Source organism: Periplaneta americana, chromosome 5, assembly GCF_040183065.1.
Source record: "Periplaneta americana isolate PAMFEO1 chromosome 5, P.americana_PAMFEO1_priV1, whole genome shotgun sequence".
Lineage (NCBI taxonomy): Eukaryota > Metazoa > Arthropoda > Insecta > Blattodea > Blattidae > Periplaneta > Periplaneta americana.
In genome coordinates, this window is record NC_091121.1 from 85,901,286 (window position 1) to 85,973,374 (window position 72,089).

The 72,089-nt window shown below is 36.0% G+C and overlaps 2 protein-coding genes and 1 non-coding gene across 4 annotated transcripts; 1 reads left to right on the forward strand and 2 right to left on the reverse strand.

Moving 5' to 3' along the window:
• Positions 1 to 2,174: 2,174 nt before the first annotated feature.
• On the reverse strand, positions 2,175 to 35,420 carry Rchy1 (Ring finger and CHY zinc finger domain containing 1). The gene is made up of 7 exons (XM_069826141.1): positions 35,264 to 35,420; positions 33,453 to 33,614; positions 19,682 to 19,837; positions 8,559 to 8,741; positions 4,803 to 4,898; positions 3,975 to 4,074; positions 2,175 to 2,823 (listed from the first exon to the last, which is right to left on the reverse strand). Exons 1-7 carry the CDS (start codon positions 35,393 to 35,395, stop codon positions 2,744 to 2,746), a joined length of 909 nt encoding a protein of 302 aa, XP_069682242.1. The 5' UTR covers positions 35,396 to 35,420; the 3' UTR covers positions 2,175 to 2,743.
• An 11,328-nt stretch (positions 35,421 to 46,748) lies between these two features.
• Positions 46,749 to 46,822, reverse strand: TRNAS-GCU (transfer RNA serine (anticodon GCU)). The gene has a single exon. It is a non-coding gene; the product is annotated as a tRNA-Ser (tRNA).
• Positions 46,823 to 53,937: 7,115 nt separating this feature from the next.
• On the forward strand, positions 53,938 to 68,478 carry LOC138699938 (protein shisa-4). 2 transcript variants are annotated; one of them, XM_069826142.1, is made up of 5 exons: positions 53,938 to 54,170; positions 62,724 to 62,886; positions 63,111 to 63,238; positions 63,579 to 63,728; positions 67,857 to 68,478. In XM_069826142.1, exons 1-5 carry the CDS (start codon positions 54,101 to 54,103, stop codon positions 67,937 to 67,939), a joined length of 594 nt encoding a protein of 197 aa, XP_069682243.1. In that variant the 5' UTR covers positions 53,938 to 54,100; the 3' UTR covers positions 67,940 to 68,478. The 2 variants fall into 2 exon arrangements, with proteins under 2 accessions (XP_069682243.1, XP_069682245.1); XM_069826144.1 differs by having other exon boundaries at positions 63,594 to 63,728.
• The last annotated feature ends 3,611 nt before the right edge of the window (positions 68,479 to 72,089 follow it).

Consider the following 72,089-nt stretch of genomic DNA (forward strand, 5'->3'; position numbering starts at 1 on the left):
ATACTGGTATTAAAAAAAAATCAATATGTACCTTTGTTTTGGCAATAAAGTATTATTATTAAATGACTGGTTGATTGGCAAACTTACTCGTGTTAAATTACATACGCACATGTGGCTTAAGCTGTTTTGGTGCTTATTCACACCATCCTCAGAGCCTAATCAAGATGGATTATTATTATTATTATTACGTGTAGTAGAAATAGAGTATTATCTGGACCTGGTTGAAGATACCAAGAAAAGTGACACTCTAAAAGATGTTCTAAAATTGCTAGCATTGGAAACTATTTGTAGTAGATTCCCTAACAAAGAATGGCTTCAAATTTTTACTGATGGATCTCTACTGTCCAACCAAAATTGGAGCAGGTGCTGGTGCTACATGTCCACTTTTCTTGTTTTATAAATCCTTAGGTTATGGAGCAACAAATTTTGGTGGGGAAATTGATGTCATCTATTAGACACTTCAAAATCTATTAAATAGGATATCTTATTTACAAGCAGTTATGTTCAGTGATTCTAAAGTAACTATTACTGCTACAACAACCAATCTGTCAATTAAAAAAAAAACTGAATGTTAGAAAATCATACACCATGTGATGAAGCTTAACAAAAGGACAGTTTTTCACTAGATACTACCACACTGTGGATCATCTGGTAATAAAGCTCCTGACCATCTTAGATGTAGAATAACTCTTCTCGGGTTCTCAGCCAGGTGAGTTAGATATTTGCTTCCAAGCTTTCGATGATTAGCTCTGCCATCTTCTTCAGGGAATGAAGTGTCGTGGGACCATGTCTAGCTAGTATATAAACGTCAGTAGGGCTTACAGCTAAGAAGAGTTATTCTACATCAAATGCTGGGAAAGCCTCAAGTCCTACATCTTAGATGTAATCTTACAAAACCCCATGTCAAGTTTATCATCTCCAACAGATTAAGATTAATCAACTCAAAATATCAATATATATCATCATACCATTTTTACGAAGTTTCAAGTAATAAAAGGTGGGAGTGTCTCAATGTACAACAAAATATAATTCCTGAGTATCCACGGAAAAATGCAGTTGCAGCCATTAGATTACTCATAGGGCATGACTGTGTGTCAAACATCTGAACAAAATTGGAATTATTTCTTCACCATTTTGTCCACTGTGCAGTCTTCAGGAAGAAATGGATCAGATCATCTTCAGTGATGTACAGTCCTTTCCTCTAAACCCATTTTGTGTGAGAAATATTGGAGAGCAAGAAAGTTAATGATTTTATTGTCAAGAACTCAGCAATGATTAACAACAACATATCAGTCTATAACTTGAAATTAAAATGTTCCTTGTATAATTCTTTTCCCATATCAGTGAAATTTTACTTTCATGTACGTATAAGCTGGATTTTCTGAAGAGTCGCACCTATTCATCATGCAGAAGTTCATCAGTTCGAAAACTAAATAAAAAAAAAAAATAAAAAGGAAACATGAATTAAAGGAAGAGAAACTGTGATCTGACTGAATCAAAGTTGAATAAAAATTATCTATGCCATTATGTATATAAAATTGCACTAAGTTTTAATCTACATAAAGTACTGCAACAGAATTAATAACGTGCAATGATTAAACCTAAAAATGATTTTAAAAATGATACTACATATAGGCCTACTGCACAAAATAAAGATGTATTTTTTAAATATCTCATTTATTTTATACCTACATATATTACATGTTAAGTCTTTATACTTATATATTGATTTAAAACGTCCGAAAAACTGAGTTATTTCAATATGGCAGTGGTGTGAAACACTGATACATCTTCATATGAAATACTTAGTGAAAGACCATAGACAATACCTGATGATTGCTGGGTCTGTGAGTTAATATTGACAATATAATTGTGGTTCTACATCATCAAATTAAAAATAATGGGGGGAAGAGAGGAAAACTAAGTAAAACTCCTTCCATCATTAGTTTTGATTTAAATTTGTAGAAGCTTATTTTTATCGTATTAAATGTTCCAGTAACAATGTGACTAGAAGGAACTGATTAACAATTTTATATAGGCTACAATTAATCTCACGTCTTAATGAACTGTGTAAGAAATATTACGTAACACATTTCGAAATAGGTAAAACTCATAGGGAAAATAGGAGCATGAATTTGTAGGGATCAGAAAGAATTAGGTCATGTCCAATTAGATACCAGCTATATATTCATGACTTTAATTATAATTCTGAGCCAAATTACAAAAACAAATTCTTTACTTATGAATGAGCAATGAAAGCAGACTAATATGAAGGAGATATGTCTGACCTGGCAACACTGCATGCCAATTACTCCGAATATTACAGCACATATACGCCCTTTTTTAACTGCCCTTAATGCTCAAATATACAAGGGTGGTTCACAATGAGTATTCAGTAGGTTACAACCACTTCAAGTGAAATGTATGTCAAAAGAGATGATACTTCATATGGGTAAAACGAGAACAACCCTCATATATATAAATTAAACAACACATTGTTGCTAATGGGTCTAGTTATGATATTACACACACGCACACACATACACACACAGAATACAGAGTAATCCTCAAGCATATCAGAACCTTCATGCAGCTTGAGAATCAGTCCGTAATAATATTACTACAGTGGACTTTGCACCCAGTCACCTGTTATTATTCTACAATTCTGTAAGGGGAAACATACATTACAGCTAGTTATCATTTTTATACAAACAAAACGTATTTATATGCGAAAAGAAGCTGTCTATTGGGAGGACGGACATGGACCAGCACCAGGTGAACCCCCACTCGAGCCCCCAGCTGCACTCTGTCCATCTTGTCGAGCTGGAAAAGAAATGCTCGCATTAAAACTGCATTTACTAAATAGACCTAATATCACAAAATGTTTCAATACATGCCCACTACTATGGTGCTAATGAAAAAGTAACGAAAATTAAACATATTTTACAATGATTATTCATTTATTTTATCACCTTGTAAATTATATTACCATTTAGTTTATTTTCTTGCAAAAATAAAATGATTTAATAAGCATTAAAATAATACAAACTTTTATGTTTCCCGGACTTATTACAAAATACATATTTAACTTAATTTGGTTTAAATAGATGCAGAGTATGTCATTAACTCGCACAAATTCATACAAAATGTTGTTAACTTAATTTGGTTTAAAAGATGCAGAGTATGTTATTAACTCTGCACAAATTCATACAAACTGTTAACTTAATTTGGTTTAAATAGATGCAGATTATGTCACTAACTCTGCACAAATTCATACAAAATATTGTTAACTTAATTTGGTTTAAATAGATACAGAGTATGTCATTAGCTCTGCACAAATTCATACAACATGTTAACTTAATTTGGTTTAACGAGATGCAGATTATGTCATTAACTCTGCACAAATTCATACAAAATGTTGTTAACTTAATTTGGTTTAAATAGATGCAGAGTATGTCATTAATTCTACACAAATTCATACAAAATGTTAACTAATTCTGAGTTTTTGGCAATGAAAGCGTGAATTTCAGTGAAAATTTCAAAATGCATTTTTTTTGCAGCATCACAGTAGTTTGTCTCCAATATTTTCTGTAATGAGGAAAATTATAAGATGCTGTTACAACAGAATAATTATTTATTTAAAGGATAATAAAACTTAAAATTAAAATTTACTGTTAATACTTTCTTTGCTACAAAAGTATCTTGTTTGAGAAAGAGGAGAAAAAAGAATTAAAAAAATTGTCAATTGAAATCTACGAGCAACAAGCAAAATTTTTAATTATAAAGTAGGAACAAAATGGAATTTTGTAAATAATGATGTTTAATTCAGACAGTTGACTAAACAACAACAATTCCAAAGAAGAACGAGAACATGTATAAGAAAAATAATGTAGGAGAAATCGTTTAAGTTTATGATTATACATATTTAAGAATGTGGAAGAGAAAAGCAGGTGAATTTATAGTCTTATACTTACCAGATATATCAGGTTTGGGCGAACCCTTGATTCTGCATGTATTGTAAGAACCACAGTTGATGCACTTCAGTCCCACCACATGAAATTTCACTACAGATTCCTGCAACCACACCATAAAATTATAGTAATTACAACCAACACATTCCAATCTTCAACAGAGGCAATTCTTCTCAAAATATGAGAGAACCTTTGAATTAGAAAAATAACTGCAAAAACGCTTTTCCTTTCCAGAGCCATGAAGATTTCAAGCACTACTGCAGCAAAAAAATATGTATGAAAACCCCAAGGTTATTAATCCATCTCTTCTACAGTGAAAACCCCTAATGGTTCCTCCGGTGACAAGATTACCTGTATTTGTTGTCTGATGAAAATAATGGAGTGTAAAATACACGTACCTTTATTTTCTTAACGTAATTAATAAGTTAATTTTGATACAAATATTTTACGAGAGAAGTTTGATGTCAAGATCTAAGGTTAGACAAAGTCGGACTACCAGCATTAGAACTGACACACAGCAATACAAAGAAAAGCAGCAAAACAGTCTGTAATTAGTGTACTCAAATTTGTAGTTATTTAGTATTAAACATTAATTTGATTAGTACATAAATTGATGTTATTTGTGACCATTTTATTCCCGATATTTTGTAGTTATCACATAATTCCTTGTTCGACTTTTTGGTCCAAATTTTGTTTAAGAGGCAGAAGGAATTACACGAGTAAATACGTAATAGATTTTTCAGACAAAAAGTTTGTACTTTTTTTTACATAGGAGTAGCCTAAATGTAAGTCAATTGATTATTTGTTAGAAACTTTTACAGTTATACTTACTTCGTGACAATCTTTGCATAGAATTTCAGCTTTAAAATCTCTGTATTCTGGAGGCATTGGTGTCATTTCTATTTCATTGTCCAAATACTTCCATAGCTGAAAAGAAGAACAAACAACACCTCCACATTAGTATTTTTTTTCATATTATGAACCGTAAACAAAATTATGCAATCTGACTTTCAGATAGAAGCTCCGTGTAAAGCAGGCTTGAATAATTTCAAGGGAAAAATTGTTCTGGGACCGGGTATCAATCCCTTGAAATTATTCATGCCTGCTTTACGGGGAGCTTTTACCTGAGAGTCAGATTTGCATAATATATTCATTACTGGAGGTACGTTAACAGAAAGCCACAATTTAAGTCACACAAAATTGTGTACACTCAAAGTTGGGTTTCTGGCATCTTGTCAGCCCATTTGAGTTGTGTAGATATAAAGGGAAGAATTGTGACGGTGTCGTGTATAGTTCCTGGGGTAGCTCAGTCGGTAGAGCATTCATGCACTAAGCGAAGGAACAATTTTTCCCTTGAAATTATTCATGCTTAAACAAAATTATTATAATATAAGCGTGATATAATGTGGCTTGTATTTCACCACCTGCATTATAGTTCATCCATGGTACATTGGAAGTTAACCTGTAGACTGACAAACAACATAACAGGAAAAAAGATTAAACACAATGCATTATTCTAGGTAATTTTGTCATCCAATACACAAATGCGGAATACAGACAGACACTTGCTTGGAGATTTTTATTCCTATGAGACATGAAGTACACATATACTGTAAGTTTATAAAAATTAAGGACTAATTTTCTCTATGTCTGAAGGTCCTGTAAATACAGGATTTTGGATGTCCTGTATGAGGTCAATAAGGAACAAGCTTTTACAGTCTCAAATATGGAGAGTCTCGTACAATACAGACAACCTCCCATACAATACAGGATACTTGGAAACTCTACTTAGAGTACTTCCAAAAGATATAAAAAATAAAAGCTCTCTCTCGACGGTACCAGTCAGCAATTGACTGCCAAAGATGTTGACAGTATTGAACCAAGACAAAGCATACACAAACCAATGGCTATTCAATCAAGCACATGCTTACGTATGGTCAAAATGTGTGTTTTCCTAACCTTTCTTTGTACTTAAATTAATGTTTAACAAAACAAGATTGCTCAATAAAGTAATTCCAATTCACAAAAAGTTTTCATGTACAATTCATGTTAAAGAGTTGGCATGTGAAGTTTAGAGATGATTTCAAGCTTAGTTCCCTGGCAGTAGAGTTCCACACCATTCCACAGTATATAACATGTTTAATATTAAATGGGAGCTTCTGGCACTTGATTTTATTTTCATGACATCGTGCATTTGTTTGTCAAGCCTAATCAAAGCAGACGATTTTATTGTTTTAATAATTTGCGATACTTTCAAATGACAGAGTTCGCACTTCGTATTTTAATTTTTTTAAATTATGTCCATTTGTATTATTTTGTCACTTGAGAAAGAAAATGTTGAATTTACCTGTTAACAATATTATGAAAAGGTTTCGTTAAGGAAGTTGCTGGAATTGGCCAGAAATTAATTTATGCAATAATCAACATAACAATACTGCTCTCCAACCAAACTCCTATGCAGAAGTAAGTTTCAAGAACAAATTTGCAATGCTCTGTTGTAACATTCATGTTGCCCTTAAGAAATAATTAAAACATTAAATGAAGTTTGGTTATAATAATGACAATATCCAATATCAATAACAGATATGACCTACATCATTTATCTATGACTTGAGAATTAAACTTGCTCTATGATGATGATTTCATGGATCTCATGCCAGAAGCTCTCGTTCAAAAAAAAAAAAACATACACAAGAGTGAAAGTTCTAACTGAGGAGTCTTTGGATGATTGGCTTTCAACTGGAAAATTCCTGTATGAAATCATATGGTGTATCTTAACAACAAACAGTTGTTTTGTAGGTTAGAGGACATTTTGTCCAACATTTTTCGTCCAGTGGTACATTTTGTCCGGACTTTGTCCACACTATTTTGGTCAAGAAGTTTTGTCCAATTGTACATTTAGCCAAGAAGTTTCGCCCACACTTTATTATATTGGCCAATTTATTACGTAATATAACATAATAAATTTAATAAATAACGTAATATAATAAAAATGTTGACAAAGTATGACCAATGTTCATCTTCTGATTCAGAGTCACGTTCAGCTGGATTAATAACTACTCTGTAACCAAGTCCTCTCAAGTACTCCTCCACACGATTCTGTTCTTTGTAATCTTGGTAATTGCGTACCACTTCTTCAATGCATTCCTGATTTTAAATGCACTTCTTATTACGAGGTGGACGCTTGTTCATTCATGTGCTGTTCATTCTTTAACATTTCAATGAATTTCCAAGCTGAAGGGTGATGTACAACAATTAATTTCTGGAACTTACTGTGCCATCACAGTCTAATATATACAGTCACGAAGCTCAATACTTAGTAAATATGCATCCATAGATAGTTGCTAGCCACTAGGACCGCTAATATCGCCTCATTACGGACAATGCGAAATAGTACCGGCACAGTACCTAGCACCCTCACAACTCAAGCTTCGTGACTGTATATACTAGACTGTGGTGCCATCCTTCTACAGCATTGTTTGTTCTTTGTCCACCACTATTAACTGCATTGTAAACATTGGAGCTTCATTTGGGTTATCCTCTGCTCTTATCTTCATTTGATTCACAATTTTCCATGTTTCACCTTCAACGGAAGCAGTGTGTTGATGTTCTCTTGTTCCATCTTTTATTACTGTTATATTTTCCAAATCAACTGTTGTAGGACAACGGCCATTACGTAGTACTCTTTGTTTGCATCTCCAGTAGCATCTAGTGGCATTATGGTTCGAGTAGAAATGGTAACAAAATGAATGTAACATAAGCAATGGCTTTCCTTTACTCCTGTAGATAATTTCTGTCATTTCCCAAAATGTTAAAATGAACTGAAATTTAGAAAATATATAATATGAAAGAGTAACATTACTAGACATCACATTAAAAAAAAGTAGAAAAAAAATGGAATGCCATTACTAGGAAACTAGAAATGTCTCATTGGACATTATGTCTTACTGGATGATGTGCACTATGGACGAAGCTTGTTGGACAAAATGTCTTATTGGACGATAAGCGCTATGGATGAAGCTTGTTGGATAAGAAGTCCTGTAAGGATTTTGTATGGTACCATGAAAAGAGCTAGTTATTAAATTTAAAACTGTATAAAATTACAGTAATGGAGAAAGTATGACATGATGATCCTTAAACAGAGAGGCAGATTTTGAGTGGGTTGTAAACAATGTGAATGATGGAGGTGTATGTCCCAACCATTTCTCAAATAGAACTAGAACTGATCTTAGATCAGTCAATAGGCCCCAAACCTGTCTACAACAAGAGTATCGACATTTTCAACATCTATACTTGCATAGTTGGGGTAAGTATCATCTCCAAATGCTACATGTAATAATTTGTTACAAAATCAGTTGCTGCTGCGTTACATTAACGAGAATGAGGAGCTTGTATATCCGACATGTACTGTCTTGCCTGTCAATAGCATATACGAGTAGATACCATAAGGGACTGACTATATGAACAGTGTTTTCTCCATTACGAATGTAACCAAATTCATCAGTAAAGCAGTCATCAGAAAGACAAGTGTAAAGAGATTATTTCCATTTTCTACATCAACCCTCCAGTGAAAGAGCATATACAAACCTGAGACATATCAAGAAGTGAAGTCTGGCAAGTGGGACATGCATAATGTCCTGCCTGTAGTAAATCTTCAAAGCATGTTCGATGTAAAAGGTGCCCACATTCTGGAATATGGCATGGAATCCGTGATGTATGAATGTCTTCAAGGCACACGGGGCAATTCGAACGAGATACATTCTCCACACACTGTAACAAAAAATAACTATTTGTCACAATTCTACCCAGACAAAACAGAAAACTGACATTAATAAAACACACCTAACAGTGAAATTCTGGTGTTTCTATATTATTGATGTGAACTTGTAGTTCAGTAAATATTTATACAGAAACATTAACCTCATACAATGAAACATATAAGATTACAGTCAACTCTGAATATAGTGAACCTAAATCGTTGGTTCCGACCTGCATACATTAAAAAGTACATTAATATTTCCATTTATAGTGAACCCTCACTCCGGTTATAGTGAACCTAAAACTAGAACTTTCCCAAGAAAATGTAATTTCAAAATGGTAATTTAGAAAACCCTTTGTCCTATAAACTTCCAAGAATATGTTCAAAACAAAATCTCAAATCTTCTACTCCTTAAGTGCATTAAAAGACAAAGGATTTGTTCAGCTTCCTGGACAGCTTGAAACATGCTAAAGAGAAAAGTGTATGCAGTGAGGGATTAAGGAAGGATTAGTTCTGACCCCTTTAAAAGAGGTTATTAGAAGAATAGGAAGATAACGTCTTTCCTTTTGTAAAAGGGAGTAGAGTGATGACCAATACCCATTGGATTACAGTATAATAGTCCACAACCTTTCCTCCCGCATCTTCGTAAAAGTGAACCCAGGGAAGTTCAAAGGCCAAGTACACAGTAGCATACCTCTAGTGGAAAGAGGTGAGAAATCGGTCAGTGCCTACTACCTACATGGCCAGAGTACATTCAAGTTTCGAATTGAGAACATCAGGATGTCGAAGCGTAAAGTGTTTACATTGGAAGATAAAGAGAACATTAGTACTGGCTGCAAAAGGGTATCTGTCGGATACAGGGGGTAGATCCATTAATCCTTCCCATTGAAGACTTTAAGGAATCAACCTGGACAAATACCCAACGTCCCATCCCTACCTTCCCGTGGTGCAGCTGTTAGTAAGCATAATTTTACAAGCTGAACTAAAGGGAGGGGCTATTCATCAATTAGCACTGGTCAGCTTGATGAGTTAATGACTGAATTTGATATAATTTTCCTCTATTCAATACCTAATTCCCTCTTTACCCTTTCCTATCCAGTCCTCTGACTGAACTCTTACTTTCTTCGACCCCGACGGCATTAGAGCATTCGAGGCCTAGGAGTTCATTTCCCTTTCCTTCCTCCTCTTTCTACTTTTCTGTTCCTAGTGCTGACCTACTATGGCACTAAAATCGTCCTCCAGTGGCTTAAGGAGGGAAAGCTGGTGATCAACAAGATCTCCCAGCTAGGTCCAATGGACCCGTCGACCAACAGCAGGTGTGGTCCTCCAGACATTCTGGGGGTTGTGTGTGAATGAAGTAGCCACCAAAACGTTAAAATATGGTGTTCACTTAAATCGGCTACAACTTGCCATTTAACCACTCCAATATGAAATGAGTACCATTAAGGTAAAATTATCCGGAGGTAAAATAGTCCCCCAATCGGATCTCCGGGTGGGGACTACTTTAATGGTACGGAATCAACTAAACATCTTACAATGGAATGCTGGTGGTATAACATCAGCCAAGAAGACTGAACTAGCCAATATACTCTCAGATAATAATATAGATATCTTCCTTATTCAAGAAGCAAACCTTAATGCTGACCAATTAAAATATTTTAATTTTAAAGGTTTTAATATGAAACTGTTACCCAAAGGTAGACAGATCAGTAGCGGAATTCTCGCAGGTACATCAAAGAAACTAATTACAAATTTTCAAATCATAAAAGAAATGGATAATCAAGACAAATTAGAACTAATAAGAATTGAAGTATGAAAAAATCAACAACATTTCAAAATCTACAGTGCCTATAATCCACCTAATAATCCCCTTGATCTAACTTTGATATACAACCTAAAACTATCATAATTGGTGACTTTAACGCCCACTCACAACTTTGGGGCTACGATAGTGTAAACCAACCTGGAAAAATGATCATGGACCTCCTAAATACTACAACCGCAGAATTTGTCTACAGAAAAGAAGATCCCCCTACTTTCATTCATTATTCTGGTTCTGGTACAAATCCAGACTTATTACTAGTAACATCAGATATCCATCACGAAACCAAGAAAAAAATAGTTGAGGACCCTGGATCTGGCCATAGAGTCATCATCGCTTCTATCCATCTCCACCAAAACCGAAGAAAAGAACCCTACAATAACAAAACAACATGGAACTTTAAGAAAGCGAATTGGAAACTATTTACAACAGAACTCGACAAATACCTCAAGCTCAACACACCACTAATGGAAAATACAAACTCAGATAGATTGAACAAATATTTCTGTGAATCTCTTCTTAAAATTGCAAAAAAGCACATTCCACGAGGCAAACCAAAAGAATACACCCCATTCTGGACAGAAAACCTGAATTTATTGAAACAAGATAGAGATAAAGCAAGAACCAAAGCAGAACATAGCAAAACACCAGAAGATACTCAAGATTGGAGGAAGAAGCCTGCCATTCTTAAAAAAGCAATCATAACAGCAAAAGGAACAGTTTTAATAAATTTATTGAAAATATTAATTATAGAACCGATAGCGCTAAAACATATAAATTTCTGAAGAATATTTCCAATACACAGGAAAATACTAGCCAACCTATTATTCATAATAACAAAACATTAACAGATAGTAGAGATATAGCAAACGCATTTAATAAACACTACTCAAACTCTCACAAATTACATCCCAATATAAAAAAAAACTGACAAATTTATCAAAAGAGAATTACATAAAAATAATAAAAACAATATTACTAGTACAAAACTTGAAATATTTCATCAAAATTTTACTTCCAAAAAATTAAATATAGCTATAGGCACCATGCAAGCTCCTCTGGTGGCGACTGTTGTTACTAACTGCGGGACAGCAGCGATAGAGTTGTGCTTGAAGCGTATGAATATACTTAACATCTCAGGTTAAATGATTAGAAATATGGATGATCCTAAAAAGCGGAAAGGTAATGCAAATTGCTGTGTTCTTGAGTGTAGTAATGCTTATAGGAACACACCAACCGATATTGTTTTATTCATTCCCAAAACAGGAAACTGAAGCGCAACGACGCTAATTGTGGATCCATGCAGTACGCAGACGAAAGTAAATAAGCCTACACTGCTTGTAATCATAGTATTATTATATACTAGGCCTGATATAAAAATAGAATGTATATTAGTATTATGTTTATAAATAACCATTAAGTTAACAACGACAGGAATTTATCATTCAAATTTCAAAAAGTACATAATTACTGAGTTCTTTACATATATATTATGTATAATGTTAGCAACAATAAATAATAATATACTAATTTTTAAATGTATTCATATCAATATTTGATTCTTGATTTCAAGTGATGATGGTTCACCTTGGAAACCAACATCCGCAGCAAGAATTTGCAGTATTCATTTTATTGGGAACGAGATCAGAACACCCCCAAAACTAGCATACCGTTCCCAGTATTTTTATAAGAGATTACAAGAAAAAGGCTGCCTCATCTCAACTAGCTCCGGAAAGGTACGAAAGAGATGCATAAAGAAGAAGAAAAGATGAAAATTTAAGTTTTATGGAAGGCGAATGCTCAACAAGTGTTATTTCGAAAAATGAAGTAGCCATACAGGCAGAAGTAAATGAAACCATTCTTAGTGATATTGTTTTTTCTTTCACAATTGAATTGTGTGAATTGTCTACTCAAGTGCCTATTCAATTACATGCCAAACTGAAGTCACATAAGAAATGTTATGACAAGCATTCAGGAACAGATGATATGTTTAATGAAATGCAAGGTTTCCGAAATTATTCTACAATAAAATATGAGACAGAACTACCAGACTTACTGGGAGTGACTTTTGTGGTTTCGAATATATTGTTAAAATTGCTGCCAATTGAAACACAATCATACCCGTAGAATCATAATAAGAAATATTTTCAATTATATCATTTAACCCAAAAATAGCTACCACAGATAGTCGAAACGCCCCAAGATATTATTTTTGACATTTTTATTAGTGAATTTCACATCGAAAGCTTTCGAAAAATTCTGTCCAAGAGTGAGATTAGTAAAGAAAATCGTCTACTCATCTATTCCAATTAAAATGAAAGCTGGATTGTTGTATTCTGCTATGAGGGTGATGTTCGGAGTTAATCGTACAATAATAATTATGATGTATTTTTACCGCCACTTTAATGTTGTTGACATCCACAATGGTTACTGTAATTTTGGGTTTTGGTCTAGCAGAGAAAGTATTCAGGAAACAATGCCTGCAATATTGAAAAATGTAGAGTGATAATTAATTGTTCAGAAGTGGAACAGCCACACAATGTGAATCAGATGGAGGCTTCAAATCTAAATGCTACCAAGGCAGATCGAGTGACACATTCATAACAATTGATTGTGGATTATTGACTTTATTAGAAAGTGGTGATGAAGTCAGGTTTTCCCGAAATAATAACAAACCTCTCCGATAAAGGGATCAATGTTGTTACTCCACCGTATCTGCATGATGGTAAATTAACAGCTGAAGAAGTCGAAACTACTTACAGCGTTGCCAATGTTCGAATTCATGTTGAAAGGTGCATTGAGCGAATTAAAATATACAGTATAACATTTTACACTAACTATCAATTGAACTGCTTCCGCATGTTGATCTTGTTGTTTATTCAACTGTCCAAAGAGAAGTCTGAACCTCATAAGTGATACCACCAAGACACCACTTAAGAGGCAACTAGGCCAGAATATCAAAGGATAGAGTGGCCAGTTCCTTTTCCCTTCCATTGCATATATTGCCTACTAGCTACATATTACACTAGTCAGACTTCATATGCATACAAACAATATTGTTCTTCCTCTGACATATCGTCAAGTGAGATTTACAGCCTGATAACAGATGTAAATATCAGCCAGAAACTCAATCAGATATAGTATGTTGATGATATTGTTCATTACTTTTAGAATTAAATCGCATTAAAATACGTAATTTATAGAGACATTATACACACAAATATTACACACGTCATGCCATCAAATATAAGTATATCAATGTTTTCGTAATATGACTGTTCACCCTCATTCAATGGTCTGAAATCTGATTTAAATGCCAAACAACTTCACTGATATTTCAGGAATTTTGTAGTTACATTTTTACACTCCTCTAGCAGTACTGAACTTTCCACTGAGTCTATAAAATAATTAAGACTGGAGATTGCTGGGTTTGCAGTGAAAGACTGTCCTTGGGCAGAACACTATGAATCATTGAGCCCATTCTTACTAACATTACAACTTTTTATCGGCAGAAAGCCGCATATAATTTCTATATCACACATGACTAGTGAATGACTGCCAGCCTGTAGTTAATTAGGAATTGAGACACTGCGCGGCGCCACCAGTACGATTTTGAGATCCATGCATGGTGCCTATACAAAATTTAAAAACCAAGAAATCTCCTGGCCCCGACAACATTCATTCCGAATTTTTTAAACATCTGAGGGAAAAAGCCAAGTCTGTACTTTTATCCATTTTCAATTTATCATGGAACACCTCAATTCCTGCAGCTTGGAAAAAAGCAATCATTGTACCAATTCACAAAAAAGGGAAACCTGCTCATGATGTTAATAGTTATCGACCAATAGCACTGTTAAGCATGATAGCAAAAACCATGGAGTCCATGATCTCCAACAGATTAACTTGGTATTTAGAATCCCAAAATCTTTTATCACCAAGACAAGCCAGCTTTCGACAACTACACTCTATCAATGAAGAAGTCATACGCCTCGGCCAAGAAATAAAAGATAGTTTTAACAAGAAAGAAGATACCTTGGCAATATTTATTGACTTTCAGTTAGCATATGACTCTGTTTGGAGAAATAAATTATTACTAAAACTCCAGAAATTAGGTATCTCCAGCAATATGTTCAGATGGATATCAGAATTCCTTAGTCAAAGATTCATTACCACTAAATTCAATAACTCACTTTCTAGATACAGACAAACATATCGAGGTCTACCGCAAGGCACTGTCCTTAGCACAACTTTATTCAATATTTATATAAATGACTTACCCTCCCTATTAGAGGAATCAAACATGAAAACAGCACTATTTGCAGATGATATAGTTTTGTGGACTTCCGGATCTTACAGACATAGAGACAAAATTCAAAATTCTGCTCTTAAAGCTCTAAATCAACTACATGAATTGAATACATCAAATTTGATGACACTCAATTTAAATCCAATACAATGGCCAACACCTTCCTAGGACTTATGAATCCAAATATCTTGGAGTTATTTTCGATAGTAAGTTAACATGGAGCAACCATTTGAAATACATTTCTGAAAAAGCTCGTAAAAGATTCTCCCTTCTAAAAAGACTAGCAGGAAAGAAATGGGGATGCTCTAGGAATGCTTTGAACACTACATACAAAATGTTTATACAGCCAGTGCTGACATAGTGCGGAGAAATTTTAATTACTTCACCTTTCATAAACGAAATAGAATATGTTCAAAACCAAGCTCTCAGACTCATTACTGGTGGAATCAAAACAACTCCAACAGATTCTATGAGATTCCTCACTAATATTAACAGCATCAAAATGACAATAGAAGAAAAAGCACTGATTCAATATGAAAAACTTATCAGATTACCAGGAAACAATTGGCATTCATACAGTCCTCTCTGTAGATTGAAAACTCAAAAAAATTTCATATCCATTGTTCAAGAATTAAAACAGAAAATCAATATCCCGAATTTAAAAGAAAACTTACAAATTAAACCAAACCCTTTAACTCTATTAAATATAGAATATAATCTAAATTTAACAGAAGAAATACTAAAATCAGAAGTAAACAATGAAATACTAAAACAATTGTCTTTAGAGACAATTAATATTAGGTACCCTCCACAAAACTGGCTTCATTTATACACTGACGGATCCTTGATCTGCAGAGAACAAGGTGCCGGTGCAGTTGTTACATGCTGTCTCTTCTCACTTTATAGAGCTCTTGGGTATGGAACAACAAGTTTTGATGGAGAAATCATTGCAATAAGTGAAAGTCTCAGGAATCTTCTATGCCACATCAATAAATTTTAGAATGCAGTTATATTGTCAGACTCCAAAGCAGCTATTCTATCAATAGTCTTTAGACATACACCTTCATCTCGAACAACAGAAATAACTAAAATGCTCTCTCAATTAATATCACTCAATAAAAGAATTGTATTCCAATGGATACCATCCCATTGTGGAATCCTGGGAAACGAAATGTGCATGCTTTAGCAAAGAAGGGCAGCACTGCTACTTACAGACCTGTTACTAAATCTACGTATTACTCTGTGAAAAGATTTATTAAATCTACATACTTAGACTTCAACAAACAAAATTTGATAACACAGTCTAAAGGGAAAAAATGGAATTCTCTGCATCAAAATCCACAGTTAATTCCCGATTTACCACGAAAATCGTCTGTAGCTGCATTTAGATTGGCAACAGGCCATGATTGTTTGGCCAAACCTGCACAGAATTGGAATATATCAGTCCCCTAACTGCCCATTGTGCAACTCAAACCAAGAAATGGATTCGGAACACCTCAAAATCTGTACTTCAGTGGCTGGCCATGATAATATCTTTGAAAAATATTGGAGTGCAAGAGGTCAAATGACTTTATTGTCAAATGCCCGGCATTAGAAAACAACGTGGTGTGTCCCCAAACGGGCATTAATACTGTATGTAAAGCACCATCATTACACCATTAGTATAATTTTTTTAGTTGGTTATTTAACGATGCTGTATCAACTACGAGGTTAATTAGCGTTGATGAGGTTGGTGATAGCGAGATGGCATTTGGCGAGATGAGGCCGAGGATTTGCCATAGATTACCTGGCATTCACCTTACGGTTGGGGAAAACCTCGGAAAAAACCTAACCAGGTAATCAGCTCAAGCGGTGATCGAACCCATGCCCGAGCGCAACTTCAGACCGGCAGGCAAGCGCCTTAACTAACTGAGCCACGCCGGTGACTCCATTAGTATAAAGCAGACACTTCGGTTTTAGTGAACCTCGGATAATGTGAACGAAATATGCTGGTCTGCAGAGGTTCACTATATCCGAAGTTAACTGATTTGGAAATGAACAAGCAGGCCTGATAGCAAACATTACAAAAATCATAAAAATTATTACAACAAACATTACTTGAAAGAGAGAACACAAGAACTTAAAAGGATACAGGTCCACATACAACAGAACACAATAAGAAATAACTATCAAATATAAAATATCAGCCTATATTATGCCACTTACATTACACTTAGTACATTAAAAAATGAGCAACAGCACATTTTAGGTTGGAGAACCTGACCATGGTTGTACTGAACCCTTCCAAAAGGTTCTAAAACACACCACCACCATTTTTTTCCCTCTGATGGAAATACGGTACTTATTTATGTTGCGTCACCTCTGCTGACATCACCAATGAATCGGTTGTATTCACCAATCATCTTGGGATGTGGAACTGATATCCTCCTCCTCTGTTCAGATTGATTCCATTGTGGAACATTGCTGGTGGCTTGCGTACTATGGGTTGAGAAAGCTACTGTCACAATTGTGTTGTCCTTCCATCTACTTATTACGATTTGCTTTTCAGTATTGCCAGCTACCTCAAAAGAACCAAGTTTCTTGGCTTTCATTTGCTTGCCTGGTGTTAGTGGAATATCTTTAGGAACATGGTTTTCCCTTACAGTACCAGTTCCTTGATAGTCCATCTCATTCAATTTTTGAAGAAGCTGAATAGAAGTGAAGAGGTTATCAAAATAGATGAAATATGACAAAGACGTCCACTTGGATTGCGGTGATAAAGGCACTTCATGAGCATTTCGATCCTTCACTAAAATTTACGTTTTCTAACATTTTCTTCAGATACTTGTTTACTGTATACACAATTACTTTCATCACAAGAACTGTCAATTTCATCAACACACACACGTTTTTTAGAAGGTCCTGGTTTCTGACAGGAAACATCACGTTTTCATATGGTCCTGGTTCTTGGATAGAAAGATCACAAAAATTGGAAGGAGTCTCTTCATCATGAATATCAGCTGGACTTGTAATACGTCCATTTGAAACAGCCATTAACTCAGCAGGGGCCTTGAGTTGCTTTTCACACGAGTCCTCCACATTTCCTCCATCTTCTTTTGCATTGTCTTCATCTGATACAACACACTCTGGAGGTTCCATGAAAATATCAGAAACTCCAGACACATCATCCTTCTCAATATATCCAATATCTCATTTAGAGAAAGTGGTCTGAAATATATGTAGAAACAAAATTTAGCTTCAAAAGCCTTTTGTTATCGTAACTGCCTAGGCACTCTAGAGTGCCCATATGGGCACACGAAAAACAATATGTAAAAAGCGAAATTTATGTATGTAGGCCTATATAAAAACAAAATTTACACAATGCATACATATTACATTATTTAAGTACCATTCTGTTTGAAAACTTGACAGATTACTTTCAACAGTGCTTCACAATAAATAAAATTCTTACATGGTGTCAGTGCACATTGCTGTTCACTCATAACACAGAACTCTATCAATGATCCATGCATTTGTAACGCCATACCTGGAGATACAGTCCTTCAGTAGTTTGTGGTGTATGAGTGAGATCTTCTCTAATTGTCACATTTTATCCTTTTAATTTTTTTTATTCATGATCATCTATCTCTTTTCTCTTCCTATAACTAACAAATTTCACTATCACTGGATGCGGTCAGTCTCCTCTTCTCCCAAGATGGTGGCTTCTATCGAAGTCCCTCTCTTCGAGATTGACGGTGATTTTTGTCGCAATGTCGAACATGATCTTGTCAGTATCCTCAGCCTCCTCCTTCAGAATTTCAAATCCTCAAGCACTGACAGTGCTGATACTGCTCCGGGCATCCTAATTCTCATTCAGCTTCATCTCAAGTTGCTTAATCTTAGTCTTTTTCTTTCAATGATTCCTCTAATCTCTTGATTAGAGCAGAGTCCTTTATAATGCTTTTTTTTTTATTTTATTGGGTTATTTTACGACGCTGTATCAACATCTAGGTTATTTAGCGTCTGAATGAAATGAAGGTGATAATGCCGGTGAAAGGAATCCGGGGTCCAGCACCGAAAGTTACCCAGCATTTGCTCATATTGGGTTGAGGGAAAACCCCGGAAAAAACCTCAACCAGGTAACTTGCCCCGACCGGGATTCGAACCCGGGCCACCTAGTTTCGCGGCCAGACGCGCTGACCGTTACTCCACAGGCGTGGACTTTATAATGCTGTCTAGATTCTGCAACAGGGCGGAATCACGCCAACATTCCTGCATCTGATGCTTCACACTATCTTCAAGGCTTTCTTCCTGCACTTTATTATTCTTCCAGCCCATATTCATAGATTCAGATAATTACCACCAAATAAAATGATTATGCTTAAGAGCACGATCAGAATTGCTTTACACTGTCTAAAAGTATATGATTTCACGAGCTACAACTTAGCTTTACTCTTTACGATCCGCAGTATTGGATGGATTATGTCATCATTATTTCAATTTAAAGGTATTCATTTACACATTCATTACGAAATTTAGCGCATGATTTATGTGTACAGATAATTTCCTTAAGCCTTCTGGGTTTTAGACTTTGCTCTGTTATTTGGTCCTTTCATGCAATGTTATTAAATGAACACATGATCAGACACACATGACAATGAGGCAAGGCAAAGTCGTGTCTCCATTTACAATACATGACACCACACTGACAATTGACAAACATTAAACCCTATGCAGAATTCGAATATATAGCCTGGATTCCCTAGCGCTTCACAGCCAATGTGTCCATCATAATTATAGGTTTGAAATGAAACTTGGCAAGATATGGTTATTATGGTACTTACCCTGTGCCTGTTTTTTAATTTGATTGGAAGGCACATGTTACAAGTCTCACAGTGAAAGAACTTGTCTCTTCCTCCGATGCGGCAAATTCCACAACCATCACAGTGGTACTGGTTCTTCTCTTCATCATCGAACAGTTTGCATTCCAAACATGTGTACTGAAATGTAGCCCAATACCATTAGAATTAATCTACATAATGAGGTTAAGAATAATTTTATCTAACTAATATGTACAGTATGAAACAAAAAGCAAAATGTTATTTCTAAAAATTACTTTAACTCTTAACAATACATGTAACATCACTTTGAAACATAATTTTGCATTGTGCAATGTGTTATGATATGAAGTATACAGCACATACATTAAAATGTCTTTTAACAATAATACAGAGTAGCTTAAAAAAATGTATACACATTTGTCCATTAATAACTTTGGAACAAATTAAGATAAAATTCTCATTTTCAGGGAAATTGTAGCTTAATGTTATTTGTTGGCAGTGATCAGCTAAGCACGCAGGTGTAGTACGAAAACAAAATGGCAGATGCAAGGTTGTCATTCAAACAATGGAAGGCGATTTGGAAGTGGTATTTTAAGTTTGAAAACATTAGCAAGGTATAGCAACAATGGCAGAAAGAGTTTCAAACAATACTGCCGACACGTCTAACAATTGCGCATTTTCTACAGAAATTCGGAGCCAGTGATACTGTTAATGATGTGCATAAAGGATGTTCCGGGCGACCTGTAACAGCAACAACTGCAGCTACCTCCACAGCAGTAACAATTTACATGTTCACCACAGAAGCCTGTGAAACAGTGTGCACATGAAACCGGAGTCAGTCGATCAAGTGTACAGCGAATTTTGAAGACTGCAAAGTGAAAAGTGTACATTGCAAGACTGCTGCAAGCAATGAATGAGGTCGACACTGATCCACGAATTGAGTACTGTGAGTGGTTTGAAAAACACGTGGAGTTCGCAGGGAGCACAATTCAAATTGAATGGTACTGTAAACAGCCACGTGTACTGGACCTCGAAAATCCGCACATCCATTAGGACAAAGCCATCAATTTACTGGAACTTAATGTGTGGCATGGTTTGTCCTCTGGGTTTGATTGGGTTGTTCTTCTTTGAAGGCACAGTTACTGGTGCAGTGTATCTTGAGATGCTTCAGACAACAAAATTGTTCCTGCCATCCGAGAGCTGTATTTGCCACAAGATGGAGCCCCAGCCAACTACCATCGAGATGTCAGGAAGTATCTGGATGAAACTCTACCTGACGATGGATAGGTCAAAGAGGTGCTGTCGAGTACCCTGCATGGTCTCCAGACCTAACACCAATTTCTAACTATAGGAGACCCTAAACGATGTTGTTTAATAAACACCAGCTACACTGGAAACACTACGAGAACAAATCGAAATTTAACGTCACTGGACATGGTACAGAACTTAGATCGTGGAGCAGTTCGGCAGTGTCAACAGTGTTTGGATGCTGATGGTGGCCACTTCGAACACCTACATTAAGCTATAATTTCCCCAAAAACCAGAATTTTATCTCAATTTGTTCCAAAGTTATTGACGAACAAAGAGTATATACATTTTTTGGGCTACTCTGTATTAACAATAATAATCTAATCTAATTTGAGATTAAGATTATGATCAAAAGAGAAGTAGTTGTTTGTTGTTTAGTTAACTGTCTGAAGACAGGTCTGAACCTCACAAGTGATACCAACAAGGCACCACTTATGAAGCAACTAGTCCAGGAGAAAATGGGGTAGGATGGACAGTTCCTCTCCCCCTCCATTGCATATATCACCGATCAGCTACATATTACACTATCAGACTTCAGATGTGCGATATACAAACAACTGTTCTTCCTCCGACACATATCGTCAAGTGAAATGTAATACATAATAGATGTACAGTTTCCCTGGAAAAGGATGAGACGATTGAATATTCCTAATTCTCAGATGTAAGACACTGCGCATGATCGGAGACCAGAGCACCGATACACAAGATAACGAATATTGAGTTACTTAAATTCAGGCTATTTGGTTTGTTACTAGCATCGTTTCGAAATTCACTTCAAAACTGCAAAAAATATGATAATATTACGTAAATAAAAGATAAATATATACATAAATCGTGTAGTTAAATCGACAATGGACCTTCATGACTAGATCGACACTCCGCACAGAAAGGAATGCTTTCATGTCGTTTCAATAGCTCAGACGGTAAGACTTCTGCGTGTTATGTAGAAGGGTGCGAGTTCGATTCTTAGTCTACACAACGATTTTTTTTGTCTAAATAACGTTGAAATAGCTAAGTAACGTTGAAATAGAGATTTACAAAGTCCTGAGATTAAGTGTTAATGATCGCAAACAATACAAAATTACAAGTTATAATATTATAAACGTTAATCTAATGAATGCATTTATACACACATATACAATGTAAATGCATATATATTAAAAACTAACAATTAAAATGAAATTTAAAAATATATGTAATAATAGACAAACTTTTACAAAGGTTTAGAGTCCTTAGGCTAAATCATTTGTTGAGTAATTATTACAATATTTTATTAATAGCTTTCCCATATGTGTAAGAAATGCACTTGCACAAAACAATTTTTGTTAAAAGTATGGCTTTGGATTATTTTATTCTCACCCCTTCAGTTAATTTTAACTATTTTATCTACGTGTTTGCAATAGTGTTTAATTTAATGTGCATTCAATTTTATTCATGTTATGATTGAATGAAAAAGCACTGTTGCAGTTATTGACTAATTACATATATTAATACTAATTATTAAATGCATCTGTTAAGTAACCAATTGCAGTATCTTTTGCAAAATCTTGAGTGTTTAAGTTGTCAATAATATTTCTATACCATATACTATAATACATTAAAAGAATTTGCAATAGATTTGGGATCCTCTATTTTATAATCATTGGTTTTAATGAAAAAATATTTTCTTGCTTAGGATATATACAAGTTTAAATTCAATAATATTCCGAATAGGTTTAATTGTATTATCTGAATTTTGTACTTTTCTATTTAAATATATTCTATTTCCCTCTTTCATAATTTTTGATAAATTACACTGTACTTCTTGTAGTATTTAAGAACATGAGGATCAATACATTGCAACACATTACATATAGATTCTTCTTTTTAATACATGAGATTTTGAAGTCCCTGCGTTATCTACATGTTTTTACTTTTGAATTTTTTCACAACATTGAGTGGAGAACATTCACTGAAGTGATTATGAAATTAAGTGAAAAATTCAATACATTTACTCTTAATATCAGTAGTACCAGTATCATATATGTTTTTCCAAGATTCATTTTGTAGACATAAATGTGAATAATCACTAGATACAGCATTTACGATCCTTTCTTAGTTTTTAAATTAATATTTTGAAATTGTTCAGTAGCATTGGAAACACTTAGGATTTGTTTATCATGTTCAGACAAACCATTGATTATAGGTTCTGTCGAATAGGAATTCAGTCTAATTCTGTGTACAAAACATTTATCAATGGCTGTGCTACTTCAGCTTGTATGCTGTGGGAAAATGAGTCTACGACTAAGGTTTCCAGTTTCAAGGAGTGAATTTAATTTACTTTTACGGAAAAGTTCCGAGAGATAATCTATGTTTATGTCACTACAGATCACAAATTCCATACGAGATTTCTAAAGTCTTTTCTTTACAAATTCAATGTTGGCTATAAATATTAATAAATAATGTAAGAAATATGAATGATTGTAGTTAGAAGTCTGATTTACATTATAAAAAGCAAGAAGTTACATTCCTCCGCAAGATTTGAACTTTCGGTAATGGTTTTGTCGTCCAACGCACAACCACGGACCTATTCAATGCTTATGTTAATAACCTAAAATTTAGCTGTAGCAATGTGGTGTCATAACTAGGGGTTTGTTTACTTAATGTAATTAGATTTAATTTGATTATTTTCGCAACAATTGGACTTCCTATTATTTAGTTATTTAATTTAGGGTTGATTTATTAACTCTTACTATGCAAGATGCCTGTTATTTCAATAATTCTATATCACGTTAAATAGTCATTGTCTACACTAAAGTATTATCGTCATTCCTCATTTCTCATCGTAATGGTGAACCGACGTGACATGAAACAGCGAGTTATAGCTCTAGTTGAGGCTGGATATGGGGCTAGATCTGCCGGCCGTTTGGTCGGTGTTCCTGGAAGTACAGCCGCGAGGTGGGTTCATCATGACCAAAATTTAGGGGAGGACGAAAATCGCCCTATTCCTGGGCGTTCGCGGATTTCTTCATTGTAAGAGGATGCTCTCTTATTCGAGACAGTTCGACAGGACCCCTTTCTGACTGCTAACGAAATAAGAGCAGCATCTAACTTTCCCGGCTCTTCACAGACTGTGATCAGCAGGTTGAGGAACTGCGGTATTAGAGCCGGAGGGCTGCGCAAATGGAAATATTGGGGGAAGCACAAGCTGTCGACCATCTTGCCTTCGCTACCAATTGAGTGGATTTCGATTGGAGAAATGTAATTTTCTCCGACGAAACAACCATCTCGAGTGATTATGAAGGTCCTGTCCGTGTCTATCGTGAGGATGGTCTCCGACATGACCAGCGCTATGTGCACCGACGTGAAAGATCGGGGCGCTTTAGCATATCGTGTTAGGGGTGGGTGTCTTACGAAGGACCTGGCATTATAGAATGCATCGGTGGCCGGTTTAATGCGGGAACTTACGAGCACATTCTGGAAAATATATTCCTTCCCTCCGCCCAAGAACGTTTTCCCGAAGGAACATTGCTGTTCCAGCAGGATAACCAACCCGTGCACTATGCTGCAAGCATTCAAAGATGGTTTCAAAGGAGACCCGAGATCGAAATCATTAATTGGCCTCCGAAGTCACCTGATTTGAATGTCATCGAAAATTTATGGGCGGAATTGCAAAAGGGAAGGATAGCCACCTATGCCCACCGACGCCCTCGAAATCGAAACGAATTGTGGGATCAAGTTGTTGACACCTGGGAAGATCTCGCCGGGGATCAGAACTTATTCCACAATCTCGTGACATCCATGCCGGATCGACTTAGAGCTGTAATAGAAGCTGATGGCATGTGGACAAGATTTTAAGTTAACAGGTCTCTTTTTGTTTCTTATGATTTTTGTTTAAGGAAGAATACTTTAACTTCCAAGTAAGATTTATTTTTTTTTTACGAGGTTCAGCCCACTTATAAGACCCAGAAATTGGGCATAAATTATTCCATATTTTTCGACAAATTAGACAGTCGAGGAACTCTGAACAAATTAATTACACCTCAATAAAAAAAAAAGTTTTACCCGGGATTGAACATGAGAAGTTTCGGTTATATGGTGGAACCGACACGCTACTATATGAGCTAACGAGACAAGACAATGACAACAGCAGTCCAGAATGTAGATCCCTTAGCAGGCATTTGCCATTCGGTACAGTGAAGCAATGATATTTTGTGACTCGAGCTATGTTGTGAAATCCTGGCCTTAAATGGCAGTCTTCTTCGTGATCCTTATTCTGGTCCTTGTCCTTGTTGTGGTCCTTGTAACAATTCTTGTACTATTTGTCATGTTATGTATCGTTACATCGATATCGAGTGAACCGCGCTGTAGAAGTTTAACTTCCAACGACCAAGAATCGTCTCATTCTTTTTCAGGGTAACTGTACATATCAGCCACAACCTCTATCAGAGGTAGAAAGAGGAAGAAAGAAGTAGGTAGAAAGATAATCTACACTTTTTTCCGCCTCTCTGAGCATCTGAAGACTGACAAATGTAATGGTATTTTACCACAATTCTCTCTCAGTAGAATCTGTATTGTAACTGTACAAATGAACACAGTTTATTTTCTTGAACTATTATAAAAAAAACAAACTAAAAAGGAAAAAGAAAAAGAAATTAAATCACTAACATGTACTGGCTATGCAAATAGTCATGAGAACAAATCAGCAAGCAAGAACAGAGAATGAGGGATGAGAGGAAAAATATCAAGTGATTGTGTTGTGACTGAGCCCGTGGAATCACAGTCGCTACATATGTACAGAAAACATTTGGTGCGTATTCAAGTAATACTTGTCGACATTGTCGGTTTTTACACAGTACATAATAATGGCACAACACATATGTTATACCTGCAAACTAATTTAATATTTAATTTTCTAACAAAAACATTACTCTTCCACTATCATGTAAGCTCAATTTTAATCAATGTTACTAGCATACTCATGGGTACAACACCAAATATGTTTGTTCACACTTGGCATTTCTGCACCATCATGTTCCATAGCAGTACCCACGTCATTTTCTGCTTGTATGATCATATCTAGACCTCCATCCAACAAGTATTCATTTTCAATTTTTTGACATGGACACATCTTTGTCAATCTTCTGGTAAAATGGATGTAAATTTCTCGTCCACCAGTCAAATTAAGTAATCCATTTTGAAAGTGAAGTTCATCTCTGAAACCCAGTTCTTAACAGTTGTCCATATTAGTTCCATGGAATTTAGTTCCAGATAGCCATTGATGGTTTTCCACAACTGTATCAGGTAATCTATGGCGAATCTTAGGTCTCTTCTTCTTCTTAAGGCACTACAACTTCATTGAAGTTTTGGCCTCCTCAACAATCTCTTTCCAGTTCTCCCTATCTTGGATAATTTTGGGCCAATTCTGAATTCTTAATAATTTTATATCTTCTAGTACGTCATCCCTCCACCTATTTTTTGGTCTTCCTGTTGCTCTTGTCGTTAGAGGTTGCCACTGGTAGATCTTATTCACAGTCTGTCATTTTGAATTCGGTTTACATGTCCAAACCATCCTACTCTTTGAGCTTTAATAAAATTTATTATATTTTTATTTTTAATTGTCTTATTTAATTCAATGTTGGTTTGGATCCTCCATGTACCATCTTTTTCTTTGATTGGTCCCATTATCCTACGCAAAATTTTCCTTTCAAAAATCAAAAGCTTTTGTTTTATTGTTTCCTTCAACACCCAGGTTTCACATGGATATGTCACAATTGGTCTTATATTATTGTTTTATATAGTTTGAATTTTGCTGACTTGGATATTAATTTACTTTTGAACAACATTTTGTTCGCAAAAATGCTTTATTGCCTGGAGCAATTCTCTCATTTATTTCTGCTTCTATACTATTATTTTGGTTTATAATGAAACCTAAATATTTAAACAAATTTACTCCTTTATAACTAATATTTTCTATTTTAAGATCTTTTGTTGCTCTATTTTTTGTGTTATTGTTTAAATATTTAGTTTTAGCATTATTAACTATCAATCCATATTTGCCTGATTCTTCTTTCAATAATTTGAACGTTTCAACTAATGCTGGCATATTTCTTGTTGTTATTATTATATCATCTGCATATGACATGCACTGTTTTAGTCTGGTATGTACTTATGTTACCTCTTAGATCTAGTTGCTTTATTAAGTAGTCAATTACAATGTTAAATAAAGTTGCTGCTAATGGATCACCTTGTTTGACACCAATGTTTATTTCAAATTCTTCACTCAATTTACTGTTTATTTTAATTTTGGCTTTAGTATTTTGAGGTCTGAGGATTATTAATCTTATTAATTTGTCTGGTATTTGATAGTGTATTAATCATTCTATTATCTTCTTTCTAGTTACTGAGTCAAAAGCTCGTGCATAGTCAATGAATATATGATGTGTAATTCAATTTTATATTCATGACATTTTTCGAATATTTGTCTTATTATAAATATATTATCAAGAGTCGATCTTTTTGAATGAAAGCCCATTTGGCAATCATCCAGAATTTCTTCAGTTTTCTCTGTTAATCTTTTATTTAAAATAGCGGCAAATATTTTATTTGCAATGTTTAGTAGGCCTAAAGTAATTGTTCTATAATTATTACAATTTAATTTATCACCTTTTTTATATATCGGGGTTATTATACCTTCATTCCATTGTTCTGGTAACTGTTCTTCATTCCATATTTTAACCATTAGACTATGTAACTTTTGTTTTAATGTTCTTCCTCCATATTTAATTAATTCAGGAGATATATTATCTGATCCTGCTGATCTTTTGAGATTGTTAATTATATAACAAATTTCATTAAAAGATGGGATTGAGACTTCCTCCATATCAGTGGTTTGGTATTTGACTTGGAAGTTTATTTTGATTTGCTAATTCAGTTGAATTTAATAATTTGCAGAAGTAATTTTTCCATTCATTTAGTAGGCCTACTTGTTCTATTTCCGTTACTATGTTTTCTTCTTTGTCTTTACACATAATAGGAATCGCTGTTCGTTGAATTTTTTAAAATCTTAAAAAAATTTTCTTCATTCATTCTTTTTGCGAATCGTAGACATCTTACCAAATATCATCTCACTATCACCAATCCCATAGACGCTAAATAACCTCGTAGTTGATACAGCGTTTTACTTGTTTATTATGGTATGGTGTATTATCTATTACGAACATGCTGCTAGGCAATAGATTTGGAATTAATTTTTCTTTGAGACATTTTTCATAATTATTATAATCCAAGTTGTGAAGATATTATTATTATTAAACATCCGTGGAAAAGAACCTTAATTCACCAAGCGGTATGCTAAGGTTTTAGTTTTGTCATACGGTATACTAGTTACCTATACTACTTATTTTTACACAGATAATGGTGAAGTATATATCTACAGTCTTTTGAAGATAAAGTTTAGCAAGTCTATAAATTGTCTGTAGCAACAAGGTTTTTTGATCACTTCACATAGTGGAGTCCTGTATTCGGTGTTGCAGTCCAGAAGATGTGTCTTTATTTGAAAGCTCTTTGCTTCAATAATAGAGCAGTCAAATAGAAGGTTTTCACACTGTGAAGGTCTTTGCGGCAGGAGCTTGTAGAGTCGATGTCTGCTGGAATGTTGAATCTGTCGAAGTAAGTTCCAAATTTCCCATGTCCAGAAAGAAACTGCGTTACGAAAGTAGGTTTGAAGTGATGGCTTTTGAGTCGGTCGTGGATTGTTGAGAAGTAAGTGCCCTTGTTGTGAAGATAATCATCTCTTTTTGACTAGATTTAAATCAGATATAGATATCTGGCATAAAGCCTTGCTACTCTCAGCATGAATGATTATAATTCTGTTCCCATTGGAAAAGGGGAAAGTATGCCATACAGAATGTCATTACTCCAGCCATATAATGTGTGTGATGTGTGAAGATATGTCTTGTCTATTACTGGACGAGATTCACACCTGTATTTCTTAAATTCTTTGAGCTTACGCATTATTCGGTTCCTTCATGATTGCTATGTTATTTTCAGACTTTTTTCATCAAAATTCTAGATATGAAAAATTTGCAGAGTGTATTCATATTTTCTTCGAAATTAATTTAATATTTTAATTTGGCATGAATTTTTTGAGGTAGGTCAATATTTTTCTGTTTTATTCATTCATCGTGTTCTGCCCAAAGGCAGGTCTTACACTACAAACCCAGCATTCTTCAGTCTTTCCTATTTTCTGCCTTCCTCTTTGTCTCCTCATATGATCCATATATCTTAACGTCGTCTACCATCTGGTTTCTTCTGCCCCTAACTTTTCTCCCGTTCACCATTCCTTCCAGTGCAGCCTTCAGGAGGCAGTTTTCCTTTTCCTCTTTCTGATCAGTTTCAGCATTATTCTTTCTTCATCCACTCTTTTCAACACAGCTTCGTTTCTTATTGTCTGTCCACTTCATACACTCCATCTTTCTCCATATCCACATTTCAAATGCTTCTAGTCCTTTCTCTTCACTTCATCGTAATGTCCGTGTTTCTGCTCCATACAATGCTACACTCCACACAAAGCACTTCACTAGTCTCTCCCTTAGTTCTTTCTCCAAAGGTCCACAGAAGATCCTCCTTTTTTTCTATTAAAAGCTTCCTTTGCCATCATTATCCTCCTTTAGACTTCTTGGCAGCAGCTCATGTTATTTTTATAGTACACCCCAGTATTAAGCTGCTCTACGGTCTCATTTAGAATTCGCAAGTTTACCTTCTTACTTTTCTTTCTATGACCATGGTCTTCGTCTTGTTGGCATTTATCTTCATTCCATACTGTTCACAGCTGTCATTTTCTGTTATAGCTATAAAAATCATTTACTGCATACCAGACAACATGCTCGTTAAAATTGTCTAAAGTGACCTTCTACATCTTCCTATGCTTTTTGTCCTGTTTTGAAAATGATACAAATTCACGAGACTCGATCTTGTGTATCTCATCTTTAATAAGACAAACCAAACAATATTAAACACCAGTTGCTCCCGCTACATTTCCACAACTGACTCCATCAGAGTCCCTGGCATAGCTGTGCTTTTCATGGACTGGAAGACGTTCGCAAATACTCGCATGTTTGACTGTGCAATACTTTTCCTTTTAATTTGCTTCGTACTGGTAATGTTTACACTGTGAATGTTTTCATTCTGTTAATACAATGAACTGAGTTCATACATCGTTAGCTATTCTGAAACTGCACAGGAAATCTACCCGTTCCAAGGCAAGTTCACTTGCACGTTTATTGTTTACGGTTAGTAAAATAACATGTAATTCTTCCCTGAAGGAGTAAAAAGTTGTGCTCAGGGAGTTATCTAAACACATTCTTAACACAAATAAAGATGACACAAAGTGGGTCAAGGAACATAAAGTTGGTCAAGGAAAAAAAATCATATGGATAAATTAACTTTAAAAAATAAAATTTCAATTTTAACAATTTAACTCATACATATTAAACCAATATATATTCTTTAAAAATTAAATTCCTAACGCTATTTTTTAATTTTCTGATACTAAAATTTTCCAAATTTGGGTATTTTACAATTATTTTATTATATAACTTTGGACCAAAGTAGTTACCATGGCTAAGAGCTGTGTTTGTAAAACACTTTGGTTCCTCTAGTCGTATAATAATCAGATCATTTAGTTCCATATTTATGAGATACAATTTGAATTTATTGCGATTTTTATGTTTGAAGTTTAATAAGGCAATATAATAAATTTAATTTTCAGAACATTAAAATCAGTGAACAAAAGTTCGGATGAGTAATCAATTAGTTTAATAAAGCATATTTTAATTATTCTTTTCTGAACAAGTATTAGTGGAGTGAGATTAGAATTACAAGTATTTCCCCACCCTAAAATTCCATACTGGAGAATGGATTGAAATAAAGCTAAATAAATTAGGCTAAAATATTAAGTGGTAAATATGACCGAAGTATAACAAAGATATAAATTGTTTTATGTAATCTATTGCACAAGTATGTAATATATTTATTCCATCGTATGTAAATGCTGGTCGATCGTAATGCCTAAATACTTAACTTCTGGGGATTCGATTAATATAGGACATTCATAATATTGAGAAGAACAATCAGAATGATGAATTTTGATCTTAAGAGAAGATTGAAGAGATTTAAGACCACTGAACCTTAGTGAAAACGGAAACATGGAACTTAAAAACTTACCTAGGAAGGCACTTACGTATATTACCAAGTTTTTCAATCAGTGTATAGCTCATCGATATTTTCCAGATGCTTGAAAACTTGCATATATTACTGTCATTCCCAAACAAAAGAAAAATCCAATGACTCCAGCAAATCGCAGACCAATAAGTTTGATTAATGCCCTTGGTAAAGTATTTGAACTTCTGATCAGACTTCTACAAAGTGTACCAAACCTTATTCCACCTTATCAGCTATATATCAACATGGTCTCTCTACAACACACCAACTGCTAAATCTTGTTGAACAAACAACTATCGGTTTCAACAATAGAGCTACTACTAGCAATATTTCTGGATGTCAAAAGTGCATTTGACTCTGTGTGGCATGCTGGTAGAATTTATAAATTAATCCAAGCAGAAGTTCCTGATGCACTGATTCATATAATTGCTGATTTTCTTCAGAACAGACGTTTCTGCGTTAAAGAAAACTGTTGTTTATCAAGACAAAAGAAAATTCTAGGAGGAGTTCCGCAAGGCTCAGAACTGGGCCTTTACTTATATTGTGCATATACTTCAGATCTTCCAGAAACTGCTGTCACCAGTTTAGCCTTATATGCAGATGATATACTAGCATAGGCTACACTACACATCATAATGCCAATCTTGTCATTGGTCGACTTCAACAGCACGTCCACCTTATAGAAGAATAGTTCCAACATTGGCGTTAACTTGTAAATACAATGAAGAGTCAAGTTATAGCCTTCAGTAGAACTTGAAGTGTATTACAAACGAAACTGACACTGTACGGTACTGCTCTTGAATTTCAGGATTCTGTTAAGTATCTTGGAATCCATTTGGATAGTCGTCTGTTATGGCATACCAACATTGCAAATACACGACCAAAAACAATAGCAAGAATGGTACAACTATATCCCCTTCTAAAAACATGTGCATTGTCAACATCTAAAAAAGTGACAATTTATAAATTGTTGATTAGATCAGTGTTTTTGTATGGCTCAACAGTATGGGGATATGCACCTAAGACAACGTTAAATCCTATTCAAGTACTACAAAATAAAGTGTTGCGTGTAATTCATAACAGAGGGTGGTACACAAGAAACGAACAGATATATAAAGATCTAAAAGTGGAAAGTATCCCAATAATCATTAGGAGATTTGCTGAAACATTTTATAAGCAGGCACAATCCCACCAAAATGTGTATATATCAAAACTAGGAATTTTTGACCCTCAGTACTACACAAGACATCATACACCTTTGTTCCTCTTCTCATAGTCATCTGTCAAATTTGTTTTCACGCTGCTCATCCTGGTTATGACGGGAGTGCAGCATCATACACGAACTACCTCTCAGCACAAAGTAAATAATTAGAAACAGTCGGGAGATCACCTTAATGATTTCGATACTGTATCCAAAAAGTTGATGAATTTGAAAAGAAAAAGAAAAAAAAAAAGTGTGATCCAGCAGGCAGTGCCATGAACACAGAAAAACAGAACAGGAAAATTCGCTTAGTGTCCAATCTATGCAATCCCTATTTGCTGGTTTGAACCTATAGAAATTGGTTATTTTTTGTTTCCAAGACTATTAAAAAAGGTAACACATCGCAACTTTTGCAGGCAAAATCTCTACAATCTTCGATCACTGTATTAATTTTGCTTTCATATAATTACTTTGTTTTACATTATTAACTTTCAACCAGAACAGGGTAACCAAAATCTGTGATCCCAAAAGAGATCCTCTCGCTGTAATATTTCTATTGCATTTCGAAATTTTCAATCATTACAAACCACCTACTCAAGTTATTTATTGTCACAGCATAGGGCCTAAAATTCGCCAGTCATATAGGGTACCTACTTAGGCTATATACATTTCTCATCGTAAGGACTATTGCAATTAATATTACTGCTGTAAGCATATTAATCTGTACCTAATTTTCTTCGCAGGAGAAAAACTTATTTTAATAGATTACACCAGCTACCAACTGATATAATTCCATGTAGTATCATAACAGAAAAGTGTAAAAATTACATTGGGTTATAATATTAGGTTAATTTAGAGGTTTAGTTAGTGTTTAGCAATATTTTCAGTGTTATGTTTATGTATTGGGGCCTATATATAAACACAAATGCCTTCATTTTACATTTCAGTATTTTGCAGTACACATTCTGCACATCAAAAGCATACGTAAATAGTTGCACACAAGAGTGTGACGGCAATGAAAACTTCTTTCAAATTCTGCAATAAGAAGATATTTATATTTACCTTGCCAAATCTAAGAGAGCAATTCTCGCACTCTGCTTGAACTTTCTGTCTTGTGTCACAGTTGGTGCACACAAGTTCAGTCACATCCTTCCTGTTCACACAATGACTCTCATTCTCATCGTGACAGAAACGACAAGTGTAAATTTTATTGCAGCATGGTGTCTGAAACAGAGTACAAGATTTCATTAATAAGTTGTCTTCAAGATACAGTTGTAGCCTGCTGTTAAATATCTTTGAGATGTTCATGTTTTTATTTCTTTAATACTCAAAATTAGTATTGTTTGCTTGTTTCAATAGGTTTTATATCATGAGAAAAATCTAACTGTAATGCAGGCATACTCAACTTTGAGAAATCGCCTTCCTGCAGAGTACTAATAATGGTTAATGATAAAATTCCTACCACAAATTCACGAACATTCTTCCTTGACAGATACAAAAAAAAACTACTACTTAACTGAGAGATACAGAATTCAACCAAGATGAATTATTGAGTATACTAGAGCAAGCTGACGGATCAGCCATATTCACAAATATACTCCCTAATTGTTTTTAATTTAATACCTACCATGTAAATTAGGTTGGCTTTCGTTTCGGTGTATAATTCATAATATTTAGTGTTTAAACTCAATGAAGATCGCCTGACAGTAAATAAAATTCACGTTTACTTCTCTTCATTAACCTTTGTGTTTATAAGTGAAAATGTTGCCTGTCTAATGTGTATGTTACGTACTTTATACAATATTACACGCAAATTCTCACAATTTATCCACTAGGTCACGACATAAAATAACTACATTCAATGTTGAGTAATGTCATATTATTCCCTTTCTCCAATAAAAAAAAACTGATAACTTCAACTTTATTTTGTTACAGAAACTTGAAAGTTTAATCCTAACAAAGCAACCTGTTCTGTGCCACTTCATAACATTCGTGCAATATAGGTCTGCTTATCAATTAGAATCCATGCTCAAGCATTTTGTAAAATTCAATCCCTCCAAGCTACTTATTTTGACAAAGTAGGCTACTATATTTAACAAAGTTCAACAAACACAAAGACGAAACTATAACTTTCAGGACATTGTTTGCACAATTACAATATGTAGGTTTATTGAAAATACAATCATTAAAATTTCCTAAATTAGGGTATAAATGTTTGTTGTTCCAAAACACTCAAAACTGCTTTACATTTTGTGTGTTCTTAACCTTTGTACGGCAGCACCAGATGAGCTCTCCTTTTACAAATACGACATGGTGAAAATTTTTTAGGTACTTCATAATTTAAGAGTTTTTTTTTACTGAACTTAGATTACCCAAAAATGACAAAGCAGAATAGAAATCGATGCTTTACTTGAACTCACGAAAAAAAAAAAAAAAAAAAAAAAAAATCATAGGCTTATTAAGGTAATTTCTACTAATGTTTCTACATTTTGTTTTCAGAATAATGTTATAATTGTGCTATGGTATGTATTTAAATTTGACTTTAATTTCAATGTCCATGAGGAAATGTCCACATATACATCTGGCTATGTGCCAACCTTGTGAGGAACGAGGAGCTTCATTACCTCGCTAGCTTTCGGCTGTGTAATTTAATACCAACAGATTTACTTTTATTTCACATATAAAGATATCGCACAGACCTTGCAACACAGGTGAAAAAAATACCACTTTCCCCACACCTGACTGATGCCAACCTGGATGACGTCAAACTGTTTATCACAATCTTATACTTGCGAACAGTGTAATGTTTTGATTCTTTGACTACAGAAAGGAAATGCACTGTTTTATAATTACACGAAATATAGTTTACTTACAACAAACTTAGATTTCCTTTTATAATGTTCGCAACCAACAGTGCCTAGAGCTTCCATCTTGAGTACCACCAACAAACTGCGCGTGTGCGTACTGCTTGGCTGGTTATTAGTTCGCATTAGATGACGTTGCATCCCCAAGAAACATAATTTTTTGTAACCAGAATAAAAATTACCTAAAAAAACGTTATATATAGATATAGACTCCAAATTGATTAGGTATTCCAAAGTATTTCATACGTACAAAATTTATAAGCGAGAATTTAAGTAAAAGACACAAAATGCACTATTATTATAAAAGCGGGTATTATGAAAATAAGAATTGGACACAGATCTCATTGTTTTCAAATAGTAAGGTATTTGGCATTGCTATGTAATAATAAACAAATAATGACTAATTCATCTAAGATGGCGGAAGAAATTAATATGTCTACAGAAATCCTAATAGAAATGTTAATGGCTTAGATTTCTGCAACAAGAGGAAGAAAGTTGCTATTCGTTAAATAGGATTTGCTGTCATTCTTTTAAGGCAGCGGTCGTCAGCACAGAGCACGCTGGGGCTAGCGTCTTTTACCCGCGGAGAATACAGTGCACCATGGTGCACTCGTAGCTGCTGGCGGGTAAGCTCTTTACCTCTTCCTGCTGCACGACAAAGTACACGGGACGGCTCCACGTACCCTTTGCACATTTCAGCCAGTGCTGACGACCACTGCTTTAAGGGATACATAACGGAGAACTAGATAATTCAAAATCATACTGGTTTCATTTTTGACTTCTCACAAAGTAAATTACGGAGTGTGATATAGTCATACTTTCTCATATAGTAAGCAGGCTACTTTACCCTTTCAGGAACTACGGAACAGCAAATATAGAAAATCTTTGCCAAACAAATTGCGTTATGCCATAAAGATTTACGATAAATACTACAATACTAATCTGGTGTAGTGTATTATCATTTTCCCTTTGAAAAAACGGGCATTGTACGTTGTATCGTTCAATCAGTTTCAGAGTCAATTCGCTAGTTACCGGTATTGATTTATCACCAAGGTTGCAAAGTTATACCCAGGGGTGGCCTGTGCTTAGGGGCCATCGGGGCCGTACCCCACCAATATTTCGCGTCCCGTATTTTTTTTCCGCATTTAAAATACGTAAATTTTGTTCGAGACAGTGTACTGGATTCATTATTGTTTCAGTAAATTTCATCACATTACGCGATGTATGTTAGTAAAGCGTCAAAGATTGTATGACACTAAATATTGTGAGCTTGGGCCCGCGTCAAAGGGCCCCACAGCTTGAATCACTTTAGCGCTCAATTGCGTGGCGTGCAATGTCGTCGCTTTCGCTACCAACAGAAATTCACGAAGTTACCGTTTCGAGTATATGCTTCGTTGGGGCCCATTCAAGCTGGCCCGCCTGACCACAGTATAATGTGGCCTGACGGATGGAAGCAACTGTCGCATGTATTTATTCTGTGAACAACCACACGGCTAACGGTCTGAGTGAGGTTCTAAAACAAAGTCTACAACCTTCCAATTTATAAAATAAACTCATAGCTCAAGCATATGATGGTGCTGCAGTAATGAGTGGAAACCAGGGTGGGGTCCAGACTTTGATGCAGAAAACATTTTGCCCACCAACTTAATTTAGTTATAAAAATACATGTTTGTTTTTTGCCAAAATTGCAAGATTCATAGCCTTTTTTTCCACTTCACCTAAAACAGTCACCTACTGCGACTGCGATCTACTGTGTGCAGTAAGCACATACTAACGATTTCAGCAATACAGTGGAACTTTCAGTTCCGAGTACAACCAAGGCAGCGGAAGAAGCTGAATTATCTCATACGATTAGTCAAGACAAATCTTGAACAACTTCGCCTGCAGTCATATCAGTCTTACTTATCATCTCTATCTGAAGCTGATTTTTAGTAGGTTATTTTGCGACGCTTTATCAACATCTTAGGTTATTTAGCGTCTGAATGAGATGAAAATGATAATGCCGGTGAAATGAGTCCAGGGTCCAACACCTAAAGTTACCCAGCATTTGCTCATATTGGGTTGAGAGAAAACCCCGGAAAAAACCTCAACCAGGTAACTTGTCCCGACCGGGAATCGAACCCGGGCCACCTGGTTTCGCGGCTAGACGCTCTAACCGTTACTCCACAGGTGTGGACTCTGAAGCTGATAATACTCTTTGGTACGCTACAAAGCGTATTCTACGTGAGCCAACAGTCATCCCGACACTTCGGTTAGACTCTCAAATAGCCACAGACACAGAGTCGAAATGTAACTTGCTTGCATCTCATTATCAACATGTATTCACCCCAAACGAGAATAAAAATGAACAGACTACCTCTGAATTTGAAGAAGAACTTATAGAAAATATTAATAAACCGACTGTCCCAGAGAAAATTTCCTATACTACTCCACAAGAATTGTCTCACTTCATTCAAAGGCTTCCAAATAAAAAATCTCCAGGCCATGATCTCATACCCAACATTGTACTAAAGAAGCTCACCAACAAAGCTCTTACTTACTTGACGATAATTTTCAATGCTGCCCTTTTAATTGGGTACTTTCCTCGAGGCTGGAAGCTTGCTGAAATCATTTTTTTCATAAGCCTAACAAACCTAAGCACTTGCCATCAAGTTATCGACCTATTAGCTTACTGCCCACACTTTCGAAATTGTTTGAGACGGTTATTCATCATCGCATTTGTAAATTTACGTTCCAAAACAAGATAATACCAGATTTTCAGTTTGGCTTTCGTCCAAAACATTCTTCAACACACCAACTGCAAAGAGTCACTGAATCCATTATAAAAGGCTTTGAAGAAAAACAGTATACTGCCACTGTGTTTCTGGATATTGCCCAAGCATTTGATACTGTTTAGCATGATGGTTTAATGCTAAAATTATATAGAATTAGTTTTCCTGACTATCTCACACGCATCGTGAAAAGTTTTTTTATCTGAGCGTCAGTTCTCAGTACGTATAGATGGCATTAAATCAACGCTTCGTCCAGTTTTAGCCGGAGTACCACAAGGATCTATACTGTCACCACTTCCCTTCAATATCTTCACATATGACATTCCATGTTTACAACCGTCACACATAGCTATGTATGCTGACGATACAGTTCTCTTTTATTCTCATAGTAACCTAAATACTGCAATCAGCACTCTTCAGACATCCTTACAGGAGCTGTCTAAATGATTCTCTGACTGGAGAGTACTACTCAACATTACCAAGACAGAAGTAAAATCTTCTCTTTAAGGCCTATTCATAATCCACCTCCTTTGGTTCTTCTAAATGAACAAGTTACATGGCTCTCTAGTCAAGAAGCTGTCAAATATTTGGGAATATTATTAGATACAAAACTTACATGGGATGCCCGTATAACTTGCATTGCTACACTAATCTCTTCTAGAATTCGAAAATTATACCCTTTTGTTAATAGACGTTCACAAATTGGATTGGACTGTTCAATGCTACTCTACACCTCGCTTGTACGACCTCTTTTAATTTATGCAGCGCCAGTGTGGGGGACTGCAAATAAGACACACATGCATCGCCTACAAGTTCTCCAGAACAAGTTCCTGCGTACTGCAACAAATGCCCCCTGGTTTGTAAGAAATCAACAACTGCATCAAGAATCGGGAATTCTTCCACTAGAACAGTACATCCATTCAATGTCAAAATCTTTCTTCAAGAAACTTCCTGGTGTTCCTGGAGCTGTGACATATAACATTGGAGCAAGATCTTGTCAGCCATCTAGACTTAAAAGGAAACTCCCTCAAGACATCCTTCTTAGTGATACTGACGACTCTTCATAAATTTAACACAGAAAATCATCATATTTTTATTCACATAAATGTTTAATTAATTAATTTAAATTAATTAGAGGAGCCTTTAGAGCCAACCTCAGCATGATATTCTGCATGTAATATTCCATAATTTAACAGTGATCTGTATAGCAAGTTTGCTGGTCGACCAATATTAAACATAAAAAAGTTCCGAGTTGTATCCTTCGTTAAGGGAAATAAAGCGGAGCTATTGAAATGCTTCGAAAGGATTGAAAAAGGAGATGACTCAAATGAATGGAATGATATGACAGTGAGAGAAGCTTTTGGCCTAAAAAACTTGTTAAATAGTGATTAATTTTTGTTTTTTTTTTTTAATTTATTTTATGACTTAATGAAACATGTTGAAATATTATACAATATAATACAGATGCAAACTGCAAATATATTGAGAATATCTGACGCATTACAATATTTTGAGTCAACTGTAATGGAAATAAGAGAGAACACTAACAGAGATGAAATAAATGTCGATGATAAAGAAGAAAAAGGCTGAAACTTAGTAGGCAAGTAAACCTGTCAGCAGATGCCAAAGAAATATGCGATATCATTATCAACCAATGCACTTACGTTTCCAGATCACATATACTTGGTAGATTTAATACGCTTGATCCAAAGAAATTTGTTTCATATAGAGATAAGTTCCCCACCGACCTGGCTAATATTTTCGTAAAAAATTACTGTCCTTTAATTTCGAAAGAAAAATGTAGTAATGAACTATCAGTGATCTATCGAAATTATACATTTAAAGACATTTCCTCTGTGTCTGATTTGTTCACTATTTTTTTTTGGATTGCTCCTTTGAAAATTCATTCCTTGAAGCGAGAAAAGCTCTTCGAATCGCACTAACAACACCTCTTTCAACAGCTGTGTCGGAACGGAGTTTCAGCACATTAACCAGAATAAAAACAATTCTCAGAAACACCATGGGTCAAGATAGGCTGAAATCATTGGCTTTCTGTTTTATTCTTAAGGAGGATCTCCATCAAATTCCGAACTTAAGAACAGTGTCATCGAAAAGTTAGCCAGAAAGGACAGACGAGCACATCTTCTTTATCAAAGTGGTGAGTTTAATGTTGAATTTGCGTTAATATGTAGGTGGTAGTTTTAGTTATATTATTTTAAGTAGAAACAATTAACTAAAATGAAATAAAAAGTCTTGGTACATTATTTAACGCATATCGCAAAATTTGTGAAATATCTGGCCCCACCAACAAAAATGATCACGAGCCGCCACTGGTTATACCTAATTTTATTCCCGACATAATAATGTTTTTGTAGCGGACAAGGAATCTTTCTAACTCGTTGGGTTGAGTAGTTTTCTACGAATACTATCTTAGAAAAGTATTCTTAAGTGGCGAAGCTCTTAAGAGGTTTTTGAGGCTTAGCCTATCCAAAAAAAATATATATAGTTAAAAGCTACGGTTTGGCTACGGCGATCTTCGCAGACGATCATCGCTGGGATTCTGTCCCCAAAAAATAAGTAAAATGAAAATATTCTTAATCTTCTAAAAGCACAATAAAGTATAATAGTTAAAATCATCACAACAAATAAAAAAAATTCTATAATAATTATAACAAAAAATTGATTCTCTTAAAATTATTCCAAATATCTGGTCCTCTCGTACTAAGATATAAAATTAATTATAGATAGAAACCGACCTGGCTCCCGGTTAGTTCGCATCGAGTGCTGATAGGAGAAGCATCTTATCGAACAGTGCTCCGATCTGTTTTGTATTTACTTAGTTGCGTAGTGTTTTCAAGTTTATATTTAGTGGAATCATATTATTATCTAATAGTTTAACGACATTGTGTGGTGTTTGTTTATGTTATAACTTTAATTCTTTATCATTTTTGTGATACGTGCGCGATCATAATCGAGTGATCGTGTAGTAATTACTTTAGCTTCGCTCTCGGAGCCAAGCATGGTGTCTGTTAAAATGACGCAAAATACTGAAGACTGGTGTCTAATCGAAAACCAACCTGGCATATATAACATAGTGACTTCACATACATCAACCACAACATCTGTAACAACCAGTACCCTACATCTACTATATGTGATCCTACTCGCGTACCCAATTCAACTAGCAAACAAATTAATCCCGCGGAAAACGCAACTTCAAATAAAAGCAAAGTAAGAGATCATGTCATTAAAAACAGAAACTAAATATGGACAAAGCCAAACCAAATTCTACAGTTTCCGATACACAAAAACTTTATCTCATGAAACATTAATTCATCCGGATATCAAACTACAAAATGTTTTTGATCCTCTTGTCCATGAAATGGATACCGATATAACAACACCAAACCAAAATAATCCTCAAGTAGGGAACCAAGAAGATAACACCAACACAGATTTTTCTAGACCCAAATCAGCTCGAATGCCGCCAATAATTGTGAAAAATATCCCAGCCGGAAATTTCTTTGCAAATAATAAAAAATTGCAGTCACTACTCAGCCAGCCAATGAAAATCGCATACTCTGCTGAAGGAATGAAATACTTAACTAGTTTTCGTGCTGATTATGACAAATTATATAATATCTTACAAACCGAAAACCTTTAGTTTTACTCTCACGAACCTCGGGAAACTAAATTACTACAAGTAGTACTGAAAGGACTTCCAGCTTTTTGTAGAATCTGCTACTCTCAAAACAGAACTTGAAATCTTAGATTTTCAAATAGAACACATTCGTCAGATTACTATTCCTTGCTACGACACTGATGGCATACCGACTCGACGTCCCATTCCAATCTGGATAATTACACTTCCAAATAACGAACACTCCCAAACCATATAGGCCTACTAATTGCAAGATATTAACAATCATATCATGAAAATTGAGTCATATAAATCTCGTCCACATATTACACAATATCATAAGTGTCAGCGTTTTGGTCACACCTCACGTCGTAATTTACTTACTCGATGTGTTAAATGTGTAAATAATCACTTATTCGCCGAATGTCCTCTGAAAGGTCCTGTACATACCCCTAAATGTGCAAATTGTGACGGCGCACATACTGCCAGCTATAGCCAGTGCCCCGTTCAACTAAAGAAGAATGCGGAACTTCAAGAGAAGATGAAGAACTTGAGAATTCTCTCTGAAGAATTTTCTACACAACCAACATGGAAACACAGTGACTTTCCTTTACTTGCAAATCCTGGCAATACCAAAGCTTTCCAGTCAACATTTAATTCCCCCAGTGCAACATCAACATCATCAGAATAAATATCAGACTCCTTCAAAGATATTGTTAACATCCTACGCTCACTGAACATTCAACATACAATTCAGCTTATCCGCAACTTTTCATAAAATCCAAAATGCATTAATATTTTCAATTCACAATCCATAAATGACATCTAAATGTTTTCCAAACACAGAGGTCTAAACATCTTAAATTTCAATGCAAACGGAATAATTCACCAGACATACGAACTACAAACCTTGCTCTTTAATAATGATATTGACCTAGCATTTATTAGTGAAACTCATCTAAAACCTACCATGAAATTTCGTATACGCAACTATACTGTTTTCCGTACAGACAGAAACAACCGACCAGGTGGAGAAACTGCTATACTCATTAAAAACTCCATGCCATATCGAACAGCCATACCGCCATACTACCGATTTTTCAGATTCTTGAAGCCACTGGTATATTCAATTCAGCTTGAAGGAACAGAAATACTAATAGCATCTGTTTATTATCCGCCATACGCGCAACTCAATAAAAAATAACCTGACCCTGCTTATCACACATCACAAACATTTCATTTTCTGTGGTGACCTCAATGCTAAACACAAATCATGGAATTTCAGACTGAATACTCTGAAAGGTGAAACCTTACTATTACATTCAAATCAATTTCATTATTCAATTACAGGACCAAAAGAACCAACAAGAATTCCCTGGATAACCACTCATCATCCAGATGTACTTGATATTTGTTTATAGAACACAAAATACTCTCCACTTCAACAAATCTGGTTAAACGCCCTCGATCCGACATATTCCAGTACTTTTGAATTTCAAGGCACCCTTTCATATGATCTCAAGCCAACTTTCTACAGAGAAATTTACAGATTGGAATATCTTCACGAAACGCTTGCACCAAATCATCCCGGGTAATCTACCGACTTAAAAAACTTCTGAAATAGAAACTGCTATACAAATATTTTCTGACACTGTAATAGAAACATTCGATGAAACGTCCTCCACATTGACTTTTGAGACATCAGATAACGTCTACGGTAGTAATGAACTAAAACATCTTCTTAATGCTCGAAAAATCATGCTCGAAAACGGTGGCAGCTTTATGCGGATCCTCAAGAAAAAAGAGCTTTTTATCGGTATCAACGTGCTATCCGAAGAAAATATGAGACTTACAAAATCAATAAGTTTGCCGACACAGCGGAAAACACAAAGCCTTCAGGAAAAACCTTCTGGACTTTTACAAAACGAATGCTGGGAAAAACTATCACAAAAAAGTCAACACCCATTAAAGACTCAAGTGGTACATTTAAATATGATCCTATTGATAGGCTTGAAACTCTTGCAAACTCCTTTCAAAATCGATTCTCCTCCCATCATCATTCCTCACTATAAGATCTTTCAACAACAATATCGCAACATGTATAGTCCATATTACATCGCACTGAACCTGGAAATACACCTCACGTACGATCACAAAAATCAAGACCATAATTCGAAATCTAGCACCGAAGAAGACACCTGGCCCGGATAAAATCACACCAGCCTTATTGAAGAAATTACCAAAAAGAGCCATAACACATTTAACAAAGATATTCAACTCACGTCTACATCATAATTATTTTCCAACAGCATGGAAAACAGCACATATTATACCAATAGTTAAACTGGGAAAAGACCCAACATTTACCCAAAGTTATAGACCAATCAGCCTAACCATCTTCCTTGGAAAAATTTTTGAACGTATCATGGCACGACTAAAGCCATATTTAACTGCACCAAACGCCATCCACCATGAACAGTTTGGATTTAAACCTCAACATAGTCCCAGAAAAGCACTTCACAGATTAACAACATCCATCCAAAGAGGATTTCAACTTGGACAACATACAGTAGCCATATTTATTGACATCCAGCAAGCTTTTGATACTGTCTGGCACACCGGTTTATTATATAAACTTCACAATCTTAACATTCCTGTAAATTATATTCAACTTATCGCTAATTATCTTACAGATAGAACCTTTCGTGTTCAAGACGGACGCTATCTCTCAAACGCTCACATAATAACTGCAGGAGTTCCTCAAGGATCGGTTTTAAGTCCAACGCTGTACAGTGCATATGTTCGTGATATACCAATTCATCCCAAATGTAAACTTACTCCATACGCTGATGATACTGTTATTTACTGTATAGTAAGCACATAAACATTCATTTTGCTTGTCTACAAATGCAGGAAGCCTTAAATATCATAACCCAATGGTCCACAAAATGGCGTCTCAAGATAAATGGCTCCAAGTCGCAAGCAGTTTTTTTCACATGAAGAATTTCCGCGGCAATTTCAGCCCTTCACCATCCAAAATGAAAATATACCTTTCACAACTACCGTCAAGTATCTTGGAGTTCTTCTTGATAAGAGGCTTCTTTTAAACATCACGTCACACATATTCGTGAGAAGGCCTTCCAAAGATATATGCTTCTCTACTCATTTTTCAAGAGTTATATATCTTTAAATACCAAAACAATGCTGTACAAAGTTTTAATTCGATCTTACATGACATATTGCTGTGAAATATGGGCTCAAGAAAATACACATCTTCAACGATTGATGGACTTCAACGAGCCACCTGTAGAACCATCACTGGAGCGGACTATCTCATCCGAAATAGTCAACTGTATGACGATCTTGGCATACTATACTTCTCAGATTATATAAAAACTCTTCGTAAAAAAATTCTAGCATCCCTCCACAATCATCCAAATCCACTAATAAGTAAAAATATACCGGTTCCTCTTACATGACATTATCAATTTGCTCACTCTACTATTGGTAAAGTTACGTTGCCTTGAAATATTTTAGGTTCTAACTTGTCATATGATCTACACTTCTTTTAAAAGGAAAGGGTCAAATTCGACCTGGTACTTACGAAGAAACAATCATTGAAAGAAAAAAAAAAAAAGAATCTGTCCCGTTGATTTGAATGTGCATGGTTTCTTTACGGCGATGAACGTCAACGAACGTCGCTGGTCTCGTCGAACATCGTCGGCGTTTGCCTTGGAGGCAAAAACCTGGCGATCATCGCCGAGAAACCAATTGTAAAATTACAGTAGGTGATGAATTAAATAATTTAATAACACAGTGATTTATACATCATACTTACCATAATGGTGATAAAACCGAAATATTTCTGCAATTTCTTCACTAATTAAAACGAGATGTTAATTGATTAAACACAAATTCCTGTTCGACATGAGCCAAAAAGAACCAACGTAAACAATAACAAATCTATATTTTGCAACAACCAGAACTGTTAATACAATTGAGTAAAATGATTCATTATTCAAGGACAGACACACGATGCGGCAGATTTAGCTACTGAAACAAAAGTTCCAGTGTGAAATAGTAAGTGAAGTAGAATTCCGAGCAAAGAAGATAAGTGCAACGAACTCCTTCTCACAATACTTTTTTTATTTGTAAAATTATTTCCTAAATAAATGCTCCTAAGTGAAAAAAAAACGTAAAAAAATAAATATAAAATGTTTGGCTAGTACGTATCTGAACCGCCATCAGTAATCTTGGCTCTGATTGGCCATGAGCATCTAGTGCCAACATTAGTTTAAACGGGTGGGCTGCCAGATATTTATGGAGAAAATGGAAGCATGTTTAAACTGAATAGTAAAGTTGAACGGGTTTAATTTATCTCAAGTTTAACTAACTTCGGAGAAAACGGCCCTAAACGATGCAATATAACTGCCGCCATTTGTTATGTTGAGTTTCAGCTATTGTGAAATGTACCTGCTAAAACGGTTTAAGTACATGTTACTGTTAGTGCACTAGTTTTATCTATGGTGTGGTAGCTCCTTTACTTGTCTGTGTCTTGCGCATGCGCAGTGTCTCATCATTGGACTTAGAAAATTTTCTTGCGGGACACTAAGTGCAGTTTCTACAAATAAACAACATGAAATCAAATGCTATTATATTTACTTCCTATGCACACTTGTGCGCATTTCTTCTTTATTATTATCTCTCAACGGTAGATGGCAGAAATCGTCTGACAAAATCTTTAGTACCAGTTTGCCTCAAACAAGCCAGGGCAGTATTAATTTATAAAGGTGGGGATGAAATGAATCTTGAAAACGGGAGACCCATAACGATTTGTTCTGTGGTCAGACGGGCAATAGAACGAATTCTTGATTTCCGCCTGAGAGCTTTAATTAACTTCTGCGAAAATCAAAGAGGGTTTACTAATTCACCCGGTACCCTGATAAATACATCAATTCTGGAGTCGGTTTCAGTTGCTGCAAAATCTCAGAAGAAAGATGTAACATTAGTATTTCTTGACACAAGTAAAGCTTTTGACAATGTGGGTTACAAACACTTCCAGAACAATTTCAAGGAAAAATTGTTCCGGGGCCGGGTATCGATCCCGGGACCCTTCGCTTAGCGTGCGAACGCTCTACCGACTGAGCTACCCCAGGAACTATACACGACACCGTCACAATTTTTCCTTTGTATCCACACGACTCAAATGAGCTGACAAGACGCCAGAACTCAACTATGAGTGCACACAAATACTTGTGTGACTTAAATTGTGGCTTTCTGTTAACGTACCTCCAGTAATGAATGTATTATACAAATCTGGCTTTCAGGTAGTATCTCCCTGTAAAGGAGGTTTGAATAATTTCAAGGAAAAATTGTTCCGGGGCCGGGTATTGATCGCGGGACCCTTCGCTTAGCGCGCGAACGCTCTACCGACTGAGCTACCCCAGGAACTATACACGACACCGTCACAATTTTTTTTCCTTTGAGTCGTGTGGATACAAAGGAAAAATTGTGACGGTGTCGTGTATAGTTCCAGGGGTAGCTCAGTCGGAAGAGCGTTCGCGCGCTAAGCGAAGGGTCCCGCGATCAATACCCGGCCCCGGAACAATTTTTCCTTGAAATTATTCAAACCTGCTTTACAGGGAGCTACTACCTGAAAGCCAGATTTGTATACCTCCAGATACTTTGCTAGGACTTGGATTGCCTTCCAAATTATCAAACCTAATACTAGAGCTGCAGAGAGATAACAAAACTCAAATAGAAACGAGAACGTACAAAACCAAACAAATCACTATCAAGAGAGGAGTTCTGCATGGTTCACCGCTCTCTCCCTCCCTTTACAACATATCAACTGACCATATTCTTGAAGACCTTTCTACTCATGAATTGCAAGAAGAGCATGGATTTACTGTTTCTCCAGGACTACCAAAGATAACATCATTAGGTTTGCAGATGACACCGTGATTGTTCCTAGAAATAAAGACTCAGCACAAGTACTGGTTGAACATGCCATAACTAGATTTAACGTAATTGGTCTCCACATAAACATAGATAAATGCAAATGCATTTCTGTAGCCAAAGGATTTCTTAATTAAAAATAACTTGACTTAATTTCTGGCCAAACAATTCCGTCAATTGTCCCAGAAGAAAATATAAAATATCTCGGTGTAAGTTACCACACTTCTACCGTATTTGATGCAGTCAAATGTATGGAAAAGTTAAAGAACAAACTAGATATCCTTGCATCAACTCCTCTATTACAACACCATCAGAAATATTCTGTGTTATGCAGCTACATCTACCCTACTTTGGTTTTTCAGTTTCAGACAACACCACTGAATAAAATTCCAGCCAAATTTCTTTCTGATGCCGATGTTCTCATTAAAACCACATTGAAAGAAATACTCCAGCTTTCCACCGATACGCCGGACAACATGCTTTATGCCGACAGAAAATACAAGGGATTGGGACTATTTAAATGTAGCTGGGAAGCTTTTTTGTAGCATATCAATGCACGTCAGACTTTACAACGATCCCAAAATATCCATGTTATCGCTTTTCGCAACTTGTCTAGTGAAATTGGGGTTTGTTTAAATAAACTTGGACTTCAAAACATCTCTTCTGATTCACTTCAAGTGAAAAAATTGAGACAAGAGCTCAGGGACCGAGCATTTCAATCTTGGTGCTCTTGAAATCAGAAAGGGAAAGACGTCATCCTCTATAAGGAGTTCACTCCCGCCAATAAATGGATCCGACAACATGATCACCTAACTAGTAGTGAATGGAAACTAGCTCTTAAAATGACAGCTAATGTTTGTCCGCTGCGTGCTATACCAGAAAGGTCCCGAGACGGAAATCACTGTCGTCGTTGAGTCAGTAAGATTGAAACTCTTGGCCACGTTTTGGGTGCCTGTCCTTTCAGCGAGCCACTGCGGAACTCTAGACATCACAGAATCAGGTTCAGACGGTGCTATTTTCTGTGATGGATTCCGAGGTGGCTGCGCTGATTGCTGCCCTGCGTGCTCGCTTGCTGGCTCCCGTGTTGCCTACGGTGATGGTGTATAGTTGTTCACACGGGACTGGCTCTTTTCATAGTTCAAATTGGAAAATCATCTGCTGTTTCATCTGTTGTCAACACTCATGGTCATAAAGAAACTAAAACCTTGAGTGGAAAACAACTAAAGTCCTACATTAACAGTAGTAAATGTCACAAAAATGTAATTATGCCATAAATGAGAACAGCTAAATTCCGATATTTAATTGTTGTTTCTTAGAAACTAGAGAATATAGAAAAAACAGGTTTAGTTGGAAAACAACGAACATGGCGACATGGTTTCAATGGTGATATTATATGATCATCTTTGGATCCAGCCTGCAAACCATCACGAAATATAGCAAGGAACCTACATAGACTTACTAAATAACCGCTAGACCGCTCACTGGCGCTAGTGTTATGCTCCCAAATTGAACAGCCGACGGGCGGCCATTTGCTTGGTTGAGATGAATAAGTACAGGTTTAATTCGTGTGCTATTTTTAATTGCAGCAATGCACACAGATGTAAAGATAAAGAAGGAAGGAATGTTACATTTCACTGATTAGTTAATCTTTAATTTCTACAATATTTTTGTACTTATACGGCTGTTTGTGCTTCAGATTTCCTCTGAGTAAAGATTCCCTTAACCGAAAATGGATAGGTGCAATCCGCAGAGAGAATTTCTACCCTACAATGAATCATTCAGTGTTTCAACTCATTTCGAAGATAGTTGTTACCTCTCAAACTACGGTATTACCGTATACATTGTTATTGTCCTTCATCCACTCCATATCCTTCCCTTTCTTCAAACAGCTGTTGTTTCAGTGCATACATGAATAATAAAATTATTCGCCGAATTCGAAGATACAGAGTTAATAATAATAATAATAATAATAATAATAATAATAATAATAATAATAATAATAATAATAATAATAATAAATAATAATAATGCTTTTTGGTTTTATACAACAGTTTAACCTACAGATTAAATTAAAAAGTAGACATTATTAACCTTGGTTATGAATATTCACATTCGGAGTTCCTATGAAAATGATGCAAGTCTGACAGCCTGGTTGAATTCCGATAAAGCGGATCGAGATTGTTAAAAATCCCGATTTGAGGGATAATAGCCTAGAATGCAATTTAAACAAGTTAGTCTGCATTTCCTATTATCCGATATTTTTATTTATATATTGACTCAGATGGTTACATTGTAAACATAGAGGTAACCCGCGGAAATTTAGTAAGTTTGTGAGGTAACCCAGCTGACTGCCGTAAGGTAACTCTACTCGCAAGATAATAGTTCCCCTAGTTCTACCACATTGTTGATTAATCCGTTTCGGTACCTAGTTGCTATTCTCGCAAGTAATCAACATTGTGTATTTTAGGTGCGTTGAGTGCCAAAAAAAAAAAAGGGGCGTTTTGATATTATATTTTACACTAATAACAGACACATACAATTGCTGCGTTTTGTAGTGCAATGAACTATGTTTAAACATGGACTTATCGTCGATGCACTGTTGCAGTACCGGTTCCGAAAAAGAAAAGTTGCAAAGTTAATTTAGTAGCGAATGGTTAAAACATATTCACGGTTAATAAAAGAAAAAACGATTAGCCTGTAGTATTCACTGTAGCCTACTGTGTGTCTTTCGTATTTTAGTGTTTCTCAGGGACGCGAATATTACATTAAAAGCACGCGAATACTACTTTGCAGAAAACAACTATAAATCTCTTTGATAAAGTGATGATAAATATAATGTCTTAAGTTAGCTTCTGATATCCCGATTTCCCTCGCAGAAAACCTATAACTCTGCTGACAGGAGACACACGTTATTAAAGATATATCGCAAAGGAAGTATTGTTCCTTTAAACAAAAACATTTAGAATAATTTCGAGGGAAAAATTGTTCCGGAGCCGGGTATCGAACCCGGGACCTTTGGTTTAACGTACCAACGCTCTACCACTGAGCTACTCGGGAACTCTAACCGACACCGATCCAATTTTTCCCTCTATATCCACAGACCTCAAAGTGGGCTGACAACTGTCAAGCAACCAACTTCGAGTGCACACTAACTCCGTGTGACTTAAATTGTGGTTTTCTGTTAACGAACAGTGACGTGTATTATGAAAATCAAGATTTTCAGGTATAACTCCCTGTAAAGTTGATTTGAATAATTTCGAGGGAAAAATTGTTCCGGAGCCGGGTATCGAACCCGGGACCTTTGGTTTAACGTACCAACGCTCTACCATTGAGCTACTCGGGAACTCTAACCGACACCGATCCAATTTTTCCCTCTATATCCACAGACCTCAAAGTGGGCTGACAACTGTCAAGCAACCAACTTCGAGTGCACACTAACTCCGTGTGACTTAAATTGTGGTTTTCTGTTAACGAACAGTGACGTGTATTATGCAAATCAAGATTTTCAGGTATAACTCCCTGTAAGGTTGATTTGAATAATTTCGAGGGAAAAATTGTTCCGGAGCCGGGTATCGAACCCGGGACCTTTGGTTTAACGTACCAACGCTCTACCACTGAGCTACTCGGGAACTCTAGCCGACACCGATCCAATTTTTCCCTCTATATCCACAGACCTCAAAGTGGGCTGACAACTGTCAAGCAACCAACTTCGAGTGCACACTAACTCTGTGTGACTTAAATTGTGGTTTTCTGTTAACGAACAGTGACGTGTATTATGCAAATCAAGATTTTCAGGTATAACTCCCTGTAAAGTTGATTTGAATAATTTCGAGGGAAAAATTGTTCCGGAGCCGGGTATCGAAGCCAGGACCTTTGGTTTAACGTACCAACGCTCTACCACTGAGCTACTCGGGAACTCTAACCGACACCGATCCAATTTTTCCCTCTATATCCAGAGACCTCAAAGTGGGCTGACAACTGTCAAGCAACCAACTTCGAGTGCACACTAACTCCGTGTGATTTAAATTGTGGTTTTCTGTTAACGAACAGTGACGTGTATTATGCAAGTCAAGATTTTCAGGTATAACTCCCTGTAAAGTTGATTTGAATAATTTCGAGGGAAAAATTTGTGGTCTGTGGATATAGAGGGAAAAATTGGATCGGTGTCGGCTAGAGTTCCCGAGTAGCTCCGTGGTAGAGCGTTGGTACGTTAAACCAAAGGTCCCGGGTTCGATACCCGGCTCCGGAACAATTTTTCCCTCGAAATTATTCAAATCAACTTTACAGGGAGTTATACCTGAAAATCTTGATTTGCATAATACACGTCACTGTTCGTTAACAGAAAACCACAATTTAAGTCACACGGAGTTAGTGTGCACTCGAAGTTGGTTGCTTGACAGTTGTCAGCCCACTTTGAGGTCTGTGGATATAGAGGGAAAAATTGGATCGGTGTCGGTTAGGGTTCCCGAGTAGCTCAGTGGTAGAGCGTTGGTACGTTAAACCAAAGGTCCCGGGTTCGATACCCGGCTCCGGAACAATTTTTCCCTCGAAATTATTCAAATCAACTTTACAGGGAGTTATACCTGAAAATCTTGATTTGCAAAAACATTTAGCTTTCGCATACGCAATACAACACGTATTCAAATAGCGGTTTCGAAATCCCGCGCGTTTTCTACCAACAAATGGCGGCTTTCTGCTGCTTCAATTTGGGAACATATTTCTCAGTTCTCCGCTACAGCGTGGTAGGGGCTCGGGAACCTACCCTCGAAATCCAGCAAGCTAGCCATCCAAGGAGCCACCAGATCGCATTACTTCCGGCAAGTGAACACCCAGGCTACCCATCAGCGCAGCCACTTTGGAATCCATCACAGAAACACAGAACCGGTCCATGATTGCCGAAGCCTTGAGGAAGAAAGGTCTCACTGTACACGAAGAAGTCCATGGCATCTCTCAAGAGGGATCATGTCGGCGAATTGAAATGCTTGCCATTCCACCAGGCTCTACATCCGCCTACATTATCGACCCGACTATCAGGTTCGAGGTACAGGAACAACAGTCCGCTGAAGTCCACGCAGAAAAATGCAGGATTTATGAGCCCACAAATCCATTCTATTTGGAGAAATATCACCTCACTCCATTGAAGTAGCTGGGCTAATGGTTGGTGCTAGGGACACAATACCTCGCCTCTTTATCACTTTCCAGCTGAACAACGACTTCATTCGTGATGTTTCCCTTACTGCTATCAGAGGATCACTTGCCATTTTAAAATACCACCTGTACTTTGTTTCCTAAAGAGGAAGAACTTTTGTTTGAACGTCTAATCCGGTCCTCTGCGCTCGAGATTGCGGACTAGATTCCGGCCTAGGTCGATGGCATTTAATTACGCTTAAATGCGGCTGGCTCATGTCAATAGATTTACTGGTATGTAAAAGAACTCCTGCGGGACAAAATTCATGCTCACCGGCGACGCTGATATAACCTCTGCAGTTGCGAGCGTCGTTAAATAAACTATAATTTAATTTTTTTTTTTTGGTGATCAGTACAAGCCTGAATGGCATGATTATGGGGCAAACGGAGCGGCTCTATATTTGGTTTGGCTGGTGATTGGGTGTTGCGCTCTGGCGTGGGTTCGATGCCCTCATGGGTTGATTACCTAGTTGAGATTTTTCAAGGTTTTCCCAACCGTAAGGCGAATGTCAGGCAATCTATGGGGTATCATCGGGATCATCTCGGCAAAAACCATCTCGTTATAAGCAAGTCACCTGCGCTAAATGTTATGTTTAGCGTCGCCGGATGTGCCGGAATTTTGTCCCGCAGGAGTTCTTTTATAGCCAGTAAATCTACTGACATGAGCCTGTCGCATTTAAGCACACTTAAATGCCATCGACCTGGCCCGGGATCGAACCCGCAACCTTGGGCATAGAAGGCCAGCGCTATACCAACTCGCCAACCAGGTCGACTCTACCAGGACCTCCTTAGGTAATATAGGAGGTCCTGACTCTACGCTAAATGATTATGTAGTTGTTATAACGTCATTAAATAACCAATTAGAAACTTCATGGTGACGGAGCTTATACGTGAAAATCAGGGTTAAGTGTTAATTATCTATGTCCTGCACATGTTCTTTTCTACATTTCGTTCGTTCGTTCTTTTCTTCGCTCATGAGCGGATTGATATCTCAGCTGGGAAAAGGTTTCGTCAAGAGCCGATTTAAGGTTGACAAGCAGACGGAGCAGAGTGGTTGTTCTTGAACGTGCAACAAACATGATGACGTATACATTGCTAATATCCCTGACAAGAGTCTGTTCCAGAACACATTCAAGCGCATTCAAGGTTTGCGCCTTGCGAGGCGTTTTGGTCTTTGTGTGATCTGTGGTTCTGGCCTTGGTGCTTGTGTGGAATTTTGGTGGAGTTGGCGCAAGACGCACAAAGGAAAGGAAGAAGGGGATTTACCTGAGTATTTCGAGAGCAGTAACTATGGCTACATATTGGTTTAGTGTTGTATTTGTATCAGTCCTTTTCTTATCAACATTGCGCGATGCTTCAAGTAAGTAATGTGATATTAGTACCTAATAAGTAATGATAAAAATCTGTGCACAGACCTTTTTTTAAAGCGAAACAAATTCACAGAATGGGTGCGGTTCTTGTTTCCTGTAAATGCAAAATTTGTGTATCTTTTATATTACTGTGAGAAAATAATCAGAAGTGAGCATAATAGACAATAAAGACTCTTTAAAAATATCAAGGAACTTACGGGACAGTGAATAATGTATATTCAGAAGCATATATTTACCCATTCTTGCTGGAGAAGAAATGAAATGCCTGTTAATAGACGTTAGAGTCTTGTCTGAAATCTTTAAATGTTCAATACTGGTAATTGACTGCTAAGAAAGGTACTAACTTAAGGGGAAAACTTAAGTAGACTATACGTATTCCTCACTGGTAACAGTTTATCTTAGAAGACTAAAAGAGGAGATGTGTCTATCCTGCAAATAATGGGAAAATTTCAGTATACGGATTCCTCGCTGACAATTACATCTTAAAATACTAAAAAGAGGAGATTTGTCTGCGTTTGTCGATTGCACATCATAATGCTTACTAAAAGGCACTTTTCGGTGCCAATAATTTATTTTGTTGGAATTTTTAAGTAAGCCTAAGAGGGAAAGGAAGGAATCCGTATTCTCCCTCACATCTATACGGGTTTTAAAGTGTGACTAAACTTCAGTTATTAAGGTTATGTAATATTGTAACGTCTTCTGGTTCTTAAAACCACAAAATTTAGACTAGACCTGTACTTACATACAGGTCTTAAATTTTGATATGGCATGAGAAGGAAATGCAGTTACCGATCGCTGAAACTAATTGACTTCCCAGTTTCTCTTTCTGGCACTCGAAAAGAAACTTTAAACTAATGGAATGATATCCCCAATAGAAAAGCCATGTTTCTGCGAAATTTTGGTTATTAAATTACGCAACTTGTATATAGTCTTAACTTGCGTTTAAACTGTTCGTTCGGGAGATCATTGGATCTTTTCCTCCTCCCCATTACTATGACTTATGCATTGAGCGTTATTGCCTATAATCAGACATCGGATTCTAGGGCAAATGCCTATTTTGTTTCTTTAGGAGAAAAGTAAAAATAATTATTAATATTTGTGTTTCATGGAAATTGAAAGGTATTCAAAGAGTTTTATAGTGCCCTAAAATGCCCTAAAACTGTTATTAGAGCCTAATTTGTTAATATTCGCCTAAAAATGCCTAACTCGCTGTAAAGTTTCGCATTTTACTCTTACTTTTTATAATTTATACATGCATTCACTGCGAAATTGAAGGCATTTAAAAAGTGGAAAGTTTGCTTCACACCGGCCATGAAACCATTGATAAAGGAAACAAAATGTTTTGAATCTCACGACACTCGCAATAGATTTCACCGAATTTAACATGTTTGGAGGCATAAATGCCGACAAAGAACCAACCTTAGTTTTGAAGCAGGCAACAATCACAACATGTGCTGCTACCGATTCAGAGATATACTATACTATAAAAATGACTGTTTTCGGTCTGAAACCGATTAGCTGTCCTGCCCTTCAGAGTGTCATAAAATCACAATTTTTGGAGAAAGAGTGTTTTTGAAATATTTATGAAAAGTCGTAAAACTGCGAATTAGTAGGGTAAACCGTAACAAAATATTTAAAAGAATGGCCCTCCTAGTGTTAACACTACCAGGAAATGCAACAATAAGTGGAACTTTGTATTTTTGTCCAATTGAATCTCAATAACAACGGTTCATTTGAATGCTCGTTAACAGTTGCTCTTTCCCTCACCTTATTTGTGTTGAGAAGTTTTGAGCGGTAGGACGTTTTCCTGTGAAGTTTAACGCGATAATGCCGAAAAATATAAGTGCAAAATCTACATTGATCCGGCAATGGCTAACAGAATATTCAGAATTATGATGGAAAAATAATATTCTGCAAGATTTGTAGCAAACAGGTATGTAACAATAGTTGAAATATATAAATTCTATTAATTTTAATGAGTAGGCCTATAATATTTATACATTGACTGAGCTGTCCTGAGGTGTAATTCTTTTTAAGACCACTACACTTTAACCTTTTAAATTCCGATAGTTAAAGTATTTGCAGGTCATTAAAATTTTGATTGTTCGAACCCACTAACTTTGTGATAGAAATACGGCAATACAACAATTAGGATTTTATTTTAATTCAGTTTACTTTACATTTTTAGATTTCGCAAGAAAAGAAGTGCCACCTAAAGCAGCATGTGCAAGGAGCGGCTCATAAGGCTAAAGCTCAGCAGAAAAATCAACTGCAACAAACTTTACTAACACAGCCTACTTCATCCAATCTCAGCAGCAATTTCTATGCTGATTTAACCAGAGCGTTTGTTGCTGCTAACATTCCCTGGAATGCAATTGAAAATCCGGTTTTAAGACAGTTTTTACAAAAATACTGCAAACAAAATATCCCATCTGAGTCGACCCTAAGAAAAAATTACTTAGACAGAATATACAATGAAACTTCAGCTTCCATTCGGGAGGATATATGTGATTCTTACATATGGGTCTCTGTGGATGAAACCTCAGATCCTATGAATAGGTATATAGCAAATATGGTAGTAGGAAAACTTAGTCCTGATGGACCTTCGATTCCACACCTCGTATGTGTTAAGGAACTTTCGAAAGTGAATAGCCAAGCCATTGCTTATTTTGTAAATAAAGGCCTACAGTCTTTATACTCAGGTAATATAGACCATTCTAAAGTTCTGTTGTTTTGTACTGATGCTGCCTCATACATGGTTGCTGCAGCTCCACTTCTTAAAACATTTTATCCTAACCTCACGCATGTAACCTATCTAGCACATGGCCTTCACAGGGTTTCTGAAACAATCCGGAATGAATTTCCTCTTGTCAATTCGTTTATTTCTAACACAAAAAAATGTTTTTGTAAAGCCCCATCCAGGATTTCAATATTCAGAGAGAACTTTCCAGATATCCCACTCCCACCTCAGCCGTTTGTTACACGATGGGGAACCTGGATTCAGTCAGTGGTGTATTATTCTAAGTATTTTAAAGAAGTGGTCACAGTTATTGATAAATTACCTGAAACTGATAGTGCAGCGTGTGTGAAAGCAGTGAAAGATTGTCTGAATGACTCACGAGTGAAAAACGATATTGCCTACATAACATCAAACTTTTCTTTCATACCTGCAATCATTGAACAATTAGAACGTGAAAAACAATCTCTTTGTAGCCAAATAGCAATAGTAAAGGAATCTCAAGTGAACATACATTCTGCTTTGGACGAAACTGGGAAAAAAAGTTAAAAATAAGTGGGACAACGTATTAAATAAGAATGTAGGATTTTCATTGTTGGAAAAAGTATCAAGAGTGATATCGGGGGAAAGTGTAAATGTTCCAGTAAGTATTGATGTTTCTATTGTACCTAATTTAAAATTTGCGCCTCTCACATCAGTTTCGGTTGAAAGAAGTTTTTCTGCTTTCAAAATGATTCTCAGTGACAAAAGGCAAATGTTAACTGTGGAGAATTTAGAAAAAATTCTGGTGGTGTACAGTGCAGATAATTATAATAAAGTCTGAGCATGGAACTGAATTTCAATAACTTAAAATGAGTAATCTTGATATCAATGATCATTATTTCATTAGTTTCAGTATATTAAATTAGTGCAGCTCTGTTTATAAATATAATATAGTATTCTTTTTTAATGTTTAAACATACTTTTTTGTGCGTATTTTAGTGTATAACTAAAAATTTCAGTGAAAGAAATAAGTATGATACCTTGATGTGCCTAAAATGCCTATTTTCATTAAAATAGAGCCTAATTTTACAAATTTTGAGCTTATTTTAGGCGCCTAAAACTGCAATTTTTAGTGCCTAAAAATCCGATGTCTACCTATAATATACTGTAGTTTATTTGAAATAAATGGCAAAAATGACACCAGTATTGAGGTTAAACAAAGAATCCTCCCTGAAATCACTCTTAATTTCAAGAAATAAGTACTAAATTATTAATTTAAAAAACGCTTGTAAGACCAGTGGTGTCATGCCTCTGAAACCTGGAGTTTTACTAGGTCTGATGAAGGAAGAGTCCACACCTGTGGAGTAACGGTCAGCGCGTCTGGCCGCGAAACCAGGTGGCCCGGGTTCGATTCCCGGTCGGGGCAAGTTACCTGGTTGAGGTTTTTTCCGGGGTTTTCCCTCAACCCAATAAGATCAAATGCTAGGTAACTTTCGGTGTTGGACCCCGGATTCATTTCACCGGCATTATCACCTTCATCTCATTCAGACGCTAAATAACCTTAGATGTTGATAGAGCGTCGTAAAATAACCTACTAAAAAATGAAGGAAGACTGATTATATTAGAGAAGAATTCGTAGATGCATTTTTGGAGCTTTGGAAGGAGGAAGTTAATGAAGAAGGTGGTACAGTTTTAAATTATATCAGTTGTACAAGGGACCAGAAACAAACTCAAATCCTACATTTGGCCAAAACAGCTAATATAGTAACACAGGTGTCACTGTGTGAGATATTCTGATGAAAGAGAACTGACTTGGTCGACTATCCACGCCATTTTAATTTAATTTCTTCCCACATAGTTATATTAAATTTGGTTACTAATTTCTGTGAAAGAGAACTGATTTGGTCAGTTATCCACGCCATTTTAATTTAATTTTTTCCCATAATAGTTGCTTACGCACTCGTAACTGCCAAGGTTATGATTGAGGCGTTCAGAGCTGAAGTGGATCAAGTCCATGAGACGTAGTTTTGAGATAGTTTTTAGTAGATTATTTTACGACGCTTTATCAACATTTTAGGTTATTTAGCGTCTGAATGAGATGGAGGTGATAATGCTGGTGAAATAAGTCAGAGGTCCAACACCAATAGTTACTTAGCATTTACTTGTAATGGGTTGAGGGAAAATCCCGGAAAAAACCTCAACCAGGTAACTTGTCCTGACCGGGAATCGAACCCTGGCCACCTGGTTTCGTGGCCAGATGCGCTGTTACTCCACAGGCGTGAACTTTGAGATAGTAGGACTTAAAAGTTAACTTGCTCTAGTGAATTACCGTATCTAATTTCACTAGCAATAATTTTATTGCTTATTCTCAAATTATAGATTTATAAACTATAAACGATTGTGATGTTAATTGATGCAACACTTTGATGACTTGATCCACTATGGCTCAGAACATCGTGAACAAATAATCTGAGCCAAAAGTGACTGGTGTCGCTTATGGGCGAATGCTTGGAATTGAGACTTGATCTATTACTGCTCAGAAAAGATCCAACTTCAGATAATCAGAAAATGAATTACAGTAACTTAAACTCAATTTATGAAAATTTGTGACTTGATCCACTTTAGCTCTGAATGCCTCATATCAGCGTCGCCAGTGTGTCGGAATTTTGTCCTGCTAGACTTCTTTTACATGTAAACTTAAATGCCATCATCCTGAGCCGAGACTCGCAACTTCGGGCACAGAAGGCCAGCACTACCGACTGCACCACCCAGGCCAACTTTTTACTTGTCCTTGCAGAGGGTGATTATGAAGTATGTGGAATAATGGTGATAAGAAACTGGAAAACTCTAGGGAAAACTCACACACGCTTTGTCCACACAAATTCCTCGTGACTCAAGATGGGGATCGAACCTGGGTCACTAAGCTGGAAGGCAGATAGGATTATTTTAACATACTAGAAAATTGAGATCATAATTTTATCTGTAGATTGTTGTTTTGATTTTTCGGGAATGTGGAGAATCTAGATGCTTCCATTGCATACTTTGAAATTTGGTTTCTGGGTTGTAGCACTGTATCCAGGTTTCATCCATAGTTACAAATCAGTTGATGAAATCCTGTTTGTTTCACCTATACATTGTGTACATTGTGGGCAGGTGCTCGTTAATCATAATTTGAGATTGCTTTTGAGTTTGAATCAAAATTTATAGCTTTTGAGTTTGAATCAAAATTTATAGTGTCCAACTTGTTCTTTTCTTTTTCTTTTTTTTTTTCCGAGACTAATTTGTTAATAAAAATATTGTGCACTGTATGTACAGTATGCTAAGATAACTTGGTTTCTGGACAGCTCTGCTAATATGCACTCATCAGTCTTGCACCACGAGACTGTGATTAACATTTTCTGGCATGGTTACAGTCACTTGCATCCACAGCATGTTGATTGTCACCCAATTTTCTACGACAAATTTACAACACCTCTGTTCAGCTATGTCATATGTTATTGGTACTGCACATTCATCTAAAACAGGTATTTCTAACTGCTGGCTCTGTGTCGTCACATGTCTCTACTCTCGAGCTCTTTGAGAGGGGAAACAGCTATAAGAGCAAAGTAGGGGAAGCGGCAGTGGAAGGGATGGAATGTTTAAACAGTCTTCGACGTCACAGGTTGGCTAGTTGGAAATAATTTATCTACTAAAGGCTTGCATAGTCTATGGCTTTTTCTGTAGATACTTTATCACGTCTCTTTGTTCCTTTCATTCTAGGTATATTAAAATTGTTGTCTTGCCCGTAATACTCTAATAACTGTTCTGACGAACCAGAAACAGGTGGATAGTTGCAGTTCTAGTCTTTGCATGCTCAAATTTGAGACCTGGCTGGATCATGTGGAAATGATGCAAAATAATAGGACGCCAAAATACCTGTTGAACAATGGAATAATAGGAGTCAGAAAGAAAAGAAGGTGAAGGAAAAGACGGTTGCAAGACGTGGAAATGGATTTGAAGAGTATGGGAGTTAGAAGATGGAAAGAATTGGCACAGCAGAGAAGTTATTGGTCGAGGATTGTGAGAGAAGCCAAAACTCACCCAGGGCTGTAGTGCTATAGGAGAAGAAGAAGAAGAAGAAGAAGAAGAAGAAGAAGAAGAAGAAGAAGAAGAAGAAAAATAATATTGTCAAATATAATTTTGATATCTGCTTTGGAAATGTCGGAGATGGAGAAAATGGATTATCTTCATATTATAAAACATAAATTAAACCTTTGAATAAAAATAGATACCAGTACTCATACAGGGTAATTGTTTATGGCAAGCTGTTGCTCCCATATATGGATTACATCCATCATAATCATTGTTAACACCACCACCACCACCACCACCACCACCACCACCACCACCACCACCACCACCAGGAGTAACAGCAAATTCGTTCATAGCTATGAACATCGGTGCCAGTTCTTAATTTTAAGCACAAGGGCAGGAGGGGATGCAAGAGTTATCAGGTGGAATATGTACTACTCATGTGATAATACTATACTTCGTTTGACGTTTTTATACATTTTTATTTTTTTGTACTTGTGTTTATGTTAACTGATCTCTCACACAGCACCATAATTATTAAACTCAATCAAAAATCGCCATTTTTAACGCAAAGAATTCTCCGGTTTCAGTCGCCAATAAGCACAATATTGAGAATGAATTTCAATGTTTGAGACTGGAAGAAACCCAGGTACAAAAGGAAATGAAAGTTATCACAGAAGTATGATTATGGTTCAGCTGATTGTCAGTCTCACTCCAAAGGAATGATACAACATAATCATCAAGGAAGTTGACATTCTCAAAATAATTCATTGGAGCAAAAGGACTTATTCACTCCAGTGCCCAAACGAGTGCAGGGGCAACAGTCCGAACATTAGATCATTTGATTATATATAGTAACAAATGCTACTACTTTATGTTTCAATCACATCTTTCTTCATCTTTTTGTTGAAAGATGTGCAACTCAGACAATGTGTGTTTTGTTAATTGAGAGGAAAAACTCTCTCCCAACTGGTGGTTGTCTATGACAATAACATGACCAGAATATATAATTACGAATGAAATTCATAAATCGGCAACAAAGTGAAAACATAAAGCGAATCATGATTACAATAAGCAATTTTTTTGCTTTGTTTTAGTATCTCTGTACAGGATTTCATAAAAGTAACAACATGCATGATTACAATAAGTGACATGCACTGTAATATTAAACAATCTTGTCTTTAAATCTGTGAACTTTGTCAATTTAATAAAATGATTATATAGTTTTGCGACATGAGGTTTTCCTTCAATATTTTACAGATTTTGTGAATACTTCAGTATAGCTCGCGCAAGGAATGATTACTGAATAGCAATGATGGTGTTACTGTCTGTTTTGACGTATCTATGTAGGCATGCCAAGGGGGCAAGAGATGCGGGCCGATGGAAGTACTGTCTCTTCCAAGAAGATGAACAAATGAGGACATTGCTGTGGAAATAAAAACGTAGCAAGAGAAAAATTCGAAGCTAATTAAACGCGCAACTTATGTTTAAGAATGAAATAATAATACCGTGTGATACAATACATGTATTCACATGCAGTCAAACGAACTAAAGTTGTAATGGAACTATCACAACGCAAGACTGACTCTATCGATGTCATTTCTCTTTTGATTATACTCTTGAATATCATTCAAGCTATCTCGTGACCTTTCCTGTCGCCTGCACTTCCTTATCACATTGTTTCATTTGCATTCCTTCTGTCAGTATTCCCTGCTTGCGAGACCTATACTGTACATGCACTATTTTGTTGCAGGCATGGAGTGTGAGCTGGGACACGAGTCAACACTGCTTGAGCAACTGAACATCATAAATCCGAAGTCTTGTCCTACTTTTGTTGACAGTTCTGATAAAATTTACTGTTGCAAAGATGGTGACAGAGTGTACTGTTGTAATGATGCTCAGTTTGTTTCTAATGGGTATGTTAAATATTTTTATAATAGGATTACAAACTGCTGTTAAAACTAATGTAAATATGTTGTGGATTGAATGGTGTTAAAAAGTCTACTTGCCTTCCTGTTGTTAGTCTAGCTTCAGTTTCTGTCATTGTTAAAGAGGATGTTTGCTGGTCATATGTTGTAAGGACACTTAAATTTGTGTGTTATAATAATAAATAATTGTGTGTATGTATTTTTCTTTTTAGGTTCGGTGTGCTCCTGCCTGTGTTCGTAATTGCTGCTGTTGGTCTTTTGATTGTGTTCTGCTTGTGTTGCCTTTGTTGCCCTTGTTGCTTGCTATACAAAAGACGTCATCGTGGAACTGTTTATGGCAGTACGTAAATAACACATTTCATATGGGTTGGGAGAAAATAGTCTGTCCATCATAGAAAGCAGTAAGCCTTATACTAGACCATAGTATTCGATGTTCATGTTAGTGTAACAATACTTTGTAATGATGTAGGGAGCAAGGATAAAACTTCGTATTGTGAAAGAGTCAAGTGAGTGGTTTGTTTGTGCCTTTTCGAACGTCTGTGCTGGAGGGTACGTCTGTTTTCTGGGGAAAATTGTTAATTTATGTTAAGGATTGGTTTTTATGTTGCTGTTATTTTTTAACAGTTAGCTATGCTTTGCTTTTCTTTGTATGTTTTTGCCAATATGACTATTATACGAAGATGTCCTTCAACCAGGAGTGCAGACCGTTGTGGCAACCTCACACACTATACAACAGCAGGCCCCTGTGTACCCACCTCAGCCCACACCTATGCCCATGCCTAGTTATTCACAACCAACGGCATATCCAGCTATGTATCCACCACAAGCAGGTAAATATGCTAATTTAGATATTTACTCGGACCCATTATGTTCAGAAATGCAGTGGAGAATGAAAACATCAATTAGCAGTGTTGATAAACTTTTTTATAGTGACTATTACACTTTTACTACGTCATACTACTTTCGACCAATAAAACGGTATGAAAGTACGTGTTGCAACCAATCTTGGTTGTTTATCGTTACAATTTTATCACTTCCTTAGCATTTCGTTTCTTTTTTTTGCCAACATTTCAAAATGCAAATTCTTTATGGTATTATAAAACATGCTTTGTGATCATTTGTTTCCCGCATAGATAGTCAGCTGAAAATGGCTGCTCCATTCAAATGTTCTGGTGAAGCTAACATTAGTGAAATAGAGTTTTAGTAAGTCGATTAATACCAATTTTATTGTATTAGAGTACTTTATTTCTTCTAATCTTCATGTATTTTCTTCTGTTTTTATCACCTCTCTATCATTTGTTTCTTTGTTTGTCAACTTTTAAAGCTGCAAATTCTTTAATCTTTATATACTTCCTTCTAATCGTGTAAGTCAATTAAATCCCACTCGAATTTTGATTTTCTCTAGATAAATCAAAACCTCTAGTGAGATTACTGTTGAATATTAACTTGAGTAACACTTGTGATCTAGCTTTGGATATGTAATAATCTTTCAGCACTATTTAGCAGAACTTCATGCTTCCAGACGATTGCAGTTACAAATGCAAATAATTGTGATTTTAAATGTAAGTTTTTGATGTTGTACATGCATTTATACTAAAACATATGTGTAATATTGTGTAATAATGGAATGGAATATTGAAGAGTGATTACAGTAATATGTCCTTCAATACAGGTTTCTTCTGACAAACTTGACAGACAATTGCAATGCAAGAAAAGTACAAAGTAAACTGAAATTACAGAAATTACAAACTGTGCTTACAAGCATACGAGGAAGAAGCTGTTGTCCTCATTGCGAAAATGAGAGCGAACATTTCAATGTTGTTACATTCTTACTGGTTAATGAGTGCACGAGAGAGGGAGAAAGGGAAGGGTTTAAAAATTTGGCTACCTGCTAATTGCTCAATAATCTCAGATTAAGGGTAGTATTTTTTCGCAGCTATCATAAATGCTTTAAATTCCAATTGAAGGGCTCCCTGGAAAAACGAGTTAGCTCCACTTTTGCAAAGTTGTGGAAAACTACAAAAAACATTCTAAAAAATTCAAATTTTAACTTAGCTTCTTTCCTTTTTCAGACTATCCTAGGTGCCCTAGCAGTGTCATTTTTATCACTCAGTCATTTATTATAATCAGCACTTTAAGGAGGGGAGTAAAATATAAACAAATAATGGAGTTACCCCCCTTTTTACAATAAAATTGGATATAATTAGCCACGTTTTGCACTGAACACACAATTCGTTATGTTTTCTAATAGAGTTTCTCACACCATGTGTACCACATTATCATTACGCGACTGTACTTCGCATATAGCAGTGACTGGTAGCCTGTCAGTTACCTGCTTCGAATCTTTTGTATTCAGTCTTCGTAACGACTGCATGGTTTGTGTGCAGGCACATTGACGCAACTTGACAGAAAGGGACTACAAATTCATAAGACTAGTTATCACCATTACATCCATTAGCCATAATGATTCACATTTAACAGTCTTCACTTCAAAGTCTGTGTTTCATACTGCATCTATAAATTTGTCCTTTATTCTTAGACAGTTCAAATTTTTTCATGAATTATAAATGTCATATGTTCACATTTTCTGAACGTCAATCTCTTTATAAAAACAAGCATTGCGTCTACACCTAATACTTATTATAATTCTAGTAGTGACTAGAACATTCAGTGAGTAAATAAGTAGATAATGAGTTATTTGTACATACTTCTAAAACATAATACAGTGGAAGTAATAATGTGGTGAAATTGGTTATAAAGTACAAAATCTGGAACTTACAAAGTATTAACGTGAAAATGCTAGTTATTGTCGAACCATCGGATCTATGCCCCTTCAGCGCTGTCGTCGTTCTTGGAAAAGTTACGCCTCTACTCACCCCATTCCACCCGTTTCTCTCTCTCCCACTACGTCAAACAGCAGGCCACGAACCTTGCCGAATAGGGATGTTGCCAAACTTCCGTCAAACAGTGTCATGTCTCTTGAATATTGCTTATAATACTGTAAGGTTAATTATTACTTATTCATAATTTAATTTAAGTAGGTCTAATAACGCTGATTGACTTATGAAAAATGCTATTACTTGCTTAATAATATTTCACCACTCCGTGCTACAGTATTTATGTTGAGTTGACAACACTGGACTGCAAGTGCAAATAAACTGTCCCACAAGAAGGCTCAAAATTGTGAGTAGTGGGGGAGAGAAAGAGAGAGGGATAGAAAAGAGAGAAATAGGAATACAGGGGGAGAAATGAATTACCGAGGCTGAAAAGGTATTAAGGTTTAGTTCGCATATCTTACTGGGGCACAGATCTGATGGTCGGACTATATTTATCATTCTCCTCCTACTGTATATGCATAGCCACTACCATTTTCAGTCTAATCATTGTCCAAATAGATTACAAAAGCGTGTATCAGTCTGTCAGGTAGTCCCAGTATTGGCCCTTCTATCCTGATGATCATGGGCAATAATCATTTTTCGAGTGCATTTCATTCATTTAGTGTTCTGCCCAAGGGCAGGTCTTTCACTGCAAACCCAGTTTTCTCCAGTCTTTCCTATTTTCTGAATCCTCTTTGTTTCCTTATATGATCCATATATCTTAATGTCATCTATCATCTGATAATTATCTTTTTCTACCCCAAACTCTTCTCCCGTTCACCATTCCTTCTAGTGCATCCTTCAGTAGGAGTTTCTTCTCAGCTAGTGACCCAACCAATTCCTTTTCCTCTTCTTGATCAGTTTCAGCATCATTCTTTCTTCACCCATTCTTTCAAACACAGTTTCACTTCTTATTATGTCTGTCCACTTCACAGGTTCCATTCTTCTCCACATCCACATTTCATACAAAGCACTTCACTAGTCTCTTCCTTAGTTTTTTCCAGAGGTCCGCAGAAGATGCTGCTTTTTCTCTTAAAAGCTTTCTTGGCCATTGCTATCCTCCTTTTGACTTCCTGGCAGTAGCTCATGTTACTACTTATAGTACACCTCAAGTATTTGAAGTTGTCCACTTGCTCTATTGCCTCGTTTAGAATTCGCAAGTTTATCTTCTGTAACTTTTCTTCCTATGACCATGCTCTTCGTCTTATTTGCATTTATCTTATCCCATACTGTTCACAGCTGACATTTAGCGCCAGTAGCATATCCTTTAGTATCATTTCCTCTTCTGCTAACAAAGCCATATAATCAGCAAATCTTATGCACTTTATTCTTCTTCCTTCTAGTATCACTCTCCCATGTTCTGAAAACAGGTCTTTACTAAATCCAAGTAGATTTTGAACAGGGTAGGTTATAAAGGACATCCTTGACGTACTCCTTTCCCAATTTCACTTCCTTCTGACATTTCTTCTCCTATCCTGACTTTCACTCGTCTTCGAGTGCATTAATGTTACTTATTCCCCATGCCATAGGTTCATATATATAAATTATGTTTTATTTAACGACGCTTGTAACTGCCGAGGTTATATCAGCATCGCTGGTGTGCCGGAATCTTGTCCCACATGAGTTCTTTTACATGCCATTAAATTTAGTGACATGAGTCTGTTGCATTTAAGTACATTTAAATGCCATCGACCTGTGCTGGGATCGAATCTGCAACCTTGGGCATAAAAAGCCAGTGCTACTGCCTGCGCCACCGAGGTCAACCCGTAGGTTCATATAAGTCTTAAATTTTTGGTTCTTGTGAACATGTAATGTCTTCACCATATTTCATATCATTTAAATAAGTAGGATCCCCCCCCCCCCTCTCAGGGTGCTGCGAAGACAAATGACATGTCCAGCATGTTAGCAAATAAGGAGATGTGGGTTATGGCATATGATTTAATTCTTGTTTTAGTTTTATTTGACAAAGATTAAATTAATATAGATTATAATTGTACTGATGTGTTATTTTTAAACGGACATAGTTTCACCAGGACTTGTGTGAAATTTATCTGAAAGTTTATTTTTGTATTATTTTTGCAGGTCAACAACCACCACCATACAGTGAAGCCACAACACAAGAAGTGTACTCTAAACAAGCACCCTACAACCCTAACTTTCAGTGAATGCATGTATTTCTTTTTTTTTTTTTTTTTTATACACAAGACATTCCACACCTAGTATTATTTCATGAAATATTGTATTGTGGATAACTTTTATTTCTCATTCAATGTAATTATTACATGAAAGGAAGCAGATTGTTTGCCATATATGTTTAATCCACCCTACAACCCTAACTTTCAGTGAATACATGTACTACCTTTTTGTTTTTTTTTTTTTATTTTTATTAAGACATTGGACACCTAGTATTACATTGTATCATGGATAACTTTTATTTCCCATTCCGTATAATTATTAAAGCAAAAAATTGTTTGCCATATTTTTTAAACCAATTTATTTTCTTTTTTTAACAGGACTCAAAAGCAACTTTCTGTATCTGCTCATGTTAATATGTATATATATTATTATATCTGTGATACGAGTGATTTGCCAAGGTTTAATGAGTCTTACATCTGAAAGATCATGTAATTATCAGAGCCTTATCGTCTGAGTTCTGTTAGAATAGTTTTGTATGAGTTTGTAATAAAGGTGAGATTTATAACCATTTGTATTTCATTTATTTTTTTGTTTAGTCAACTGTCCGAAGACAGGTCTCAACCTCACAATTGATACCAACAAGGCAACACTTATGCAACTGGGCCAGGAGATAATGGGGTAGGATGTCAGTTCCTTTTGCCCTCCATTGCATACATCGCCGATTAGCTATGTATTACACTAATCAGACTTCAGATGCGTAGGAACAGTTCTTCCTCTGACACATTGTCAAGTGAGATGTACTGCCTGATAATAGATTTAAGGATATTTCTCATACCATGAGAATTGAAATTTTCTGTTTTGTTTTCCTCCATCCACTATTTTAATATGAAAATGTGCTGTCGATCTTTTATCTTTGTAAGCACATTTTGTTTCATACATCTAACTTGAAAATGGTTTATCTTTTAATTCAACAAATAATGACTTTAGTGTTCTCTCAGTATTAGCAATTTTACACAAAATTAGTATGTAACACACACGCATGCACTTTTGATCAAACTGATGCCCAACAATGCAGTGCATTCACAGAAGACTATTATATCACCGTGTATTATATACATATTAAGGCTAGCTTATTATACAGTAAAATCTGTTCAAGATGGAAATGACATGGTCCTAATTTTTTTTTCTGTTGCGGACAGGTTTCCATATTATTCAGATGTGAAATTAAAATGGAATATTTTATCATTCATATACATGAAAAACAAAATGGTATGCTGCAAACTGCAAGAAGTACAAAATATTCTGTTTAATATTACTCACATTAAATCAGCTTTCTGTTGGTGAATCATTTTGATTAAAATCTCGTTTTCTGTATAAATGTTATTGTGACTCACTCATTAGTCATTAAACATTACTAAAGTTTACTAATCTCATTCAATTTAATATCTAACACTATACTATAATACTGGACTGTATACAGGGTGTAACAACTTTGTTTAGAATTTCAGGAACATGTTCCCTGACATGCTCTACGTTGATTAAACCTAACATACCTGTATATCCGAAATTGAGAGGTTACAGAGATAACAGAGCTGGAAAAAACAGAACTTCTTGCAGCTCCAAGCATTATACCGTTTATACAAGGCCTATTTTATGGCATTACTAAGTAGAGAGTAGAGTAAACATTTGAAAAGCAGGAATGAGGAAATTTTACTTTTAAGAGAAATTAAATTAAAATTGTTTAGGTTGCTAAGGAAACGAAACAGACAACAGTTTAAAATAACAGTTGTGGGAAAAATAAACTGTATTGTGACTAGTCTTTTTTTTATTGAGTTTTGGCCATTAAAACATAGCTTTTGTGTACACACATCAGGAATACGCAGACATAGTTTATGTGTATGGATTGTGTGATGGCAATGCAACAGCAGCTGTTCTGGCATATCGAGCACGGTTCCCAAATTGTAGGATTCCTAGTGCACAGGTATTTTCACGTGCCTATTGGCAAATTTCACAGTCTGGTCAACTTCCAAGCGCTTATGTGAAGGAGAATGCACAATGACAAGAACAAGCACAGGTACAAGACATGATTATTGATATTGTAGACAAAAATCCACGGTTAAGTACACGGAGGATTGCTGCACAGCTCGATGTAAATCATATGAAGGTACACTACATAAGGAATGTTTGTATCCGTATCACAAACGAGGAATACAGCATCTTGAGCCACAAGATTTGGCTCCTCGTTTGAATTTATGTAACTGGTTAAAGATTGAACCTCAATTGGTTGCAATGATTTTGTTCACTGATGAGGCTACATTCACCAGAAATGGCATAACTAATTTTGGAAATAGTAATACATGGGCATATGAAAACCCGAATGCAATAAGAGAAAGACATTTTCAACGTCTATTTTCTATTAACGTGTGGTGCGGTATGCTAAACGACAGACTTATAGGCCCATTCCTCTTCGATCGCAATGTAACAGGAGAAGTTTATGAATTATTTTTACGAAATGAACTACCAGGTTTGCTGGAAGATGTTCCGTTGGCTGTGAGACATGACATGTACTTCCAACATGATGGTCATCCTGCTCACTTCTCTCTCCATGTGCGAAACTTTTTAATGAACATTTTTTTCAATCGCTGGATAGATCGTGGTGGTCCTCAGGCATGGCCTCCAAGGTCACCTGATTTAACACCTTTGGATTATTACTTGTGGGGTGATATGAAAAGAATGGTGTATGCAACAGAAGTTGACACACGTGAACAGTTGCGAAACAATCATTGCTGCTTCTGAATTAATAAAGAACAGCCCTCGTACCATTCAATCAGCCACAAATGGACTTCTGCGTAGAGCCGAAAACTGTATTGCCACTCAAGGAGGACATTTCGAGCAGAGACAATCACATTTTCCGCAAGAAGTACAGTGTTTGGAATCTTAAGGACATTTCTTTTCAACTTTGCACTGTTTCTTTCATACTCACAAGTAGTTGATATTAAAATGTAATATGGTAATAATAAAAATAATAACATAGACATGTCACTTTCGGAAATTGGTGTTACTTCTTTCAGTATTCAGCGATAAAATTAAACTCAAAATATTTAACTTTGGGGTACAAATACTCCAAACCTATAGAACTTTGGATATAGGTATGTTAGGTTTAATAGACATAGAACGTGTCAGGGAACATGTTCCAGAAATTCTAAACATTAAAGTTGTTACACCCTGTATCACTAAATATTATTAATTGGACTAGGAGCCATCCATTAGAAGCCTTGAATTCTGGTTTATCTAATTTCTTTGCCATTTCAATGACTTGCTTTGCAGAACAGATCCAGAAATTGGCATGTTCTTTGAAAGGTCATGAAGAATCCACTCCCACAACAATTCATTTATTTCCATATAAACAGTTTCTTTCGGGTTCCTTTTATGTCACCAATATTGACCACAAGCCACTCACTTACTATGATAAATTTTTTAAAGTGTCACACCTGAGTTTTCCACAACTGAACTTCAACATTGTTTCACATACACTTCATTTCTAATTTTCCTTTAATTCAATAACTTTTACTTCATCACTTAATGTTAATGCCATGCAACTTTTTTTTTTTATATACCAGGAAATCACTACACTTGCTCTCTGTCTAGTTACGACAGAATACGGACGTGAAAATCTTTGAAGGGACTAGTCTGCCTAGTCAACAGGGTAATAAAATTTATGACCGACAGGCCAACACACCCTCGTACCCTCTAAAATTTTGCAAAGAAAATGTTTTTATCTTAGTGACCTACGAATTTCATATATTCCTTGAAATTACACGCCATTTCAAAATATAATTTACATTAAAGCAGTGTGCCCAAAATATTATTTCTGTTCTGAACAGTAGCAGGCAGTTTTCGCATTTGACATTTTTCGTTTTATTCAGTAAAAATGATTATGAATTTCGCCGGGACCAGTAAATTGTTCCAAAATAGGATTCCAGATTATTCAGGTTCCGATTTGAACAGGTTTCACTGTATACATATTTTTCCTAGGGAGCTGTAGTAGTAAATTGATATCCCCTCCCTGGCTTTCCATAAGTTAGCGAGTACTGCTACTTATGAGAAGGCTTGTGCTATGAGCCTCTCGCACAAAACTATCCATCATGGAATGACTGCCAACAGGGAATTTAATATATG

Bases quoted from the DNA above. Each gene is read 5' to 3' on its own strand.
- Rchy1 (XM_069826141.1), bottom strand. From the start codon at position 35,395: ATGCAACGTCATCTAATGCGAACTAATAACCAGCCAAGCAGTACGCAC. The intron at 4,899-8,558 runs GTTTGTATATGC...TCTTCTTTTCAG, and splicing joins CACTTCTTGATATGTCTCAG to CTATGGAAGTATTTGGACAA. The intron at 2,824-3,974 runs GTAAGTATAAGA...TTTCTTTTCCAG, and splicing joins GCCCAAACCTGATATATCTG to CTCGACAAGATGGACAGAGT.
- LOC138699938 (XM_069826142.1), top strand. From the start codon at position 54,101: ATGGCTACATATTGGTTTAGTGTTGTATTTGTATCAGTCCTTTTCTTA. The intron at 62,887-63,110 runs GTATGTTAAATA...TTTTCTTTTTAG, and splicing joins GCTCAGTTTGTTTCTAATGG to GTTCGGTGTGCTCCTGCCTG. The intron at 63,239-63,578 runs GTACGTAAATAA...TATTATACGAAG, and splicing joins TCGTGGAACTGTTTATGGCA to ATGTCCTTCAACCAGGAGTG.